Below are 60948 nucleotides of genomic sequence, written 5' to 3' on the forward strand. Positions count from 1 at the left end.
GAGATTTTATTTAATTTTTATAAAAGTTGAGGGCTTCCTTTTAAATGGGTGCCTAGAATTTAAACCTCTGTTTAAGTAAGACAGGGCCCTGTCATCAGATATGGCCCTGTATCTCCACTGCTAATCAACAATGATTCAGAAGAGGTGAACTATCTCTTTCAAAGAATATATGTGTGTGTGTGTGTGTGTGTGTGTGTGTGTGTGTCTCACATACGGAGATAATTTGGTTTAGCTGATGAGAGTAATTAGAACTTAAATTTTTTGTTTCAACAATTTTTTTTGTTCTCATTTGTTGTCTGTTTAGAAATTTGCATTCTTGTTGCAGTGGTAATCTTTAGTCTTGTTGAAGGGACAGTATTTACCTCATCAGGAACTGTGAAGGAACCTCTTTCCCTGAAATGAAAGCAAGGTTTCTCATAAATCCATGGCATCGAATCCCCAGCACAGGCTCCTTTGACACATCCCACAAAGTACCTTTGGGGCCCTTCCACTCCTGCTTTCCCAGCATCCCTCGGTGCTCTCCCAAACTGTTTTTTTTTTTTTTTTTTCTTTAGTTAAGGGAGCTGTGTTGAAGCATGGTTTTAAGGTGTCTACTCTTGCAATTCACACTTACTTTTGTTTTCTCAGCTTTTGTCAATGTTTAATTCTCACCGTCTGAAATTCATTAGAACACTGCCATGCGACGCTGAAGCTCGCTCATTAGCTTTTGAAAGTCAGTGCCTGAAGGGAGCGGCAAAGGGGAAACTAGTAAAAACTTCCCTGCTCATCTCTGCTTGGGGGGTTGGGGGGAATAAGTTTTTATCTAAGGTCACAAAAGGTTACATCCTAAGTCAGTTGCCGAACAGGGGATTTGATCAAGTATATGGAGACAAAACATTTAGGAGTTCAGAATGAACCGTGTTCTGCTGGGAAGAGAGCCTACCTCTCTGTGTTATGGCGACCATGTCGTACACTGCTGCTTCAGTCAATAAGAGTCCAATTATAGTTGAAATGAGGATTAATTACCCTAAAAGCACCAATCGCTGGACAAGGACACCGGGAACAAAGGCGTCTCCTCCTTATCTCCATAGTAAGACTACACTACATAGTCACAGTCTGCTGATTAACACAAATCCCTCTTCCCCTCAGTTAATTCAAACAGAACATTTCTTCGGTACTTCAGCTGATGGGATGGTAAATAATTTTCCCCGACTAAAAATTGAAGTGGATTGATTAGAAGCAATTTTTTTTTCTGTTTTGCACAATAAAAAGATGAGTCACATGGCCGACCAGGCCCATTTCTAGAGCAATCTCTTCCCTCTAATTGCTGCCAGACTAATGTGGTAGATGCGAGTCCCAGGAAGTCGAGAAATCCATTTACCCGACCATGACATTTAAGTAGCAAACACAAGTAGTGGATTTTTCCATTACCCTCCGCTTCAGGCCTGCCACATCCCACCTGTGACCCTCCCGGGCCGAGGACAACGAACTCACATACAATTTGGTGTCTATAATCAAGGTCCACTTCAAAATGTTTGAGTGCAGGCTAAAAACATTTTTAAAAAAAGCATAATTAAGTCCATAACCAATTTCGCTAATTCATGATAATGTATTGGGGGAAAAAATCATTTCATAATGCTCTCAGAAAGGAAATGTCATCCTTATCAAAGGGAGAGAAGCAGGGCAGTAGCGTCTTTTTCCCTGTCACAACATGCTATTCATCACCAAGAGTCCCAGCCGTGGGTCTCTTGCTTTGTGAGAGACTTCCTCCAACTAGAACCACACAAGTTCTCTGAAAACACCACGGACCCATTGTCGAATGTTTTATTCAAGAAAGAGAAAGAGCCATCTGAATAAATCCATGCCGCACATCAGAGAGCCTTGGGGCAGTTCAATCAGACCAGTGCAAAGGAACTTAGAGAGTCATGTCCTAATGTACGCCACTGTCCTCCCCGGCACAGGAACAGGGCTGATGGCCCGTAGTGTTTGTTGATAAAGGAAGGATGCTTGCCCAGCCCTAGTCTTTGAGGGTATCGAGAAGGTCAGAGCAATGCTTTGAAACGAATCAAAGTCACTTTTGTTCTATCTTGAGTTTTCAAAGGGCTCACTGGGCCTCTAAAACAGAAACAGTGAAGGAGAATTTAGGCTGTTATCTCTAATTGAGATTTCTGCAATAATCCATCAGCACCGCTTTGATGCCAAAGCAGTGCCTTCTTGTGCTGAATTCAGAGCCAGCTGCACACAGCATCAGCCTCAGCCATGCTGCCTTCTGCTGCACACTGTGCGGAACCTCAGGGCTAGAGTGTGGTCCTTAGAGGATGTGTTTTCTGAACGCTAAACTGCTACCTCATTTCATTTGTTGTTGACTTACATTGCTGCAGCCAAGGATTGATCTGTTCGAGATTTTCCTGGCATCAATTTAATAGCCAAATAAAACCAAGAACCTAAAGGGTGAGAAGACCAACCTTGCTTCCCTGTTATTATTATTTATATTACATGCATGTGCATGCATATCTGGGTACATGTGGTGGAGGTCAGAGGTCAGCAGGCAGGCACTGGTTTTCTCCTTTCTGGCATGTGAGTCTAGGGATCTAATTCATGCTGCTGGACTTGGCAGTAGACACCTTTATTCCTGAGGCATCCTGCTGGCCCCGCCTTACTTCTTAAGGATAGCAGCTGGCCAGAATAAATGCAGCCAGCTGCGTTCTTTGTATTTTAACAAATGTATTTTTTAAGGAAATAAGCATGTCAGTCTCTGAATGAAAAATAATTTTAAAATAAAATAAAATAAAATAAAGCCCAAGCATTAAGCCTTTTTTTTGACAGAGTAGTTGTTTGAGCCAGCCTGATCCGGCCACTGTGCATTGTTTCTGCAAAATTACTTTTACAAGGCAGGGAACCTATGCTTAGGAAGATTTGTATTATTGTGGGTGTATTCTTCCCATTTTAGTCCCAGCATTCAGGAGGCAGGAGCAGGCAGATCTCTGTGATTCTGAGGCCAGCCTGGTCTATACTGCAAGTTCCAGGCTAGCCAGAGATATACAATGAGACTCCAAAAAACATTTTTTTTTTTTTTACTCAAGTGGTATATAACCATCAAAAACTTGACAGTAAAGAAATCAGTTCAATAATTCTGGAATTCAGTTCAATAATAAAAGAATAAGTCTCTGTCATTTTTAACAACCTGGGTGGAATCCAAGCCAGATACAGAAAGGTAGCTACTGAGTGACCTCATTCACACAGAGAGCCTGAAAAGATTGCTCTCCCCGCAGCTGAGGGGAGGATGCTGGCTCTTAAGAGCTGCGGAGAAGCTGGCATACAGGGCTAAGAGAGGTTCACAGCACTGTGGTACAGGAGAGTGGCCGTAGACGGTGACAATGTGCCAAGCACTTCAAACACCTGGAAATCAGGCTTTGAAGGGCCTCCTCATAAAGAAATGCTAAATATTTAAGGAGACAGATATGTGTATCCTGATTCAAACCTTGCACAATGTCTGCATACATCAAGACACTATCGTACCCCATTAATATGTATACTTTGTTACATATAAGCTGGAAGATAAATGTCATTTAACATTTAAAAGAAAGGACTAGAGAGCTGGGAAAGGGCGGCTGAGCACAGGGACCTGGGTTCAGATCTCCAACGTCACATAAAAGCCAGATGCAGCAGAGTTCTGTAACATCAGTGGGGTGTTGTACAGAAACAGGCAGATCCTTCGGGCTTGGGGCCAGCTTGTCTAGCCAGGTGGTGAACTCTGGACTCAGTAAGAGACTCTGTCTACAAAAATAAGTAAATAAATCTGGTGGAAAATCACTGAGGAAGACATTCAACACACACACACACACACACACACACACACACGCACACGCACACGCACACGCACGCACGCATTGCACACACCCACCAACAACATAAAAGTTTAAAAGAAAAATATCTGACTAGCCGGGCAGTGGTGGCGCACGCCTTTAATCCCAGCACTTGGGAGGCAGAGGCAGGCGGATTTCTGAGTTCAAGGCCAGCCTGGTCTACAGAGTGAGTTCCAGGACAGCCAGGGGTACACAGAGAAACCCTGTCTCGAAAAAAAAACAAAGGAAAAAAAAAAAACCAACAACAACAACAAAAAAAAAAAAAGATGAAAAAGATTGACTCTAGGAAGCATTGTTCTTGGCTGTTAAGAGTTTTTGACCTTTGCTGTGACTAAGTTAGACACAGTGGAGTAAGGGCAAACAGGAAGCAGTGGGGTAAAACGAAGAATTTGTTCTGAGGAGTTTCCCTGTGAGAACAGAAACTGAGATGCGCCAAAGGTCACAGATGGGGTCAAACAACACAGTGTTTTCGGTATCTGGAGGATCAGAGTACGGAGTCCCTGCTAAATCGAGGGTGTCGGAGGAACTCAGGAGGACAGCAGGATGGTTCCACTGTGTAAAAACCTAACCACAGAGCTGGTAGTTTCTACCTGAGGGCTGAGGTGCAGAGACCACCGTGTGGTACAACCAATTTAAACTTTTCCCCAGCTAGCTTACAAATAAATTGTAAGGGTCCATGATTCTCCAAAGAATAATAGCCTGGACTAATAGAGAGACACTCAAGTGAGCTTTCGGGTCTGATTTAAAGCACATTAGGGAATTCCGGGGTAGGTGACCTCTATACTACTAATCTGTTGGATCCATCTCTACGGACATTCTATTACTTGGGTATGGGGAGAAACTTGCTGGGGAGGTTCAGAAACTGCTGCTGACCCACTGTCCTTGCCTCAGGACGAGTGACGAGGCAGCTTCTGAGGCCTGGAATTGCCTGAAACAGAAATTTAGGCCTAGTCTCCTTAATTGCCAATTTGTCATCAAATCAGCCTAGCCTTCTCAAGATGAGACTCAAACTACAGTTATTTTATTTGGCTTTGACAATAACTGGGGTGTAACCCTAATCTACTCTTCTAACTGCCAGCCTGGCTACCTCCCCAGTCGTGTACCCCAGACACTTGCTGTTTCTCCTGGCCTTGTGCTCATCATCCATCTCCCCTCAAGGCGGCTTCATCATCCTCATCCTCCACCTCCTCTTCCTCCTCATCTCTCCTCTCCTCAGTCCCCAACCAGGTCACTCAAAACCCACCTACTTCTAATCCCTCTAGTAATTGGCTGTAGCCAATTTTATTTAACCAATAGTTTTCAGGAACGAGATTTGCACAACAAAAGCAGGTACCATCGAGAATTCACTCTTAGACCTAGACCTACAATACACAGCAACAGACCAGACCTCAACAGGGGACAGAAAAGGGCACGGGGAGAATTACTGGAGGCATCCTTTAACAGAGACGCAAGGCAAGAAATGTGTCTGCAGGTTGGAGAGATGGCTTGGTGGACACAAAGATATCCTGCCTTTTATACTCAACCCCCTACCTGGGAGGCCTTGGCAGGAGGATTTCATGAGTTTAAGGCCAGTCTGGGCTACATAGCAAGGACCAGACCAGCCAGATCTACATCAGGAGGCTCTCACAAAAGAAGAAACAAACAACAGCTACATTTACACTTGTCTGGAACTGAAAGTTCGTACTTTGGCTTGTTTCTCTCAGGTAGGGAACCTGATCATAGTGACACCAACTTAGTGCTTTGAGCCCTAAGATCCACCTTTTAAATGCCCAGATGTCTTCAGTTTCTTTTCCTACAGAAAAAAAGTCTCTGCTCCACAGTTTGTCTTATCAGAGAAGTCAGAGGTAACTGGAAGAAAGGTTTAAGAACACTAGTAGTGAGAGGCTGAACTTGGTAGCTTATGCTTTTAATCTCAGGGGAAGGACAGAGAGTTTAAGCCCATCCTGATCTACATAGTGAATTTCAGGCCAGCCTGGGCTACATGGTAAGACACTGTCTCCAAAAACCAAATGGAGGGGGAAAAAAAGAAGAACACAGGCAACAGATTTCAAAAGTTGAGGTCAAGAGAAGCTGTGACTTGGGTTTTTTGTCTGTTGGTAGGTTGTTGTCTGTTGGTTGAGTTTAGTTGAGTTTTGTTTTTGAGACAGGGTTTCTTTGTGTGGCCTTGGCTGTCTGACCTGGAACTTGCTCTGTAGACCAGGGTGGCCTCAAACTCACAGAGATCCACCTGTCTTTGCCTCAGTAGACTGATCAGGCTGAGTCTGAGCTTATGGCAGTCTTGTGCCCTGCCTCCTGAGCAGGCAGTTGCAAGTTCAAATACCTATGCCCACACCCTCAGATTTCTCTCTGCACTACAGGAAGGTGGGGTCTGTGTTGACTGACTGTGTGCTGAGGTCAGTGTTGACTGACTGCGTGCTGAATTTGCTACTTCATTGCCACTTCGGGAAGAGCCCTCGTTTCCCTTTGACTTTGTCCCATCTGTTTCTAGATGTCCTAGAAGTAGTTTGCTGTGCACTCTAGGGAAATACAGCACAAGTGCAGACCAAGAGCAATGGATAAGATAAGTTATAGTACAAGTTATAACGCCAAGTGATTTGCAATTATTCATTTGCTGTGTGTGAGTCTTCCATAGAGAACAGGGAAATGGCTGCACACAAGGGTTGTGCAAGCCTTCGAAGACTAAAAAGAGTACGTTGTCCCTTCAAATGAGACAATGAAGAGAAAGCCACGCCACCTGAAACACCCATAATTTCATTAAGGTGATTGTTCCCACTAGATGGCTATTAAAGGAGATAGCTCTGATTCTACTAAATGCAATGTTTCCAGAGTAAGAGGATGCAAAACTTGGAGGGAGAGTAAATGTTACAAAGAAAAATGAAGACACAGGAGAGCCAAAATTACAGAAAAAAAAAAAAAAAAAAAGGGCAACGGGAGGTAGAGAGCAAGAGAGGAAGGCAAGACACACGCAGGCCAATGGTGCCTGGAAGCCCACAGAAGCCCACTGTGGATTTACAGGAGCACCAAACCATTCACTGCGCTTCCTGTGTACCTGGCTCCTGGATGTGGAGACATAGTGGCAATCCTACAGCCCCTCGAGAAAAAAGTCCCACGGGTCATCCAGATCCCAGAAGGCCCTGACAGACAGCTGTGGAGACAGTTCTGTGGTAATTGTCAATGAAAACCCGGTACATAGTTACTCCCTTTAAGATAATGTTATTTCTGTCCTATTAGACTTTGATTGGCTTCAGGTCTTTGCTTTGTCTGTGTCCAGATGCCCAGGACTTTAGGCAGATGCCCCCGGGCTTAGGGCAGAAGTGGTAGGATGGGTGGAGGGCAGTTGGGAAGAAGTAGTTAAGTCTCTGCACCTTCCAGAGCACGCCATCTTAGCACATCTAGGAAAGGGTTATACCTCAGAGATGTGGAGTAAACCTGCCTGTTCTCTCTCAGCAGAGTCATGTGCAGGTACAGAAGGCATCTGTTTTTAAATGTTCAGTCACATAAGTTAACTCAAGCCGCAGCATTTAATTTAGAAGGAAATTGGGTTGGGTCTGAATAATTAAAGATAAGTGGAGAGACATTTTAGTAGACCTCAGTAATTTGCCTCTTTGTTCCCAGGCCATTAGTGCTCCCTCCCCTTCGCAGGATGGTGAGCACTGCTTAATAACACTCAACGAGCCTTTGTCGTGGCTGAAAGCTGCTGAGCTGATTGAAATGGCTTTCCTCCATCTTCCTCAACCGGAGCTTCTGCTGTCCATCCTCTGTGTCTAGTGATAAAATATGGTGGTCTGACCATGACAATGGCCTCCAGTCTTACGGTTGCACTAACAGCAGACTTTCACCTCTGCCACCGCCACCACGTGTATGGTACAAATGTCTGCTACTGTTATTTCCATACTGAGGTCTCTCCATCTTCAGCAGATGACTCTTCAGCCTCCCTGCCAACCAGCAGAGAACAGTGTAAAAGACTCACCCAGGCAAGCTCCAGGAGATTGCCTTTCTCTTCTCCCTACACTCCAGTGAGAGAACTCAGTTAATAGTCTGACAACACCCAACCACAGGGCATTGGGTTTAAAGTCTGACTGGGTGTCGAGGAGGAAGTACTCGCTGGACCAAGACTGTCTGTGCCTCATCCACATGTGTTTATGTTGTAGAGAATGAGGATGCATCTGCAAGCTGGCAGTGGGGAAGATTTATCTTAGGCTAAAAATGAGGATTAAAGATTGGCAGACAGGCTTCATAAAATAACCGAAGACACCATTTTGAATGTTTCAAATATAAGAAACCAGAAAATCACATGCAGTGTGGGAATATTAATATTCAAGTAAGTACTGGCACAGAATAGGAAAGATCTAAATGACCCGCGAATGTATGAAGAGTGTGTCACAGGCCCAGCAGGAGTTCATTTCTTGCTCCAGAAACAGCACATGAGCAAGCTGGTCTCACAGTCCTTCAGGGAAGGGAAAGAGATGGAGGAGGCACTGCCATTAGCAACAAGCAGTTTCCATGGTTACCCAGGGAGTCACCTCATCCTAGCTGAGCAGGAAGAGAACAGAGCAAGGTAGATGGGAAGTTTTATGGGCCATACTGGAAGTACTATTCTGATACTAGAATGTTTAGAAGTATATATTCTGGGGTTGAGGATTTAGCTCAGTGGTAGAGCGCTTGCCTAGCAAGTGCAAGGCGCTGGGTTCAGTCCTCAGCTCTGAAAAAAAAAAAAAAAAAAAAAAGACAAAAAGAAGTACATATTCTAGTACTAGAAGTAGTATTTCCATCATAGGATGTGTGTGTGTGTGTGTGTGTGTGTGTATATATATATATATATATATATATATATATATATATATATTAATGCCAGAAGTAGTATTTGTAACATTAATTTTTTAAAATCTTATTTTTAATGATGGTTCTTAAATGCTTCAACCTTCCTTATAACCCACCACCCACCAGAGGTAGTGGAAAAGAAAAGATACTGGGGAAGTGAACCTGTTTAGAAAGGTTCTTTGGAGCAACTTCCTTCTGTGTTATCTGGAAATCAGCAGTTTAGTTCAGTGTTGAGACCCGAGCTGCCCCACGTTAGGCGCCAAAAAATATTGAGGCCCGGCTAGAGCCTCACTTTGGGTGGCCTAAAATATTGAGGCCCTCTCCACTCCACGCTTGGCGGCCACTGTATCCCGGCCCAAGCTGCCGCTCCGGTCTGCGGGTCAGGGTTCAGCAAGAGAGAGAGTGAGGGCGGACTCGAAGAATGGAGACCAGACAGAGTGTGATTCAATCCCGTTTATTCTTCAGTCTCTCTTCCTAGTCCAAGTCCCAAGTCTTGAGTTCCTAGTTCCTAGTTCCTAGTTGTACTCAATTTGTTCTCTTCCGAGTATCTAATGTCTACTCCTACTCCTAGTGTCTGAATCTCTGTTACTCCAAATTGTTCTCCAAGTTGTACTCTCTAAAGTGTCTGATTCTCTGATACCTCTTCTGTCTGCCTCTCGCCTTTATGTCTCACTTCTAAGCCATGCGTCTAAGTCACACCTTTAATCATGCCCTTAGGTCTTGTCTCTAAATCTGATCTCTAAGTCACACTCTTAAGTCACACACCTTTAATCTCACACACCCAAGGAAAGTCCTGGGTATCCAAAGCAAGATGTTATCAGACTGTGCTCAGCTGTTGTAGGCTATTGTAATCCAAGTCTCATGTCAGGGTATATGGCTCAAGATGGCTGCAAAGCTGATAGCCGCTTTCTGCTAAAAGTCAGCTCCCAACAGTTCAGAGGTTAGCAGGCAGGGGCAGCTCGATCCACTTGCAAATACCTCATGGATACATCAGCAGTCCAGTTAGGTAGAGGTGTCAACAGCAGTGGCACCACCCAGTAGAGACAGCCAGGCTTCAGCTTCAGCTTGAATCAGCAGGAGGGACCAGGAGGAACACGAGGAGAAGTTCTCTGCTGTGCCTCTCTCAAGGAAGCAAAGATCAGTGAAGACACAAGATCCACAAGTGTTGCACAGCCAGCTGTACCAACAAGCCAATCTGTCTCCGTCACTCCGTGGAGTACTATTTACCCCTCCAAACATCACGTGTCCTCCACACACCTTGCCTCAGCACATGCAACCAATCAGCCCGAGTCCTTGGAAGTGGCAACAAACTACAGCTCACCACCAGAAGTTTTTTGGTGTGTTTCTCTTTATGGCATCTGGACAAATACAGCTCAATACACAATGTAAGGTGGACCAATACATACATGTCGTTAGCAAAGAATCCTTCATCACGTGTCCTTTCATGTGCTTGCTTTAGCAGAACATCCTCTCTCCTGTGTCTGCTTCATCGAAATATTCCTTCACAAGTCTGCCTTAGCCTTTCACACCTGTGTCCTCTTTAATGAAATGTTCCTTCACCTGTTTGTCCCAACAAAACACCATCCAACCTACTTTCCAAAGTACCCTTAAGTTTCCACTTCAAGTATTGTATCAGTTTTAGATAAAATCCAAGTAAGGCCAGGCACTGTATCGATCACCTTTAATCCCAGTAATCAGGAGGCAGAGGCAGGCAGATCACTATGAGTTTGAGAGCAGCCTGGTCTAGAGCAAATTCCAAGCCAGCCAAGGCTGTATCCACCAAACCCCAGTCTCAAGGGCTATAAGCAATTCTCAAATGGAAAGGAAGGCAAGAGACCATGGACTTCAGTCAGCTCTAGTGTTCTTTGCTATAGACAATTTGCTGACCTTAAGAGAGAGCTGAAGAAAAGACTTCAGTAAATTCCAAAATCTGCACAGTGGCTGCCTTCTCCGGTGCCCAGATCTCATACAAAGTCCTGTTTTCATGTCTGCTTCTGCAGCAGACATAGTAAAATTGAAGCAAAGCAAAGGTTAGCATGGCCATGCACCAGTTTCTCCTGTGTGATCCGTGCTTTCTCCCATGAAAGTAGAAGGCCATAAAACTAGGGGAGAAAAGGGTTAAAGGAAGCTCAACCAAATGTAAGAATAATAATAAAAAAAATCACAGAAACTCACTCCATTATAAGCTAACTTTAATTTTTTTTTTTAAAGAGACATAAGGAAGTACTCTGCCTGAGTGGTCAGCACTGCTCCCAGAAGTCAATGGTTCTCAGTACAAAATTCTCATCTCAAGTGAGGGATACCTTCCTATGAGCTACTGGTGAGGGAGCCTGAAGTAGAAACTTAAGGGTCCTTCGGAAAGTCGATTGGATGGTGTTTTGCTGGGCAGACATGTAAAGGAGTGTTTTCCTGACGTGGACACAGGTGTGAAAGGCTAAGGCAGACTTGTAAAGGAATGTTTAGCTGAAGCAGACACAGGAGAGAGGATGTTCTGCTAAAGCAAGCATGTAAAAGGACACGTGATGAAGGGTTCTTTGCCCATGACACGCATGTATTGGTTTGCCTTACATTGCATAGTTGAGCTGCATTTGTCAGAACACTATAGAGAGAAACACACCAAAAAACTTCTGGTGGTGAGCTGCAGTTTGTTTCCGCTTCCAAGGACTAGAGCTGATTGGTTGCATGTGCTGAGGCAAGGTGCATAGAGGACACTGATGTTTGGAGGGGTAAATAGTACTCCACGGAGTGACGGAGACCAACCTTGGCTTGCTGGTACAGCTGGCTGTGCAACACTTGTGGGTTTCACGTCTTCGCTGATCTTTGCTTCCCTGAGAGAGGCACAGCAGAGAACTTCTCCTGGTGTTTCTATTGGTCCTTCCTGCTGATTCCAGCTGAAGCTGAGGCCTGGCTGTCTCTGCTAGGTCATGTCACCACTGTTGTTACCAAGCTGGACTGCTGGTGTATCCATGAAGTGTTTGTGAGTGGATCGAGCTGCCACTGCTGACCTGTGAACTGAACTGCTGATTTCCAGACAACACAGAAGGAAGTTGCTCCAAAGAATCTTTCTAAACAGGTTCACTTCCCCCACATCCTTTCTTTTCCACTGCCTCTGGTGGGTGGTGGGCTACAAGGCAGGTTAAAGTGCTTAAAAACCATCATCAAAAATAGGGTTTGAAAGAATTAAAGTTACAGGAGCCTGCAGAGACTCCCTAATGTAACAGATTCCATGTCATTGTCTAGCAGAAGCAGACAGTAGCGCTAGTTGCTTCTGACACCCCACTCTCTGGAAACAGGATGCAGAAGCCAAACTGGAACTGAGCTGGAAGCCTCTTCCCTGCTAGTTCTCCTTCACAGCTAGAACGAGCTCTGTGGGCTGCGAGGGGAGGAAAGTCATGAGCGGTCACACCCAGTATCCCACAATAGTGACCACTAGCTAGATATGCACTGGTCCAATGCTGACAAAAATGTTCTCGGGAGAACCAAAGACTTCCAGTGTGGATTTAAGGCCTGCTTCATGGAAAGGAATGGTGCTGTGGAACTGATCAAAAGCCTATAGCTAGGGAAGTCACAGGCCCTGGAGAACCCACTACTGATGTTATACCAGGCAGACTCGTAGTTAATCTGTCTTCTCGTCATTTATGCCATAGCTCTCAGCCTCCATCAGAGAAGCTCTTACAGGCCAAAGTACTGAGAGTGTGGCTGCCGCATGCTTGGCCTCAAACAGGACATCTGTCGTTCTCTCTGGGACCCAGAGAGCATTGCAGAAGAGGGATGGAAAGGCTGGGGAGCCAAAGAGTATGGAGGAGTGCAGTGGGCTCTGTCGCCTGGGTGTGACTTGACTGCTACTATCAAGAACACAGCAGCTGTGGCTGCCACACAAGACTGGGCTGGGGGAGGGGAAGAGGGACAAGAGGGTGGGTGGGGAAGAAGGGGATTGCTGGGAGGGGGAAGGGGTGAGATGTGGCAGAAAGCAAAAATGATTAAAGGGCACTGTAAACAAATATGCTGGGCTGGAGAGATGGCTCAGCAGTTAAGAGCATTTGCTGCTCTTGTGGAAGACCCGAGTTCAGTTCCTAGAACCTACATGATGGTCTCACAACCGTCTGTAACTCTAGTTCCAGGGGGAATCCCATGACCGCTTCTGACTTCCAGTGGTACCAGGCACACCCATGATATACATACATACATACATACATACGTACATACACACACATAGATACATATATACACACATACCTGGGAACAAAGCACTCATACACATGAGAAAAAAAAAACAAATCTTAAAAAAAAAATTTCAAATCCAGTTTGAAAACCTATACTTCCAGAGGCTCTTTTAGAGAATTCTGTCCCAAACTTTTAAAACAAAGGAAAGTTGGACTTGGTACATATCCATAATGCCAGCCCTCTGGAGGCCTTCCCTGTCTATACAGTGAATTCTAAGATGGTGGGTATTACATAGAGAGATCCTGTCTCAGAGAGAAAGAGAAAAAACTCGACCCTCCAGTGTCTCTTGAGAGGCTCATTTTGGTCCCCAGGAGAAATCAGAAATGGAAGGTAAAAGATGCTTGTAAGTAGGGAGATTTTTCTGTGTGGCCTTGTGCATTTCTTGAGAATGTCACACTGATGTCAGTCTTTGTTAAGTTACCGGTCAGTCCTTTGTGGAGTATACTTTTAGAAATACAGTTTGTTCCCATCTGCCCTGCTCTGCCGAGGCTGCTCCCACACTGGGGGAAATGAAGAAGGCAGCTGTGGTCTGCCTCTTTCCCATCCACCCTAGTAGGCACCAGGAAGAATAAAAAGAAGAAATCAATTTTTAATTTTACAAGGGAGAACTCAATCTAGAAGAAAATATTTTAAATGCCTATTTAAATGCAAATCATAACATTTCCACCTGTCGACTGATTGTTCCAAGAATTTTCTTGTGATATTAGCATTTGCTTATATGAACTTCTTGTGTTTAAAGAGATTCACAAATAAAAGTTGTTCTGAATTTCATTGCAGTTACCAAAAAAGCAGATCATTAATCATCTCTGGTCATATTTGACAAGTAATGAATTCATTTTTTATCACGAAAAACACGGTAGGTCTTTGCCCCATCTAAGAAGACTCGGGACTTTGGATGCAGTGAATGTCCTACGATTTTATGCTGGTTTTTGCCCCACTAAACCCGGAACATGAGCCCAGACTGGCACCTCCAGAACATCTGAAGATCAATAGAGAGTGAACAAAAATGTTAGAACGAGCCTAGGACTTCGGTGCCAAGAATGGGAAGAGAATGTCCTCAGACTCTGGAAGAATGGGAAAAGGTTCCACTATTCTGTTTTCATGACAGTGGCTCCTCTGGCGGGTCCAAACCCCATGATGGCAGGTTATGATAGCTAGAGACCCAGATTTCAGGAAAAAAAAAAAAAAAAAGAAAGAAAGAAAAAAAAAAAAAAAAAAAAAGAAAAGAAAATGTGCCCAGAGAATCAGAGAGGACCAAAGAGGTCCCAGAGAGAACAGAACTCGGGAAAACCATCACACATATTTCTGTGGTCCCGGCTCACCCCAAAGCGCATGCTCGAAACATTCCATGGACTTGAGTGGCGCCCCCATAAGTTACTTCTTTACTGCACGCTTTTTAAGTGGTTAAAATGTCAATTCTAAGTAGGGTATAAGGCATTATGCAAGTACCTTATAATTCCTAATGAAACTTCTGGGGAGAAATACAGCGCCAAACTCTATTATCCCCAAACCCCAAACCCAAAGTGCTCCAAAATCCAGAACGTTCTGAGCCCCCAATGCTATGTACAAATGGAAAACTCAACATATCACATCGAGTGACAGGTCACAGTGAAAACACAAGCACACTAAAAATTCTTTATAAAATTATATTCAGCTACAAGTACAGGGTATATTTGAAACAAAAGAATTTTGCCTTTATACTTGGGTTCAATCCAATACATGTTGCACAAATATTCTAATCTGAGATTTGAAACATTTATGGTCTAAACACCTTGGACTAGGGATGCTAACTACCAAAGTTAACTACACAAAGTTTGTGTGTGTGTGTGTGTGTGTGTGTGAATTTGTATATAGTGTGTGTGTGTAAATGTGTATATGTATATATCTATAAATATCCAACTATTATGCTTTGAATGAGAATATGTATATATGCATACATATATATACACATACATACACAGTGAGTGAGACTTTGTCTCAATCAATCAAACAATCAATTTAAAAAGAAAAAGTCTTGCCTGGTGGGTAGAGTGGCATACACCTTTAATCCTGGCACTCAAGAAGCAGGAGCAGGAGGGTCTCTGAGTTCAAGGCCAGCCTGGTCTGCAGAGCAAGTTCCAGGACAGCCAGGGCTATACAGAGAAACCATGTCTAGATAAAAAAAAAAAAAAAAAGAAAAAGAAAGAAAAGAGTCTCAAATTAGTAATTGATGATGTTACCTGAGACAGAAATAAACCGAACTATGGTGCTTTGACTGAGAATGGCCACCATAGGCGTATGTTGGATCCTCAGTTAGTAGAGCTGTTTGGGAAGGACTAGGAGGTGTGGCCTTGTTGAAGGGAGTGTGTCACTGGAGGTGGGCTTTGAGATTTTAACAATTCCCAGTTAGGTCTCCTCATGCATGGGCTCTCTTTTTCTCTCTCTCTCCTTTCTGTCCTCTGTGCCTCTGCCTCTGCCTCTCTCTCTCTCTCTCTCTCTCTCTCTCTCTCTGTCTCTCTCTCTCTCTCTCTTTCTCTCTCTGTCCTGTGCTTGTGGATCAGACATAAGGTCTCAGCTCTAGCCCACTCTAGCCCCATGCTTGCCTGCCACTGCCACGTTCCCTGCCATGATGGTCACGGACTCACCCTCTGAAACTGTAAGCCCCAAATAAACTGTTTGTTCTATAAGTTGCCTTGGTCATGGTGTCTTAGCACAGCGATAGAACAGTAACTAAGACACCAGTGTACAAAGAAAGAGGATGACAAAGTTAAAAGCAGGAATCACTGACATTGACAACGGGAAAACAACAGAGGGAGAGATCAATGAAACAGAGTGAGAGAGAGAGAGCTCCTTTAATAGACCAATGTTTCTAGCAAGACTGACCAATGACCAACAAAATGGGCACGCCTCCAGGAAAACTGACCAAGAACCAGAGAGGTCAAAGGTCACAAGTGCCAGGAATAAGGAGAAGGAGGATGCAACTGCAGAGTCTGCAGCTCAAAGAACAACAGGGACCTAAAGCACCTACACCTACAAAGGCTCAGGGCTTGGGTGAAATGCAGCATTTTGCAAAGTACCAGTTAACGACCTTTGCTGGTGGTGAAGGGAGACAACCCATAGGCAACGTGGTTCATGGCTTCACATCCTCTGAAAAGGCAGCTCGGAACCCTTCACTGAAGGGCTCTACCCAGACCAATCAAGGAGACAAACGTGAATTCTGCACATGTTTTCCCAAAATGTAGAAAACAGAAGATGCACATTTCATGAGGCCAGGATTAATCTGGAACTAAACCCTAAGCAATTGCAAGGAAAGAAAGCCATACACCATGGGGCTGGCAAGATGGCTCAGGAGTTAAGAGCAGTCACTGCTTCTGTGACCTGGGTTCAGTTCCCAGCATCCACATGGTTCTCGAAGCTGTATGTAACTCCAGTTCCAGGGAATCCAGTGCCTTCCCCTGACCTCCACAACACATGCATGGTGTACAAACATACACATATAAAATTAAATAAATATTTTGAAAAAGCGAACGGTATGCCTTGTGAATATTTTCCAAAACACTCAACAAAATATTAACAAGCTGAATCAAGCAATAAATTAAAATAATACCCTGTCTCAAAGCATAGGAAACAATCAATGTGACTCACCATTACGACATTCAAAGGACAAAGCTGCATGGTCCTATCAGATTATACTAACACTCACTTGACAGCCCAGCCTTCATTCACGGCAAGAATTCTCAGCAGTGTAGAAACAGGACAGCGGTGTTCTGTAAGCAAGCAGAAGCATAGCTAGTGGATAGACTCGAACTTAAAACTCTCCTGTCTCGACCTCTTGAGAGCTGATAATTGTCATGTGCCATCAGCCACCGGTCTGGGCTGTGGATGTCTGGGTACCAGAACTAATAATGTGTGACTTAAAGTATGAGGGCTACTGCACACTGCTCTTGCAGAACCAGAATTTGGATCCCAGCATCCATATGGCGCCCAATGCCACCTGTAACTGCAGCTCTCAGGGATCAGTTGCCCTCTTCTGACCTCTGGGAGCTCCTGCACATACCTGGTAAATAAACCCATACAAGCACACATAATTTTTTAAATGTATTTATTGTATTTGAGTGCTTTGCTTGCATGTATGTCTGTATACCATGTGAGGCAGACAGCACTAGATCCCTGAGTCTGGGGTTCCAGATGGCTGTGAGCTGCCAGGTAGGTCCTGGGGAATGAATCCCAGGTCCTCTACAAGGATAGCCAGGGCTCTTCACTGCTGAGCCGTATCTCCAGCTCCTACATAATTTTTTTGAAACCTTAAAATATATATTTAAAATTTGGGTAAATATCTCAGTGGTAAAGCACTTTTGCCTAGCATGTTCAACACGAAATACCAGGAAAGAAAGAAACAAATTTATTATTTAAGTACCAAGTCTGTAAGTGTTGTTAACTGTGTTAACAGCACATAGCAGAACTATCTATCTATGTACAAGCCAGCTTTAGCTAACCTGATACCTAAGGGAGCCAGCCTGGTGGCTTTCTCTTCTATGAACAAAGCAGAGATGTCTGTAGTCATTAGCATAAAGGTGATTTAGCCAACAATCTATTCTATAGATGGTATTCCCCTAACACAACACTACACACACACACACACACACACACACACACACACCATACCTATTATCTAAAGGTCTCAGTTAACCATAGTTTTACCCACTGAGTCATCTCTCCATTCCCTAAAGGTCTCCATTAAACCTCTTTCACCTAAGTTATCAAAATTGTCCCTCAGTTCAGTAGGTGAATACAAAGGCTGTTTAATACAGTAGTGAGGTAAGAGGCAGGGAATCAAGATCACCATGAGAATATGAGATCTGCGGGAAAGAAAATTTAAAAAGGAAACAGGATTTCAGTGTGCTCACATGAACAGAACATTACCAGCTGTGTTCTTCTAAGGGCCAGGGTTCATTTAATGGCGCTTCCTAACCCCATGATGCTCTCTGGTTATAACATATTACCCGGACCCTAAAGGGGAGGGAGTGGACAAACCATGATTAAAATGTAGACTTCTCAGAATCCCCAGTTGTGAGTCGTTTGGAGATGCATTTCCTCCACACATAAGCAAGCAATTGAGGACAGGGTACTCCACTTCACACCTACCCTGACAAGGAAAGAGTTTCATGTAAATTGTGAAGAAGCGCCCCAAGGCAGCTCAAGGACGGAAGGATTATGTTCTGTGGCTGTTTTCTCCCTAAGGCTCTTTAAACAATGCCTATCTCTGTTCCCCACTCTCTAATTATCTTTTACAACAATGTAACAATAATTTAGTAGCACTATGTACTGTCACTTCTCCATTAGCAAACACCAGGACCTGCTGAGTAATTACAGAATAACCTCATAATGAAATGCAGTGGAGACTTCTAATTAAAATTTAATGTTGCCTAGAATGGTTCTATTTTAAAATGAGAATTTTCCAGCTGGGTGTTCTAATGAGTTATCAGAATGCATTACCCCCCAAAAAACTCTGGAGATGGACATTGCAGATTAGCATCGGGGGGTACATGTGTGGAGACATTTATAGTCAAGATTATACACTCCACTTACATGATTGACTTATAATAGCTCAGGAGAATGCTGTAACAATGGGGGCAGATCCTTGTGAAAGCGCCTATCTTGGTTACTCGTCAGCGAGTTAGCCATAAAGGAGCTCTGAACATGGACTCACACAAGTCAAACAGGGGCCCACAAAGCCTATGCTGTCCAACAAGCCTACAAAAGCTCCCTGGCCCCGACGGCACATTCTGCCATTTTCTCTTAGACCTATCCACATCCTGCTTTGTCTCTCCATCCACACATCCTCTTCTGGACATTTACTGAAAATCCCTTTGGTGTTGACTGAGGTTAGACACGGTGATCAGCCCTTGCCTGTTCTCTTTTCCTTGTGGGAGAAGGCCACAGCCGTCTCTTCTCGTCTTACTTTGTCAGTGCAGTGAAGGCCTGCCTCCATTTTCTGCTGAAATCAGCTGTAACCTAGTTAAGATGTGATTAGCAGCATCTGAAGAGAGCTTATTTGGACAGATACAAGGTTCTAAGAAATACACACAGACACCAGTGTGACCCACCTGCTGAGAACTGCATCTCTGTGTTATCTGTGGGGGTCCCCGAGAGGCCAGCACTGACAGCACCGAATCACTGTCTCCTTTGGCACAGGGAAGATTAAGACACTGAGGGCTGGAAACCGGTTCTCAAGCTGTTTTAATTTTGATACAAACTTGCTGTTTGGCATTAACCAGTGTAAACAAGGTCTCATTTCTTTGTTTTGTTTCTGTTTGAAACCGAGTCTTGCTATGCAATCCAGACTGGCTCCAATTCCTGCCCTTTCTGCCTTGGCTTCCTGCATGCTGGTATTACAGCACTACATCGAACCACCACATCCAGCTTTTACTTCTTATTTTAATTAGTATATTACTGATTTTTACAGAGCTTCAGAGACCTCCAGCATTCCCAACATCTAATCCCTAGGATTCACAAACAGCAACAAGAGGCAGCTGTGGGCACAATGCACAATGCGGCCAGGGCATCGAAAGCAGGCAGCTCCATCCCAGCACACTCGACCCAGTTAAACCTGCTTTCTTCCCTTCTTTTACTAATTAAGTGATTAATTTTCTTTCTTTCTTTCTTTTGTAAGAAGGGTCTCTCTACATAGCCTTAGAACTTACTATGTAGACCAGGCTGGCCTCAAACTCACAGAGATCTACCAGCCTCTGCCTCCAACTGCTGGGATTAAAGGTATATGTCATCGCTCTTGGCTTAAATAGCTTTTTAAAAATTAAAATATAATTATGGCATTTTCCCCTACACCCTTCTCCTTTCAACCCCTCCCCACCCACCCTGAGTGTTTTCTTTCTCTGTGTGTCTGTCTCTGTCTCTCTCATTCATGGTCATGGCCTCTTTTTCTTTGTTGTTATGTATACATACATTTTCCTAAATATAGAAATACAAGCTCCTTGTTAACCTACAATGTTACTTGTATGCATATGATTTCGGGGCTGATCATGTGATACTGGATAGCCAATGGGGGCTCTTTCCTGAGGAAAACTGTTTTCCCCACTCTCACTTTAGTTGGCCTTAGTTCTTTGTCTGGGCTTGGAGCCTCAGGAGATTCCCCCTTCCATGTTACATGTCTGCTGATGTCTTCCTTGTCAGGTCTTGCTTAGGCAACATGTTGTAGAGATTTCATGAGTGTGGCCTCCCTGACTTTTTCTAGGAGACACAGCTGTCTTCCTGTTCCTCTGGCTCTTACAATCTTTCCAGTGTCCCTGAGTCTTGGGAGTAGGAGTTTGTGGGAGATGTATCAATTGGGTCTGGACACTGCGATCACGTGTTCTTTGCATTCTGACCCGATGTAGGTTTCTGAATTGATGCTATAAAAAGAAGCTTCTTTGAAGAAGGGTGAGAGCTAAACATATCTGTGGGTAAAAGGATAAATATTTAGAATGTAGTTTGGAATTCTGCTGGTTTGGTAAAGTGGAGGTCGTAGGTTTTCCTCAGTTGGCTAGAATCCCGGTACCAGGCATGGTTTCCTCTTGTCCAATGGGCTGTAAGTCCAACTAGAGAGGTGTTGGTCACCACTGAGGTATGAGTGCCACTGTTGTGCACACACCATGCTGGTCCTTGTAGTCAATCATACTTGGGACAGATGGTTGGTGACTTCCCGCTTTTGGAAGCTTACACATGAAAGCCAGTCTACAGGGCTAAAGATTAACTGTAGGTCAAGTCAACTCAGATTCTCCAGGTTCTGTGTCCAAAGTACATGGTGTCTTCAGCAATAGGGATTTACTTTCAACCTCTGAGAAGCAACCAAGGGCAAAAAGCAATAGTCTATAAATGTTGTAGTCTCTTGGACAACCTTGACTAACAACTAGAAAGAGTTTTCTCATGCCTGTTACTGGGGGTTTTGTTAGATAGACTATGACTCTTGGGTGAAGGAACATTGTCAGCCCAGGTGGAAATTTTTCATTTAAATTACATGTGTCTGTCTGTGTGTGTGTGTGTGTGTGTGTGTGTAACTTCACCACCCCCACAGCACTCGGCTTAACCCCAGACAATAACTGCCATCCTCACTGTAGATATCTCAATACCTAGTACCCAGTAGAAATAAGACTCTTAAAGCTCAAAGTTAACTTAAGGATTTATATATCAGCAAATACTCAAATCACAAGATGCCCACACAGATTAGACAAGTTATCCCATCTATTCTAACCTTTTCATATCATCTCTGCCAAACGCTGGTTAAAGCCATGCTCATTGATGTCAGCTTCCATCTCTGCTGCCTTTCTTTCTCCCCTTGTTTCTCTCTGCCTCTTTCTCTCTGCTACCCTTAGCTCTGCCTCTTTTTTTCCTGTCCAATCATAGGCCTCCCTCTGCAAATAGATTGGGCAGGGAAATTTCTGTCGTGTGTGTGTGTGTGTGTGTGTGTGTACATTGACTTATATGCAATATATATGACTTTCGGGCTGGAGAGATAGCTCAGCTGTTAAAGGCTAGGCTCACTCCCAAAAATATAATTTTATATAAATGATTCCTTATGACTTCTTATGAAATCCTTATTATTTTATCCTCTTCTCTCCCTCTCAAAAAAGCAATTCCTATTTGTAGGCCAAGCTTCAATGTTGGAACATGGTGATCGCATTTTTTACTGGCCACACACATGCACACACATGCATACACATGCATACACATGCATACATGCATGCAAACATACACAAACATAGTCATATACACCATACACACAAATACACAAACACACACATATACATACCACACACACACACAGTCATAGGAGGTATTTATAGTCATCAGAGGCCCACAGAGATTCCATCAGCCCTCAGGTGCTCCCACTATGGTCTTCTCTCTAGACTGATTTCCTTCCTTTCCCTTTCTTCCCTCTCTTTCATGCACGGCTTCCTGAGACCATCTCCTACACACATTAAATCCCCACATGTATTCAGGAGGCCTAACCTAAGCCTCTGTCTATAGACAGAAATTGCCATCGACTAAGAAGCCAGTGTCTTAGTCAGGGTTTCTATTCCTGCAAACAACATCATGACCAAGAAGCAAGTTGGGGAGGAAAGGGTTTACTCAGCCTTCATTTCCATATTGCTGTTCATCACCAAAGGAAGTCAAGACTGGAACTCAAGCAGATCAGGAAGCAGGAGCTGATGCAGAGGCCATGGAGGGATGTTACTGCTTACTTTTCCTGGCTTGCTCAGCTTGCTTTCTTATAGAACCCAGGACCACCAGCCCAGGGATGGCACCATCCACAAGGGGCCCTCCCACCCTTGTTCACTAATTAAGAAAATGCCTTACAGCTGGATCTCATGGTGGCATTTTCTCAACTGAAGCTCCTTTCTCTGTGGTAACTCCAGCTTGTGTCAAGTTGACACACAACCAGCCAGTACAACCAGTTTCCATAAGCATGTGGGCCATGATTGTGTGTCCACAGAGGCATTTTCCTCTGACGGATCTTGCCCTGGCAGCAGATAACTGTCTTCCTTCTGAATCTTCACTGTATTTCATTTGGAACCAGCCTACTAGAGCCAATAAAAATCAGGAGGTTAATGTAAAAGTAGTACTTGTTGTTTTAAGATAGAGTCTCATGTAGCACAGGCTAGGCCTCAAGTTTGCTCTGTAGGAGAGAATGGTATTAAACTCCCAATCTCTCTGCCTCTGCTTCCCAGCACTGGAATTATACTCCTCATTTTTTGCAGTGCTGGGGATCAAAGCCATGCCTCATCCATGCTAAGCAAACACTCTAACAAATGAGCCACGTTCCTAGGCCCCCCTAGTAGTTAAATATATTCTTTCTATTTTGGGCTGATGCAATCTTATTTTGAGACCATGAGAATCTGAGATAATGGGAAATTCCAGGGAAGTTATGCCAAATATCTGCCAAAAACATGTTGGTCTTAACTTAGCCCAACCAGTGTGCAAGCCAAACCTAACAGGCTGCCGTTAGAGACCCTGCTGGCGACCTGAGCAGCTAGGCTCCAAGGACACACTCAAGGGTCACAAAGAAGACACTAGCAACGCTGCAGTTAAGAATTAACCTAAATAAATGCAAACACCATGATTCTGCTTATGTCATTTATATCCTTGTGGGTTGAGGCCATTCTAATCTTTCCAGGATGGTCAGACGCTGCACTGAAGCCCGTATACTAAGATTCCCCTCATTTCCAGCTACACAGGAAGGCCTGATGACACCACATTCCTCATCGTTGGGGGTGGGGATAGAAGCAGGAGAATGGAAAGAGAGAAAATCGCCATTTTGTTTATTGGGCTGAACTGAAAATGATCATATCCAATTATGTTTCCAGGCTAGTTAATACAAAGATATTATCAACCCCTCGGATGTTTAACTCTGAAACTTAGTACCCGGTAAGAAAATGACAACCAACATAAAAAAAAAAAAAAATCACGCCAGCAAGATCCTGAGAGAAGCTTCAGAGTAAGTACAGTAGAAGGTGAGAGAGAAGATAACGCCTGAGAAAGGCTGGCCATGGTAATTCCCTCCAGCTCCTGCCTCTGACTCTCCCAGCTGCACCCACTTGTTGAACTTTCCACATTTCCTTCCTCGCTAGATAGCAGACTGCTCACTTATCAGTGAGACCTTGACATAGTAAAAACATTTACTGATTACTGGTTGAAATAGATGACAAAATTTTTCTATTTTTTTTTTTAATCATTAACAATGTATTTTTGCTACCAAAACCAGCGTTCCATCCAATAGGCATCTGAGAGCCAGGTGTGAGTATCAGTCTGTGAGTTTCTATAGATCCCACCCCTTCCCCAAAATGTTATATAAGACTATTGCAAAAAAAAAAAAAAAAAAAAAAAAAAAAAAAAGCCGGGTGGTGGTGGCGCACGCCTTTAATCCCAGCACTTGGGAGGCAGAGGCAGGTGGATTTCTGAGTTCGAGGCCAGCCTGGTCTACAAAGTGAGTTCCAGGACAGCCAGGGCTACACAGAGAAACCCTGTCTCGAAAAACAAACAAACAAACAAACAAACAAACAAAAAGACTATTGCCAATGCTCTCGATACCTACAGAACTTGACGGTGAGCTCCTATTGAAAACACCGCATATTTGAATCACAGGAAAATAAGAAATCAAACTGGTGCAGGCCTGAAAACTTCATCCTCTTTGGCCTGGCTGGAAGGTTCTTTACACAGCAGAGTAGTAACCTGTCTTATCCAGTGAGCTAAATAATGCCCAGGCTGTCAGGTACACCCACCGGTCCAATCGAGGCATGAATCGTATGGGAGTGACCAACTAACGTTCTGCTTGGTTTCAAGCCCTGCTTGGTGAGAAGGAACTCATGGCTGGTATCATTAAGTGGTCCAAGAACCTGTAACAGAGTAAGTCACAGCCCTAGAGAACCTATTACTATGCTGAGGGGACACAGTATTAAACCACCCCTTAGCAATTAGCTTTCTAACCAATGAGTTAGTGCATCATCTCTCAAGCTTCAGCATAGAGAGAGGCTTCTTTTGTAAGAGACAGCAATTAATACAGAGACCCATAAATGGTCAACATGAAGAGAGTGAGAGAATTCAGAATCCTCGGTGATAACTGGAATAACTAGATCATACCGTGTCTTAGTTTTTCTGTTGCTGTGATAAAAGCACTGGCCCAAAGCAACCTGGGTAAGGAAAGGACTTGTTGGACTCATAGGTTATAGACAATTGAGTCTGGATGCTCCCTGTGAGTGGCTGGTCAGAAAAAGTGCCAGAGGCTCTGACAAGAACACAGGCTCCCATCAGTGCTCTGGGTTGTCTACCACAGCTCAGAGCTAAGACCCACTTGTAGAAGACAGCACACGCTTTGTTTCAGGACACAAGGAAATCAACCTGAAACTGAACCAGAAGCTTCCTCCCTGATGGGTAGCTTCCACATTGCTAGAAGCTTCCACAACTGAGGGGAAAGGTCATTCATAGTCTTGCCCAGGGATGGATCTTGGCAGAAGTGCCCACTGATGTAACAGTGACATGACTGTTATGTGGTAACCAACTGCTTTCAGATGGAATTTGAGGCCTGCTCCATAGGAGGGAATTTACACCAGGTACTGGAAATCTAGTCAGAAGCCATTGGCTGGGGAAGGTCATGGCCCTTACGGAAAAACTTCTTTGGCTAAATGGACACACACTGCCTTCTAAAGATGTGTGTTCAGACCCACACGAGAGAGAGAGCTGCTTTCTGCTTTGACCAGAGAAGCTTCCCCAGGGTACTGAAAATAAAGGAGTGCTGACTGCCCATCCCTCAGCAGGGCATCTTAGTCGTCCTTCCAAGGCTCAGGGAACATTGTGGTAGAGGGGGCAGAAAGAGTGTAAGAACCGAGTGATGGGGAGAAAAGCTAAGACATGCTTTCTGGACGGGGCACAGCCGCGTCCACATAAACTCATCACAGCTGTGACGGCCAGAATTGGGCCCGGGTAAGTCTGGGCCTGTTTACAGTCAGTCAGGGATGGAGATGGGGTTTATGAGAATCTGACCCCTCCCTTCAGAAGTATAATGTCTCTTGATGGGTTCTGGGGAAAGGGGAGTTATTATCTTCGGTAATAAAGCCTCTGGTGAGTTCCATGTGCCCCAATGGATAGTTCTGTACTCACGCCCAGACAGCCTTGGTTGTCAATGGGTTGAAAAACAAAAACAAGCCTGGCAGTGGTGGTTCGTGCCTTTAATTCCCAGCACTTGGGAGGCAGAGGCAGGCGGATTTCTGAGTTCGAGGCCAGCCTGGTCTACAGAGTGAGTTCCAGGACAGCCAGGACTACACAGAGAAACCCTGCCTCAAAAAACCAAAAAAAAAAAAAAAAAAAGAAAAGAAAGAAAAAGAAAAGAAAATGCCTCCATAATATCAGAATGCAGCCAAGCATGTAGGACATTTTCCTAATGGGTGGGGCACATGGGGGGACACATGCATAATAAATTCATGTAACTTCTAAAAGAACGTGTGTTGGGAACCGCTCTGCCCCACGTTTGGGGGCCAAAATATCGAGGCCTAAGCTATCAATGTTGGAACTGCACTGCCAAAAGCCTTGGGGGCTAAATTGTTAGAGCCCTCACTGCCCCAGGCTGATCTCCCCTGATCGGGGTCGGGGTTCAGCAAGAGAGTGAGGACCGACCAGACAGAGTGTGATTCAATCCTGTTTATTCTTCAGTCTCTCTTCCTAGTCCAAGTCCCTAATTCCTAGTACCAAGTCTCAGGTCCTAATTCCTAGTTCTTCTGTAATAAATCTCAAGTCCTAATCTCTGTTCCAAGTTGCTAGACTCTTTCCCAGTTCCAAGTTCTCTTCCAAGTGCCTGTCTCGAGTACAAGTGTCTAATAATTTTTTCTGTCTGCCTCTCACCTTTTATATGTCTCACTTCTAAGCCACGCCTTTAAGTCACGCGTTTAAGTCTCGGCTCTAAATCACACCTTTAAGTCTCATACACCCAAGGGAAAATCCTGGGTATCTAAAACAAGATGTTATCAGAGTGTGCTCAGTTGTTGTAGGCTAATGCAATCAAGTCTCTGGTCAGGGTATATGACTCAAGATGGCTGCAAGGATGATAGCCGCCGTCTGTTGGCTCCCCACAAACATGAAAATAAGAGGGGCTGTTAGGGAGCAGACAGGTTGTCAGTGGTGAGAAGTGCTAAGAGCAGACAGGAAGTTGCAATCAGAAGCTCGTGTGTGTGTGTGTGTGTGTGTGTGAATTTGTCAGAAAAGAAGCTTAATTTTAAAAATACAGAAAAATAATAACAAGTGTATTAATTGCTGTGGCAGTCACTATGGGCTGGCTATATCAACAGTTACGTCTAACCTTCTGTTTTATGGTTCGTTCCTCTTTATAGAGCTTAAAAAACTAGATTTTTGCTTTCTTGGCCTTGCTCACAGTCACAGGTAGATGTGTACTATAGAGAGATACTCTTGTGGGCTTCTGAGAAATGTTTTTGCCTTCCTGGGGTGTGTGTGTGTGTGTGTGTGTGTGTGTGTGTTGCTTACTCTGACCCTTCCTTAATGCAACAGCTGACTGATAACCAACCAACCAGAAAGAGGCAGTCACTACAATGAGAAGCAAATATGCTGAAAATAGAAGGGAAAGTTGTCGCTTTCTTTTTCTTTTTGAGTCTTTGCTAGACAGTTGAGGGGGTAACGTGAAGGGGAGGAGGGAGAGTGGGAGAAGCATGGGGTGAGCCCAAGCCGTGTACAATGACACACACATGAAGACATAGCAAGGTCAGATGTGCTGAGGTGCACCTTAGTCCCAGCATTCAGCTCAGAGGCAAAGGGATTTCTGTGAGTTCAAGGCCAGCCAAGACTACACAGTCTTTAAGAAAGAAAGATGGGCTAGGCAGTGGTGGTGTACGCCTTTAATCCCAGCACTTGGGAGGCAGAGGTAGGTGGGTTTCTGAGTTCGAGGCCCCTGGTCTACAGAGTGGGTTCCAGGACAGCCAGGGCTATACAGAGAAACCCTGTCTCAAAAAACAAAAAAAAAAAAAAAAAAAAAAACAAAACAAACAAAGTTGTATGGGAGGGAGGGAGGGAGAAAGAGTATATAACCCACTAAATGAAAAAATATTAATAACATAATTTAATTGGTCCTTTGGTAATACTAAGCTACTGTTTCAGAGTGAGAGTTGACTACCTCCAGAATTCTATTTCCATAGGATAGATAATTTCATCCTTTTTAAAAATTCGAGCTACTCTTTATGGATATTCTGTTACTTGAAGCCAAATATAACACAACTGATTAAAACAAACAGTGACTACATACCAGGCATAGACCCAAATATTTACAACTTGATGAAGGATATGTAATTATTATCCCATTATACAGATTGTATAATTAAGGCCTCCAGAAGTCAAATAACTTCACGTTTGAACACCTGGTGAGTAGCACAGCAAGGATTTGAAACCCAGTACTCAGCCTCCGAATCCCTCACTCTTTGATGTACATTTACTTATCAAATAACAATGCACAGACATTGGAAACACATGTTCATAGTTGGAAATCCAGGTGAAATGTCTATTTCAAAACTAGAAATGCCAAGAATGAGATATTCACAGCAAGGAGCCATCTACCTTGAGACAAGAGTTGATGTGTACTCTCCAAAAGACCAGAACCTCCTATCTACAAAGTGAACTGAACAAAGGCACTGTTGTTGTTTGACTATGCTTGGCCCAGGGGGTGGCACTATTAGGAGGTGTGACCTTGTTGGAGGAAGTGTGTCACTGTGGGGGTGGGCTTTGAGACCTTCATCCTAGATGCCTGGAAGACAGTCTTCTGATGACCTTCAGAACAAGATTCAGAACTCTCAGCCCCTCCAGTGGTGCTGCCATGCTTCCCACCATGATGATAATGGACTGAATTTCTCAACCTGTAAGTCAACCCCAATTAAATGTTGTCCTTTATAAGTGTGGCCTTGGTCATGGATCCCTTCACAGCAATGGAAACCCTAAGACAGGCATAAATGTAGCAACTCTCCCTTGAAGTGGAAACTTACTGGTTCTTGGGAGAGTCAGTTGTGTTGGGTGGTGTTTTGCTGGGGCAGGCACATGAAGGAGTGTTTTCCTGAAGTGGACACAGGTGAAAGGCTAAGGCAGACTCGTGAAGGAACGTTTCACTGAAGCAGACACAGGAGAGGCGGTGCTCTGCTAAAGCAAGCATGTGAAAGGACACGTGATGAGGGAGTCTTTGCTAACAACAGACATTTATTGGTCCACCTTCATTGTGTAGTTGAGCTCCATTTATCGAGACTCTGAGGACCTGGGCTGAGACAAGACCCATGCTGTGATAAGAGCCTTGCCAAGGCAAGCCATGTGGACGCCACATGATGTTTGGAGGGTATAAATAGGACAGAGTGACAGAGAGGGAGCTTGGCTTGCTGGTACAGCTGGCTGTGCAACACTTGTGGGTCTCACCTCTTCCCCGATCTTCCCTTCCCTGAGAGAGGCACAGCTGAGAACTTCTGGTGTCCTTCCAGGTCCCTCCTGCTGACTCAAGCTGAGGCTGAGGCCTGGCTGTCTCTGCTAAGTAGTACCACCGCTGCTGATTTGTGTTTGCTAACCTGACTCTACAGAACTGGACTGCTGGTGTGTGTATCTGTGAAGTGTTTTCGAATGGATCAAGCTGCCGCTGCTGACCTGTGAAGGAAACTGCTGTTTTCCAGACAGCACAGATAGGAATTGCTCTAGGGAACCTTTCTAAACAGGTCCACTTCCCCTCTCCCACCAACCCTCATCCTTTCTTTCCCACTACCACTGATGGGAGGTGGGCTAAAAGGGAGGTTAAAGCATTTAAGAACCATCATTAAAAATAAGGATTGAGCCGGGCAGTGGTGGCGCACGCCTTTAATCCCAGCACTTGGGAGGCAGAGGCAGGCGGATTTCTGAGTTCGAGGCCAGCCTGGTCTACAAAGTGAGTTCCAGGACAGCCAGGGCTATACAGAGAAACCCTGTCTCGAAAAAAAGAAAAAAAAAATAAGGATTGAAAAAAATTAAAGTTACACTCACTCCCTTGGCCTGAATAATGATCTTTAGTTGAGAAAAAAAAATACCTTTACATATCCAAAAATGAGTGCAGTTGTCAACGCCAGCGTTTGAGTTGTGGCTTCACCACAGGAGCCATGAGCTCAGGCTGCTCTCCGATCCTTACTGCTGGGGAAGACTTTTGGCTGCACAGCAATTAGAACATGACCTCAACCTCCCAGCAGCTACCAGTTTGCTAGGCTATGCTGACTGTGGAGAACCTGAGATGAAGTTCCGAGGGGCCAGCGACTGCTCAACCGCCTCAGACCACAGAAGCAGCTAGTCTTTGGGAACAAGAACGGATGCTCTTTACCTTCAAGACATTGGGAAAGAAGAAAGCAGGAAAGAGAAATTGCGTGGCATGGATTCCAAATCACAGAATAGCAGAAGCACGAGCTTACTCAGTGCCAGGCTCTGTGCCAAGCAAGCGCTGCCCGAAGCAAGTCCATCGCTGGTCTGAATCTACTCAAACAGAATCAAAAAGTTCCTGAAGAAAATACTTGGTAACAGTGAAGATGTCTTGGCGTCTGCCGACTGATGTAGCCAGTTGTTTGGATGGTTACTTTGGTTTCTCATCTTTTTCTTTCCTTTCCAAGTGGACTCTAAGGAAAGATCTAATAAAGGCCAGCTGCTTAGTACAGCCGGGTGCGATATCCTCATGCCCATGACAAAGCTATAGCTCAAATGCAGAGCTGACACCCAGGTCATAGGCCGGAACCATGGGATGCAGATCAGCCTGGCGGGATGAAGTTTCCTACTGCCCACCATGACAGTAAGGGATGCATATGGTCCTAGGATGGGGGCAACAGAAGCCTTATTGATGCAACACCACAGTGTTATTGTGTAGCTTCACGTAAAGAATGAAAGAACAGAGAACTGCCCACATACCATCCTGTTGCAGGCCGAGCACATTTTGCGCCTTGCAGATAATTCATTCTTTATAGATGGAAGGTTTGTGGCAGTCCTGCATCAAGCAGACTATTGGCACCACCATTCTTCTGATACCAGGTGCTCACCCTGTCTCTGGCATGTTTGGTAATTCTCCCAACACAGATACAGATGTTCTTATTATTGAATGTATCAGGTGATCTGTGTCACCAGTGAACGTTAACATTACTACTGTAGTTACTTAGGGACATCACAAATCAGTCCTCTGAAAGACATCAAATGAGCATTGGGTGTATTTCATCTGCCTGCTGACCAGCTATTTCTCTGCACACACCCCCACCCCCACCCCTGCTTCTCTCCCTGAACTTCTCTACTTCTTGTAACACAATATTCAAATATGGTCCATTAATAACCCCACAGTGGCCTCTAAATTGTTCAAAGGAAAGAAAGACTTACGCATATCTTTCTTTAATCCAAAGCTCCGTGTCAGGCATCACACCTGTAATCCTAACTTTCTACAAGCTGAGGTAGGAAGCCTGCTGTTGACTCAAGTAGGCTTCAAAGACAGCTCTCAAGGAGAACAAACAAAACAAATTACAAATGTGTTATGATTACAACTTAGTGAGCCAGCCCAAAGCTGGGCCTTCTGAGCCAAATATTTAGCCAAGTGGTAAATCTGAAGAAAAAGTTAATGAAGAAAATTAAAAATGCGACTACAGTGAATACAGGAATAAAAAAACAAGCTATCAAGTAGGCGTGGCCCAGACTTGTAGCTTTAGGAAGGTTGAGCTACTGGGAGTTCAAGACCACTCTGGGCTAGGTAGTGAGACCCCCATCTTGAAAAAGAAAGAGAAACAGAGATGGTATAGAGAAAGTCCTAGTGGTCTGGATGGACAAACATTGTCTGACACTGAGCTTGCCGAAGAGACTCAAGAAAGCTGAACACCCAAGTTGAAAGCACAAAGGGCATGCGTTAGAGACAGTTGTGAGCCACCAGATGTGTGTGCTGAAAACCCAAGTCAGGTCTTCTGCAAGAGCTGTATAAATGCGTAATAACTGCTGAACCATCTTTCTAGCCATAGAGAGTAAGCTATATAGTTGTGTTGTTTGGTTTGGTTTGGTTTGGTTTTTCCAGACAAGGTCTCTCTGTGTATCCCTGGCTGTCCTGGAACTCACTCTGGTCTACAAGACCAGGCTAGCTTTGAACTCACAGAGATCCACCTGCCTCTTCTTCCCAAGTGCTGGGATGAAAGGTGTGCTGGGATTAAAGGTGTGCTATATAGTTTTTTAAAATGTGTTTTCAATTGTTTTGAGATTAATATAATTACACATCTCTTCTCTCTTCCCTTTCCTCCCTCCAAACCCTCCCATGATTTCCCCCAACACCCTGATCTGTTTTGTATTCATGGTTTCTTTTTCTTAGGTTGCTCAACAGGTTGTGTTTTTGTACTTAGCAGAATATATATATATATATATATATATATATATATATATATATGTTGTGTCTTCTAAAGACATCTTTAGAAGACACTAGCCACTAGCATTATAATAAAATGACATGCAAAAGCGAGCTGGAGATTTGAGTAGGCAGCAAAGTGTTCTGAGATTCCAAGTGAGAGGAAGTTAGATGTTGCTAAGTAGACTTTGGAATTGCCAAGTGGGGGCTAGAAAGATGGCTTAGCAATTAAGAGCACTGTCTGCTCTTCCAGAGTTCCTGAGTTCAATTCCCAGCACCCGCACTGAGGCTCACATGCATCTGTACTGGCATCTGATCTCCTCTTCTGGCGCACAGTTATACATGAAGATAGAGTACTCATAGACTTAAAAAAAAAACTTTTTAAAAATTTGCCAAATGCCAAACAAATTTTTCTTTGGCCAGGTGGTGATACATGCCTTTAATCTCAGCATTTAGGAGGCAGAGGCAAGAGGATCTTTGAGTTTGAGGCCAGGTTGGTTTACATAGTGAGTTCCAGGACAACACAGAGAAATCCTGTCTCAATCCCCCTCTCCGAAATAAAAAAAAAAAAAAAAAAAAAAAAAAACTAAAAATAAAACGTTTATAATTTTGTATGTGTGGAGGTGTCTTAGGGGGTAAGTGTTGGAAAGAAACACCACAACCATGGCAACTCTTAAAAAGAAAAAACATTTAATTGGGGCTGACTTACAGTTTCAAAGTTTTAGTCCATTATCATCATGGTCAGAAGCATGGTAGCGTCCAGGCAGGCAGACATGGTGCTGGAGAAGGAGGTGAGAGTTCTACATCTTGATCCTCAGGCAGCAGAAGGAGACTGCACATAGCTTGAGCATAGGAGACCTCAGAGTTCACCCCTACAGTGACACACTTCCTCTAGTGAGGCCACACCCACTCCAACAAGGCCACACCTCCTAATAGTGCCACTCCCTGTTGGCTAAGCATTCAAACACATGAGTCTATGGGGGACCACGCCTATTCAAACCACATTCCACTCCCTGGCCCCCATAGGCTTGTAGCCATAGCATAATATAAAATGCATTTTTTTTACTTCAAAAGTCCCCATAGTCTATCACAGCATCAACAATGTTTAAAAGTCCAAAGGTCAAAGTCTCTTCTGAGATTCATGAAATCTCTTAACTCTAATTCCCTATAACATCAAAATAAAAAAGCAGATAACATGCTTCCAACATATGACAACACAGGGTACACATTACTGTTCCAAAAGGTAGGAAGAGAGCACAGTGAGGAAATACTAAACCAATGCAAGACCAAAAGCCAGCGGAACAAACTCCAAAATCTGCATCTCCATGTCTGATGTCAAAACACTCTTTAGATCTCCAACTCCTCTCAGCTTTGTTGACTGAAACACACTTCTCTCTCCTGGGTTGGTTCCACTCCCTGGCAGCAGCTCTCCTCAGCAGGTATCCCACGGCTATGGCATCACCAACATTTCAGGGTCTCCAAGGCAACCCAGGCTTCCCCTTCACAGCTTCACACAATGGCCACTCTGAGCCTCCATGCAGGGACAACCCTGACTCACACTGGTCTCAGCAACTTTCCTTAGTCTCAGAGGAAGATTCTAAAACCCCTTTCTTCTATCCTTGACTCTAAAGCCAGAACCACATGACCCAAACTACCAAGTTCTACTGTTTGCTGGGGCTGAAACATGGCCCCACGTTTAATTACATCTCCACCAGCTTTCTGTTTTCCTTCACTACTTAAGCTTGGCTGCCCTGGAACTTGCTCTGTAGACCGGGCTGACCTTGAGCTCAAGAGATTCTCCTGCCTCTACCTCTGGAATACTGAAATTAAAGGCGTGTACCACCATGCTTGAACATAAACTGGTCTTTAACTCCGTTTTACAACTCAGAAGCTTAGCAGGGTGGGGTCTTCCCCTGAGGCAACTACTAACCACCGGACAGGGGTCTACTTCAGGCAGTTTTAGAATCTCTACAAAAACAATACAAAATTTTTCAATTTTGGGGGGCAGGGAGAAACAAGGGCAAAAGGCAGCCACATTCTTTACTAAAATAACACAAGAAAGATCTCTAGGCAATATTCTAAAATTCTTCTCCTCTGAAGCCTCTAGAGCCAGGAGCCCATAGTTTAAATCACCCTTAGCCCAATGTGTTGACTTGTGGCCGCAGGCGGCTACAGACTGGCGGGCACAACGTGGGACTTGAAAACGGGGGACCAACTGAGGAACACTGTCTTAGGTGGAGCTCCACGGAAAACGGAACAAGAAGAAGAGTATCCCACGCACTTGGTGAGTAGCAAACATTATTGATACTAGCGCTAGTTAATTTTTGGAGGCCGTGTTTGCAGGAAGTGTTTTAGGGGTTACAGTCTAGGTCAGATAGGTGTTTACCCGATGCCTATTTTGTCTAGGAGGTGACAGCGAATTATGGGCCAGGAGAATTCTAAACGGGCATTTGCCCGCAGCCTGCTTCAGGCGAGAGGAGCAGGGTTAGAAGAAATTGGAAAACTAAGAAAGTAGGCAACCACCGCTACATCTCCTAAGAAAGAGAAAGCGTTAGCTCTTGAATATCAGAGAGAGAAAGGGTTTTGAAAAGCAGTCGTTCTCTCTCTGGGTTATGCCAGCAAAAAAAGAATGAAAAGGCTGTTTCAGAGCTCTCCTAGGAACAAGAGAAAATTCAGGAGACGACTTGAGTTTCTCTCTGGCTTCCACAGGAGAAATCCTTAGTTATGCTTTCTTTGTTTATTGTCTTGTCCTTGGTGCACCAATGTGTCAATTGTCTGTTTTTGTTTCGTTGTCTGAATGAATGAATGAATGAATGGTGTTCTATGTTTCATGTTCAAAAAAAGATCGTTAAAAATGCTTGATCCAACCCTTGATCTAGTTTACTTTGGTTTTAAAGGCAGTTGTAATGTGCACAGCAGAGGCTGATAAGTTACCCTACACCTGTACCTAAGAGTTGAGCTGAGCTGGAAAAACCTTTCCAGGAACTGATTGTTGGCATAAGCTGCTTTTAAAAGGCCCAGCAGCTTTTTGGCTTCTATGATAAAGAAGAGTTGTCTTTCTTAGAAAAATCTCAGTGATAAGGTGCTTTTCTCTTGAAATTACAGCTAGAAAGACAAGAAAATTTTGTTTGGTCTAAATATATAAGATGTGTAGCAACTTCATTGTTGTTTCTGATTGGTTTTAAAAGTGTAAATATGTTCTACATATTTTGGTTATAGATTATTGGCCTATAAGTTATTGGGTTTGATTAAAAATTTACAACTTTGGTAACAAAAAGTTTGCTTAAAACTGGTAACACAGCGTTAGTCATTCAAAAACCAGATGTGTAAAAGATTTAAAAGCAACATAGTACAGATTGGTTGCTTGCTCAAATAGGATTTAATGGCATTATAGACAATCACTATCCTCCAGATAAATTGATACAGTTTCTAAATGTACATGAGGTTATATTTCCTAACATGACTTCTTTGCAGCCTCTACATAATGCTCTTTTAATATTTACTGATGGATCCTCTAAAGGACGAGCAGGGTATCTTTTAAATAATCAACAGGTAGTAATAGAGACGCCTGGACTCTCTGCTCAACTAGCAGAACTGACAGCAGTTCTAAATGTTTTTCAGTCTGTAAGTGATGTTTTTAACCTCTTTACTGATAGCCTATATGTGGCTCAGTCTGTCCCCTTGTTAGAAACTTGTGGTGTATTGCAGTTCAATACTCCAGCCGGATCCTTGTTCTCACAACTACAAAACCTCATTCTTACCAGAAAAAAATCCCTTTTATATTGGCCATATAAGAGCTCATTCTGGTCTCCCTGGACCTTTAGCTGCAGGCAATTATTGTATTGACAGAGCTTTAATAGGAGAAGCATTAATTTTAGATCCTGTTGCTCTGGCTAAGCGAGATCATGAAAAGTTTCATCTCTCTAGTCACACTTTAAGGCTCCGACATAAGATCACTAAGTAGCAGGCTAGAATTATTGTAAAACAGTGTCCTAACTGTCTTACTTTATCTCCAGCTCCCCATTTAGGCGTTAATCCAAGAGGCCTTAAGCCCAATCATATTTGGCAAATGGATGTAACCCATTATGCAGAATTTGGAAAATTGAAATATATACATGTCTGTATTGACACTTGCTCAGAATTCCTTTTTGCTTTTCTACATACAGGAGAAGCCTCTAGAAATGTAATTGATCATTGCCTACAAGCCTTTAATTCTATGGGATTACCTAAAGTTCTCAAAACAGACAATGGGCCAGCTTATACTGGTAACAACTTTACATCCTTTTGTAAAGAACTTGGTATTGAACATAAACTGGAATTCCTTATAACCCAATGGGACAAGGAATTGTTGAATGTGCACATCGTACTCTAAAAAACTGGCTTATTAAAACTAAAGGTGGGGGGGATTATATCCTCCAAGGTCACTAAAAGCACATCTTGCTTTTGTGTTATTTGTTTTAAATTTTCTGCAAACTGATGTTAAATCTCAGTCTGCAGCAGATCGCCACTGGCATCCAGTCACTTCCAGGGCCCAATGGAGAGGCCCCCTAACTAATACTTGGAATGGTCCCAACCCTGTCTTAATTTGGGGTTGTGGCTCGATCTGTATTTTTTCAGAAAAAGAAAACGGAGCCCGGTGGCTGCCTGAAAGATTGGTCTGTCAAGTGGACACAGATCTTGAGCCTAATAATTATGATTCTGATGAAGAATCTGATAACAAAATCTAGTCAGACACATTATCATGTGGAGGACCCGAGACTCTAGATAAGGTTGTTACTCTATCCAGGGTGTTCCCAAGTCTCATCTCCACCCAACCTAAAAGAGGGGACTTCCGCCCTTAGACCAAGCAGAGAGGGGCCACCCAGAACCCCCTCTGTCTGGCGATCTGAATTCTTGCTAAGGCTGCGAGGCTAAGCACTGCAAGGGAATATAAATAAAAGTTAAAAATATGTTTCTGGGTTCCCTGAGGGACAAGCCTGACTGCATAGGGGTTGATATCAAAAGTATCCCCTCTTCAGGAAAAAGACATCGGGACGGGTATGGCCCTCATGCCTCAGTGGACAACAACAGGTGGACTGGAGCCATTACAAGGTCCCCTTTAATTACTGGAGGTCAGACCTCTATCCCCCCCTTGACAAGATTAGAATCGCCATGGTCCTTCTATACTTGGAGAAGAGAGAAGACGTCAGGGACAGCCCTGCTTATACACTGAAGTCCTAAAATCAGCTATAAGCCTAAAATCAGCAATAGGCCTGACTTACTTGCCTGCTAACACAAAGTCTCGGGTCTCTATGGAAAAACACTGAAACAGAGGGCTATAAACTTATAAACAGACAGCTTTTGTTGATATCTACCAGCCTGAGATAGACCTTGTATCTGATCCCTGTCAACCAGCAGTTGGATTAGATACTAAAACATTCCACTTTCAACCTTATTTCCTACATGGCTTAGATAATCATGTTGCTGTTAACTTTTGAACCTTGTGTCTCAAGCAGATAGGTTGCCTTCACACAAGATCTCTCTCAGCACGCCCGGCCACTCTGTACCCCAGATGGGATGGAATCGTGTACCCCATCCAGCTGCTGACACTGCTCATTTTTATAAACTAAAAAAAGGGGGAACTGTGCCCTTCCCCCCAAGCCTTGAGCAGGCCTGAGAGACCTTGTTTACCACAACAGACCAAGTGATAGGATCTAGGTGGAGTTACCCACCTTGGCTGCACAGAACACAAAAGCAGAACTGCCCCTGGGCTTGCCTTGAGACATCTCTGACAGTAACCTAGAACGGATTATGGATTATGCCACCCATCTGAAACCAGGAGGGGTTGTGGGTTGGGCCTTCCCCCTTTAAATTGAGAGCTGAACATTAAGGCTTTGAGCCTTGATCAGAGAACTTTGTCTTGGCTTCATCTTTTCTTGCCCTCTGCCCCCTTTCATTCCCAGCCCCCTTTCAGGTGAACCCAGTTGACTCGTGGCCACAGGTGGCTACAATTCACACCAGACACAGTTCCAGAACCCAGAAGGGAAAGTGGACACAAAGTCACACCTCTAACCAAGAAGCTATTTGCAATTGGTACCTGCTGGGAAAGAGAAATCAGTTTTCTCCAACTGAGCATCCCTGAGTATATCAAACACACTCCAGGGCAGGCTCCATGCCCAGTTGTTGGCTGTTGGGGTCCACACTAGCCCCACGTTGGGGCAGCCAAAATAATGTTGGGGTCTCTCGTTCTTGCTGTCCCACGTTCGGGCGCCAAAAAAATGTTGGGGTCCACACTAGCCCCATGTTGGGGCTGCCAAAAATGTCGCAGCCCAGGCAAAATGTTGAGGCCTGGGCCGACCCACGTTTGGGCGGCCACTGTATCCCGGCCCAAGCTGCCGCTCCGGTCTGCGGGTCGGGGTTCAGCAAGAGAGAGAGAGTGAGGGCAGACTTAAAGAATGGAGACCAGACAGAGTGCGTTTCAATCCCGTTTATTCTTCAGTCTTGCTTCTTCTCTCCAAGTCCCTAGTTCCTAGTCCCTGCTGCCTCCAAGTTCCAAGTGCTAAGTGCCTAATGCCTACTACCTAGTTCTTCTGAGTTCTCTCCCAAGTGCCTGCTACCTAATGCCTAATTCCTACTCCAAGTTGTACTCCAAGTTGTACTCTCTGAAGTGTCTCCTTCTCTCTTCTGTCTCCCTAATGTCTGATGTGTCTGATTCTCTCTAGAGCCAAGTGTCTTCTACCTAATGTCTAGTGTGTCTGATTCTCTGATCTCAGTCTGATTCTGATCTGTTCTGTCTCTGCCTTTTATATGTCTCACTTCTAAGCCATGCCTCTAAGTTACACCTTTAATCATGCCCTTAGGTCTTGTCTCTAACTCTGATCTCTATACTTCTAAGTCATACTCTTTCCCCTGCTTTCCCCTCCCACTTCCACACCCTGCTGCTGTCACCATTTCTGCTAACACAGGAACCCAGCCTTCCAACATGAAGACCAGCAGCTCTCCAGGAATCCTTTCAACATCTGATGGGAAAGTGAGGCATCATGCCTCACGGACTGAGCCAGAGTCTTAGCCGCCCTAGTGTGCAGATGGCCACTGATGGGTTACCCTGCCAACACAGTATAATCCAATTAAATAAATCTCTTTTGTAACATATACTCATTTCAATGGTTCTGTCCCTTGAAGGAACCACAATACAAACACCAGAAACAAATATAGAATAATGGGTTGGTACAATATATGGGTGATGCAATATAAAGAAGTAAGAACAAATTATTAAGCACCACCCTCAAAGAAGAAATTTTAAAAACAAAATGTCACACACCACTTAGATCTCATAATGAAAGATACCCTAGTATACAGGCAAGAGTACTGTAAGAATATGTATCAGCAGTACCTATATTCCTGTGTCTTTCTTAGGGTTTCTATTGCTGTGACAAAACACCATGACCAAAGCATCTTGTGGAACAAAGGGTTTATTTGGCTTACACTTCCAGATCATAGTCAATCATTGGAGGACGTCAGGACTGTAACCTGGAGTTAGAGGCTGATGCAGAAGCCATGAAGGGGTACAACTTACTGACTTGCTCCTCATGGCTTGCTCAGTCTGCTTTCTTATAGAACCCAGGACTACTACTAGCCCAGGGATGGCACCACCCACAACGGGCTGGGTCTTCTCCCTTTGATCACTGAGAAAATGTCCTATGGCTGGATCTCATGGAGGCATTTTCTCAACTGAGGTTCCCTCCTTCCTCTCTGGTAACTCTGTGTCAAGTTAACACACAAAACCAGGCAATGCGTACATCCTGGAACTGGAGTGATGGCTCAGTGGCTAAGAGCAGTTGCTGTTCTTCCAGAGGACTCTAGTTTACCCACGGTGGGCAGCGTACACATACCTACAACTGCAGCTCCAGGTGGTTTGATGGAATCTTCCAGCCTCTGTGGGCACCTACACACACATGGCCTCTATGTAATCTCTATGTAGTCAAGAATGATCAACTTTTGATCCTCTTGCCTCCACCATGCTGTTGCTGTTTCTCCCTCTCCTCCTCTCGTCTCCTCTCTCCTTCTTTCCTCTCCTCTCCTCCCCTCTCCAGCCCTCCCCTCCTTTCCTCCTCCTCCTCCTCTTCTTCCTCTCTCTCTCTCTCTCTCTCTCTCTCTCTCTGTCATGAAGCCTGGCATGGTGGTGCACACCTTTAACCCAGCACTCAGGAGGGAGTGGCAGTCGGATCTCTGAGTTGGAGGCCAGCCTGGTCTACAGAACAAGGTACAGGACAGCCAGGACTACAGAGAAAACATGCCTCAGTGTGTGTGTGTGTGTGTGTGTGTGTGTGTGTGTGTGTGTGTGTGTATGTGTGTGTGTGTGTCTAAAGCCACACCTGGGGAAGCCAAAAGAAAGTATCAAATCTCCTGGAGATGGAATTACTGGCAGCTCTGTAGCCTAACTCTGGGAACAAACTTGGATTCTCTGGAAAGGCAGCAATCAGCTAGTAACCATTAAGAAATCTCTACATGCCAGGCAGTTGTGGCTCAAACCTTTATTTAATTCCAGCACTTGGGAGGCAGAGGCAGGCAGATTTCTGAGTTCGAGGCCAGCCTGGTCTACAGAGTGAGTTTCAGGACAGTCAGGGCTATACAGAGAAACCCTGTCTGGAAAAACAAAACAAAAACAAAATCTCTACACAAACATACTCATTTACAATTTAAAAAGTACATCTCCCAAACATAATCTAGTACAGCAAAAGGAGTATAGTCTCTTTAAAACAGTAACAAAATTAAGTATCTTATATGCAAAGCCAATTCAAAGGACCCTGGAAATGTGTCCAGATACTATCTCAGAAGCCACAGGTCACACAGCTCAGCAGGTGCTCGCTAAGCCTGATTTTACCCCAAGAATCCACATGGTAGGAGAAAACCAAGTCTCACAGGTTGTCCTCTGTGACAGTAAATGTACAGACAGTAAATCTAAGACATTTGTCACAGTACAATTTTTTTTTTAAATATTCAACTTATTAGAGGTAAAATTACTCATTTTCAATTTCCAACTTTCAATAATATCTCATTGGGGAACATCAATTCCTTATTAAGTTTTATTTCATTGTATATACCTGTATGCATGGGAGAGAGCACACATATGCTATGGCATGCATATGGAAATCAGAGGACATCTTGTAGGAGACAGTTTTCTCTTTCAAGCATGTGGTACCAGGAATATAAACCAGGTTGTCAGGCTCAGCAGCAAGTACCTTTACCCAGCAAACTGTCATCAGCCCATCACGATTCTTTATCAGTTATAGGTTTATTCTGTGACAAGTGGAAAACAATTTTCTCAGCAAATCCCTTCAACAAGGACTAGGGATGTAGCTTGGTTGGTAGAGTATTTGCCTAGCACACACAGCCTTGGTTTTACTGGTGTACCACCTAAAAATGCACAACCCTAATCCTAGCACTTGGGAGGTGGAGGGGAGACATAAGAAACTCAAGGTCACTCTCAGCTATACAAGAGAGCTTGAGGCCAGCCTGGGTATATGAGATCCAGTTTCCAGGGAAGGAAAACAGAAAGTAAACAAACAAACATCCCAAGGGTCTAGAGATGTGACTGTGGTAGAAGCTTGCTAAGATTACAAGACCCTGAGCCAGTATCACCAAAACAAAAACATTCTTACACATACATTTTGATGAAATATCTTTATTTTTAAAATATCATTTACCGTGTGTGTGTGTGTGTGTGTGTGTGTGTGTGTGTGTGTGTGTGTGTGTGTCCCATGCTACCTGTGTAGTAGACTAACAATAGATTCTGGAAGCTGGGTCTCTCCTTTTGCCTCAAGGGACCAGGAGATCAAACTGAGGTCACCACACTTGGCAGAAAGTCCATCAACCACTGAGCAGTCTCAGCCATTCTTAAGCTCTGAAGCTCTTTTACAGAATTCCAAAATTGAGAATAAACAAATTTGATTCCAAATAGTTGCCTGTTTTAAAGTGTGCTCCAATAGCATTGTGGCAAATTATTTATTCAACCGTTTCTTTAGGTCCTCAAGGTGTTCCATACCAACATCTTGCAATTCCAATACCATGCCTTTACATGAAGAAGGATTAAATGAAATAGTCATTAGGCAACACAAATCTATCAGATCTCGCTGACATTTTTGTAACCCTGCTAGGAATTTTTTATATTTAAGAGGGTCCTTTCTTAACTGTTTCATTTCTGGTACCGAATACCCTATCATACTGGTAAGTATTTCATCTATAAAATCTACATCTAGATATGCAGTACCATCAGAAACCTTTGCAGTTACACACCAAGAGCCACCAGAACTTGAGAGATTTCCAGTTAAAGTGACAATAAATGCTTTGACTTTCACAGTGGTAACTTCCTTTGGCTCTCTGGCCATTAGAACAGACAAATAGATAAAGGGTGGAGAATGTAAGTCCATGCCAATAGAAAGACAAGTATTATTCTCAAATGATCTTGAAGAACAAGCCTGGAAAGGGAAGCCATTTTCTTTAGAAATTTGTGAACTCTTTTCTGATATGTCCAGTTTTCTGTTTAATATTTTATTACTTAAGCAATGTTCATCTGAACTGCTGATGGTTTGTTGTGCTACATCATCTACTTCTGAAATCTTACTTTCATTTGTAAGATCATGAGCTAAGAGTCTCTTATGATTGTCTCTAGTAGATGAACAGTCAAAAAATTTGTCTTCATGAATCATTAGTTCAGATATTTTTTCATCGAAATTGCTGTTTCCTTGTTTATGAATCAAAGTCGTGTGGTTAAGACTACTAGGTTTATGTGAAAAGATCTCCACACATTTACGTATGTTTATGTTTTCCTTCAAAGTTAGTGGCTGTGATGCTTTTGTTTCCATCTGTTCTTTCTGGACAGTTTCTTCCAAAAGCAAGGCCTCTTCTAGTGAGAAGTCATCAAATTCTCCATCAGTGAAATGCATAGGCTGGTTTGGTGGTTTTTCCTTTGGCCTTGAAGAAATATTACATCCTGGCTCAAAACTAGACTGATTTGTCCAAGTAGTGTTTGAGGAACTGCCTGTGCTGAAACAGCTTCTTTCCATAGTCACATCATTATTTGCTGCAGGCTCTTCATTTTCATCAAGACTTGCCAAGAGTTCTTCATCCGAAGGCCCCAAAACAGCATCTAAACCCCCTGAAACTCTGGGTACACTGTGATTGGAGTGATTTGGAATGACTGGAACTGTAGGATCAAGTTCACCAATTAATCTTGCAAGTACTTTTTCTTGGGCATATTCTTCTGAAAGACCATCTACCTCACCTCCTAACACCTTCACATTTTCTGGTTTCAGTAAGAGAACGCCAAGACGGAACAAAATGTGTCCATGAACTAAAATTTTTGTACCCGGAGGAAGACCACTATGGAGAGCTGGAATAGACTGATATTCCATTCCCTGAATTTGTGTGACCCCATCAGTGAGCTGCAGCATTAGCATCCGTGAAGGCCTTACTTCCCATGGTTTTGGAGTGCTCTGTGTTTCAGCTGAAACTAGATCATTGGTTGTATTCTTTCCTCTCAGCTTTTGTATCTGGGAATACGCAGGTTGACTTACATCAACCAAAGAATTGATCTGTAGAGCATAAAATCCATTCAGTTCTCCCTTTGGAATTTCTAAAATGTCATCAGGTAAGAGAGGATGTTCCAAGTCTCTCAGGTCAGTAAGAAGCCATTGTTCTAACACCTGTTTATTTATTTGTGCCTGACTCAAATTAGCATTATTATTTTCTTCTTGGATCCAGTTAACACAAGCTTCCAGCCACATCCGAGGCACTTTAACATGCCATGCTGCCAAGAGCCAGGTCTCAACTCTTGATACAGCACTAGCTGCATTCATTTCTCTTCAATAAGAGCATCCGCATACACCTGAAAACAAAAAGAAAGAGACTCAATATATTTAGTTACATTCACTTCTTTTAAATAAGAGCATATGTGTCCACTTGAAAACAACAAAAAATGTGGGCACATTCACTGAAAACAAAAAGGAGGTTGATCCTTAAAGCTACACTCATTTCTTTTAAATAGGTGTGTATGTACACCTGAAAACAAAACAAAAAAGTGATTCAATATACTTAAATACAGCACCTGTAATTCTCAAATACACAAACAGGTGGAATTACTACATCCTTGACACTTTTCTCTTTTCAGCATAAAAACTTTTTGACTTTCTACCTGGCTGATAACTCAAACCTTAGACTCAGATAATAAAATGAAAAAGGCAAAAGTTAAAGAGCTAGCTCTGTCAGGGTGCCAGCTTCATAACTTAATGTCAACTCTTTAACTTCTCTAACTCAGAATTTTGATCAGCACTACCATCTGCCTTACAAGGACTGCAGAAAGACTGATATGCATGAAAAAGTGTAAATGTCAGATCTTTGAAAGACACTGGGCTATTACTATATCTTATTATTTTGATAAAACAGTAATCAGATTCTATTAATTTAAATTTTACTTAATGTTCACTAGTTTCTTTTGACATCTATAGTTAATGTTATATTTTAGTGCTATTAAAATTTATTACTATAGTTGGCCACCTCACTCTGAGCTAATAGAGAGAAGCCTTGTTTATGTAAATATTTTCAACTGTGCTGTCAGGTATACTTAAATCTGATTTTTTTCAGTATAACAAAGCAATAGCAAAATACTACAGACAAATAAATCATTTATACATACACATGTGTGTGTGTGTATGTATGTATGTATGTATGTATGTATGTATTCCTTCCAGAGAGGAAGGTACTGAAGAGGTACAACTTATTTAAAGGCTTAACATATTCATAAGAAAACTTACCACTTAGCAGGCAGCCAGCGATCTACTGACAGGACTTCAAGCTGGGTGGTCAGTAGAGTTCTCAAAGTATCTTCTGCAGAGAAATGACCCTGAAATGTATGACGAGGAGCAGTGAGGATTCTAAAATGAGCCACAGAAAGTCACTGGCCTATTCCCAGGAGTGCAAGAGTATGATGGTGTGGTTGTGGGGACTGTAAAGGTAAAAACAATAAAGGTTATAAAAACAATATAGGCTAAAAATGGAAGTTGGTGGTGGTGGTGTACACTTAGCTCTAGGGAGGCAGAGGGAGCCCGATTTACCTAGCTAGTTCCAGGACATCCAGGGTTACAATTAAGCTAGAAGATAATAAGGTAATTAATGCAGTGTGTGACAGAGAAGGTCAAAGGAAACTCTGGTGCCAGACGACCTTTTCGTTTGTTTTTGAAGCAATGATGTATACTATGGTACAACTTGGTTCTCTTTCCACCAGCTAGGTTCCAGGGATCAAAACTATGATGTCAGGCTTGGTGCTGAGCCAGCTTGAGGAAGGCTAGCATAGCAGCTAGGGTAGCCTGGGACCCCACTTTGTCTTGGATAGGCATACCCTCTCCCTTGTAAAACTGTATTACCATAGTCATAGCAGATAGCAAAGGGTTAGCTAGGACACACAATTCCCCATTTGCTGATGGACAAACAACAGTCCCCTCAGTGCAAAAAAAAACAATCTGGAAAAAGAGATATTTTAAATTGAACATTAAGTTTACATCCATCTTTTACTTTCTAGACTCAATATTAAAAGATAAGAAATAAAGACAAAAACAAGGTATATCTGCAGCCTTGGGCTCAATCTCTAGGATTTAGGAGGAAAGGGGAGAGGGAGAAGTGAAGAGGAAAAAGAGAAAAGACATCAGAATATTTCCCTGTCGAAGCTTATCAATATTCTTGTATTTGAGGGGGTTTAAATGTTTATCAAGCAAAAAATGTACATTATGTGCATGAAATAGAAGGCTGTATAATCTTCAAAGACTTTTAAAAATTTTAAGTGTCTGTGTGGGGGTGGTATGGGGTGGGGTACATGTGAGGGAGGTAAGAGCAGTGTATGCTCTTAGCAGGGGAACCATCCCTCCAGACCCCTGAAGCTTTGTTTTGTTTTGTTTCAACAGGGCCTTTTTTTTTTTTTTTTTTTTTGGTTTTTTGAGACAGGGTTTCTCTGTGTAGCCCAGGCTGTCCTGGAACTCACTCCGTAGATAGACCAGGCTGGCCTTGAACTCAGAAATCCACCTGCCTCTGCCTCCCAAGTTCTGGGATTAAAGGCGTGCGCCACCACTGCCAGGCTAGGGCCTCTCTTATTATGCGGCTTTGGAACTCTCTATGTAGACCAAAATGGTTTCCACTCAGAGATCTACCTGTGTCTGCCTCCCAAGTTCTGGGATTAAAGGAATATACCATCACACCCAGCTCTAATGTTTTTTAGGAACTATTTAATGACATGAAAATATATTTGTATTTTCTTAGCATAATAACATATAAAATTACAAAATTTAATTTTCACAACTTTTATGGTACGAAAAAAATTTTATTAACCTTTGTACCTGATATATTTGGCTAATAATACATGTCTACATTCTAAAAACTACTAAGAATAAAACAGAACAAAGTAGAAAAATTCTATTACTTACCACTAAGGTTTGGGTATATTTGGCTCAATGATTAATTTTCACACTCATTTTTTTTAATAGACTACCATCCCTAGATACTGTATGTGGCATTCAATCAATAGCTGAGATCTTAAGTCAGTAACAAATATTTATATCCATTTTATGTTTCTATTATTTTCTTCTAAAAATATAAGCTGGGCTAGGAAATGGCTTAGCAAGTAAAGGTGCCTGCCACTAAATGTAATGAATATGAGTGCACTCCTACGGTCCAATAGGGTGGAAGAGAAAACCACCTCCACAAAGTTGTCCTGTGGCTCCCACTTGCTTGATTAGCATGCGTGCACAGTCACACACACAAAATGTGTATGAAAAAGAAGCATTTAAGAAAGCCAGGGTTAGCCGGGCGGCGGTGGCGCACACCTTTAATCCCAGCACTCGGGAGGCAGAGGCAGGCGGATTTCTGAGTTCAAGGCCAGCCTGGTCTACCGAGTGAGTTCCAGGATAGCCAAGGCTATATATACAGAGAAACCCTGTCTTGAAAAACAAAAAACAAAAAAACAAAAAACAAAAAAACAAAACAAAACAAACAAACAAACAAAAAAAAAAAAAGCAAGCCAGGGTTAAAAAAACCACTATATTACTGTTGACATAAGATATAATCCTAAAGCTGGGCTAGCAGCACATTCCTTTAGTCCCAGCACTTGGAAGGCAAAAGCAAGCGAATCTCTGAGTTTGGGGGCAACCAGGACTACAAAGAGAGACCCTGTCTTGAGGAAAAAAATAAATAAAAATAAAGAGAAAATTCCACTTAGGAGTCTGCAACCCAGCTCTGTTCTATCACCTTGGATATGGTTTTTATCCTCAACATTCTTTAAAGCACTTTTTTCCCATTATATATGCATGTGCAGAGGTTAGAGGTCAATTTGAGAGTAAGTTCTGCTCTTCCCCCATACTGGAGATGAAATTTACACCATCAAGGCTTGGCCTTAGAGGCAAACACCTTTACCCACTGATCCATCTCACCTGTCTGCTCTCTTGCCTTACTTTTTGTGTTTGTTTCTTGAGACAGTTTGACTATGTAGCTCTGGCTGACCTGGAACTCACAGATTCCCGTCTCTGCCTCCCAGCTGCTACGATTAAAGGCATGAACCACCACCATAGCTTATTCTACTTTTCAAGAAACTCCTCATACATAAAACAAAAACAACTCATTCAAAGTACTGTAATAAGCATTAAATTGTCACCACAAAGTGGCAAACAGGAGAGCACTTAGGGTATGGCGCCTATAGTATTTTAAATATTATGCCAGCCAGCTACTGAACTGTTGAAATTATATTAAGTCCCACAGCTAAGTAATACTGGATCCAAACTGACACTAAAGCATTAGACTAGACCATTTAACCAGTAACTCCCGGAATACCCAGGAGCCACTAAACGAAGCCAACTGGCACAGGCTTTGTTGTGCCACCCAAATCCAGGGCCTCCGCACTCAAGCGCTGTGCCACCGAGATATATGTCCAGTCTGAGGTTTTAATAACGGATAGAAAACTTTCAACTCCAAATAGAAAATGAACGCCGGACAAAAGACAGACTTTGACTACTCCAAGAGAAAAACCTACAGTGTGAGAGAAGAAAACAAACGGACGTATCTGGGGGCAAGAACAATCCCATCACGGAATCTAGAAGGAGCAACTTCTCACTGGAGCCTAGTCAAGACAATTGCTGTACAGTTTCCTACAGATTCCCACTTCTCATTAACTTAAAAGAAGAGCTGTTAGCTGGGTGGTGGTGGCTGTGGTTCACGCCATAATCCCAGCACTCGGGAGGCAGAGACAGGCAGATCTCTGTGAGTTCTGGGCCAGCCAGGGCTACAGAGAAACCCTGACTGGGGGGTGGGGGGATGTGACGACAGAAATTCTAACTTTAGCTGGCCATGGGTGTGCTTGCCTTTCATCTCCGCCTTGGGAGGTAGAAGGATTCGGATCTTTTGAGAGACTCTCCGTTATCAAAAACCAGCATATTAAAAATCTTGAGCCAGGAGAGGTGCACACACCTTTAATGCCAGCATTTGAGAGGCTGAGGCGGGAGGTCGACATCATCCCGCGACGGCCTGTCTCAAAGTAAAAGCAGGCTCACTTTGTGCCTCCCCAACCTCCATCCCCGGTCTCTTCCGCCAGCCAAGCAAAGGTTGGCTCGACCGCTGCCTAACAGCTAGTTAAAGGGCGCTGGTGTACTTTGCTGGAATCCGCACCCGCTCAAACGCCTCACTAACTAGAGATCGCTTCCACACACAGACATCTTGACGCTTCAGCAAGAGTTCGGGGCGGTGGAGGACTGCTGTGAGGTGGGGAGGGAGGGAGGGGAGCACCCACAGTGAGCCTTCCCCTGCTGGGCCGGCCCTGGCGGGGCAGTGTGGCTGCCAGCTTTCTCGGGAGGGTCCCAAGGAGCGCGGCTGCCTGGACGCGCGGGCGCCTCCGCGGCGTTCCGTGGTCCGCACTGCGGCGGCCCAACACGGAAGTGAGTCCAGGCTCCCTCAGAGGAGGCGCTGAGGGGCGCCGCTTCCAGACCTCCCCCGCCCTGCCCGCCCGGCGAGCCGTTAGCACAGCGGGTTTCCCGGGCGCCGCGGAGGGGCGCAGAGCCCGCAGCGCGGGGAGGGAGGGAGCGAGCGAGCCGCGACGGTCAGCTGTGGAACCCGGGCCGAGCACCGACCTGGCCTTCCCGCCTCGGCTCGCACAGCAGCGTGATCCCAGGGCCGCGCGCCCGAGAGGCCGCCAGTCGCCGCCGCGCGCCGCCCGGTGCTCTCCCTTTCCCGGTCCTAGGGTTTTCTTTTCCCTCTTTGACTTCTTCCCGCCCAATCTGCCGTTCACCGGCGTCCCTCCTCCGGCCCCGCAAATTTCCCTCGGGGCTCGAAAATCCCCCGCGGCCGCCCCCTCCCGGCACACGCGAGCGGCCGGCCGAAGTCTCGCGAGAGGATTGTCACTATTTCCCCTCCCCCTCACTACAGAGTGCGCGAACGAGAAAGGAGGAGGGCGCTACAGGCGACAGCGCTGCAGACGCCATTATCCTCTGCTTCTCCGCTGCACGGACGTCGCCGTCGTGCTCAGCTCCCACTCGACTGCGGCCTGTAGGTACCGTGGTGACCGGGGCTTCGGGGTGGCGAGTCCCGGGAGCCGACGGGCGCCCCGGGATGGCGGCTTGGGCTATCCCCACGCCCGGGTTTTCTCAGGCCCGCGGCCTTACAGCCCAAAGGGAGTCGCCGGCGGAAGGCGGGGTTCTCGGCGCCGTAATTGACGCGGCCTTGGGCCAATCGCTTCGCCCTCGCACCACCGCCGAAGCCTGGGCAGCCAATGGGGCGCGACGCTGAGGTGGGAGGGGGCTTGTCCTCGTTCTCTGTCTAGCAGTGACCGACCGTCGGAGGCGGCGCGGCCGGGAGGCAACGGCGGACTCGCGCGGTGAGCAGGGCCGGGCGAGCCGCGCTTGTGAGAGCCGGGCCGGACGCTCACTCGGCGGTCGGCGGACGCTCGGGCCGGCTATGGCCGGCCGGGGGACGTTGCCCGCGCTCCCCTCCCCCACCGCCGCCATTTCCCCCGAGCGAGCCTCTGCAGTTCGGCGTGCGGTGCTAGGTGGTTTCTGGGACCCGTAAGGGAAGGCCTGTGGGTCTGGGGCGCGGGCGCCCGCTGTGGAGCGAGCGCCGGGGCGGCCGGTGGGCTCGCGGGTGTCGCGGGCCGCGGCGCCCCCGCCACCCTCTTTGTCCCTCCGCGGCGTGGGCCTCCTCCCCCCGCGGGGGGCTGCGCGGCGGGGCCGATGGGGCGGCCGCGGCTCCCGCGGCGGCTTTGTCTCGGGCGGTGGGGGAGGTGCGGGGGACGGGCGCCCGCGAGCCCGCGTGCTGGGTGGGGGAGGGGGTCTCGCGCGACTCCGCCTAGTCGCACGTAGTCGCCATTACGCGGGCCGCCATTTCCTGTCGGATCCGGGTGAGGAGAGGCTCGGCGCCGCTGGGCGACCGTGGCTGGGCGCTTGCGGGCCGGGCCGTGGGCGGGAGGACACTGCGCGCTGTCGCTCGCTCGCTCGGCGGGCCTGTCAGCACCAGCGGGTTCCGGGGACGGCGGCCGCGGGGCGAGGGCTGGACTTTTGTGCGTAGAGCCTGGTGCTTCTTTGCGAGAAGCCCATTTGCCTTCGCGGCCTGGGGTTCAGCGGAGTGGCGGGCGGGTCTCTGCGTTTCAAGTCGTCCTCAGTGACAGACACTTGCAGCCGGCGTTTTGGAATAGAAGGCATAAGTGCGACACCTTGACTTTAAGAGCCTGTGCTAGTCCTTGGTTTGGTAGGACTACAAGTTGACTGGACCAGTTGTGACGCTTTGCATGCAGTCTTGAGAGTTGAATGAGAGGCGAAATTGTTGGGTGACAGCCTTTTTAGCATAAAATAATGGTGGTGGTGGTTTAAAGGCTCCAATACCATTAGCATTTGCTTTGCTGGATAATGGTGGTAGTTTCAATCTGATCCCTTAATCAGAATTTTAGATTTCTCTGTCTGAAAGTTTAATGTAGCTTGTATATGCTTTTTGTAAAGTTGGCAGATTTCATTGATTAGTGTTGTCAGTTGTGACTAAAGGGGGGACAGTTAGTACTAGTCCCACTATCAGACTAACTAGTTTTGTGATAGACCTGTTCTTTTCAAGAATTAGTCTTGTGGGAAAAGGTCGGCTGGCTTTGGTAATGAAATGAAGCAAGTTTGCTGAGGACAAGGACTGAATTACTGATATTCCCCCCGCCCCCCCTTGGGGAAAAAAGGCTCTGGTTGTGGAGGTGGTTAGGCTGTTTTGTTTCATTCTTGACAATTTAAATTAGTCGAAATCAATTACACCTGCCTCGGTGTTTTGTTTTTTTTTTTAAACAGTTCATTTTTAGGGATATTTTAGTTTCCTCAAATCAGACCTTCAACCTGATATTAGTAGTAAATAATGACAAGAAAAGTAAAACTGGTTTATTTTGGTTTTTATAGATTATCGATTGTAGCACTAGGATGTCACTTCTGCTCTGTAAGGGTGTGTGCTGAAAGCGGAATTCTTTTTCTTTTTTTTTTAAGATTTTAAGCAAAATAGTGTTTGCTTTCTGATAAGCCAAACATACTAGCTAGCTTCTTTATTTTTCAACAGATTGGTGGATCCATTTAATTCAAGAAAATGGAGACCGAACAGCCAGAAGAAACCTTCCCCAACACCGAAACCAATGGTGAATTTGGTGAGAAGATTCTTTAATTATAACCAATTACATATTTTCTGTTCCATCACTTTCATCATCAGATGTTTTTGATATGTTCTGTTTTCCTCCTGTATGTTTATTTTTGTAGTCTTGAGTTTTATCTGTTACTTCTTACTTTTTATGAAAAGAAGTGGTCTTTTCTTGCACAGGTAGAACCCAGTACAGTTTTTTCAACCCACCATTTTTAATCTTTTGAAATATTTATTAAAATAAGATCTTTGTTAGGAAGGAAGACAAAGGCAGGGACTTAAAATGTGGTTTCAATTATCCTTTCTTGGGGGATATTTCTAATTTAAAATTTAATCTTTAATTTCTAGGTAAACGCCCAGCAGAAGACATGGAAGAGGAACAAGCCTTTAAAAGATCTAGAAATACTGATGAGATGGTTGAATTGCGCATTTTGCTTCAGAGCAAGGTATAAGCTTTTTTCCTTTTAAGTTTTGGAGGTTAGTAGTCAAATAGAAATTGATTTTTCACTTGAGTTCTGCTTTGACTCTGGAAAGCTTTCAGAGCTTTGTTTTCTAGAGAGCTCATTTGCCTTGAGACCTCATAGATGAGGCTGGCTTTGAACTCTTGATTCTCTGCCTTTGAGTACTGAGATTATGGGTGTGCACTGTCACATTTAGTTAATGATAAGCAGGCTTCAAAACTGCAGGTAGTGCTATAATTTTGATGGTGTGAGCCCTATTTATTACCAGGGTCCACCACAGATCAGCTAGAAAAATGAGTGGAGTGACTATAGACAATCAGGTCTTAGGTGTTGGTTGCCTTTTATTTCCCCAGGAAACTAGTTTACTTAAGTTTACCAGATCACTTTGTTCAAGTCAAACAAGAGGGCACTTGTAATCTACACTTTCTAGGAATTTTATATTCATACCTGGTATTCTGAATATTCTAAAGACCTATTGTAAAACTATTCATCTTGATTTTTCTCTTTCTTAAGATCTTCAGTGCTGTGCAAACTTTTTTAAAGTTAAAAATATAGCTTTAGAATACTAATTTTCTAAATGCAAAATAATTTTTTTTGTCTATTCTAGAATGCTGGGGCAGTGATTGGAAAAGGAGGCAAGAATATTAAGGCTCTCCGTACAGACGTAAGTATTATACTACTGAACAAGCAAATTCATTGTATGTTTCTAGAATTTTAAGGGTTCACATCTTAGAAATCACTGACTAGCTACAAACCATTTGTAACAATTAATGGTTATATAGGCAATTTCTGCTTTTTTTTAAATCCTGCTTGAAGGTGGAACATACCTAATTAAATCTTTTCATATTTTAATAAGACCCTTCAAATTAATTCACTTCAACTAAGACAAAACACCTTAATTAGGAACAGAGAAAAGGTGTAAAACCCTTAATTGTACCATTCACTCCTCTTGTGTGTGTAAGGGGGTTTTCGTCGTCTCTGGAAGCCGTTGACGGTGGCTGATAAAAGCTCTTATTTCCGATTTTAAAAAATTTCATCTGTTCCACAGTTTGCAACATGCAGCTAATGTTGTCTGATTAAATATGAGTAATGAATAGATTAATCTTGGCAATCAGACCTGTTTGCCTAGGATTTGAGTCTTCATAATTTATAGTGGGTTGACTCTTGTGATTAGACACATTAAATGTTGGCAGCACCAGAAGTGTGTGTGTATTTCTACAACTTATCTGCACCAAAATTTGTTTGTTTTTCCTTCCCCTCATTACTATACATATTTCTTAATGTTTACCTTGGTAAATTGAGGCAAATAACTTTGTTGAGTACCTAACAGTATTTCATTTCTCTCGGTAACAGATCTTTGTGTTTTCTCTTGATTACTATAAACTTTAGATTTTGTTACAATTTTTACAGATCTGCTTATAAGATATAGGAATGTGTTTTACACCTCATGAAATCAAATCAGTCTTATTAGTTGGGGGTTTGGTGTGGGAATTTTTGTTTTGTCTTTGAACCTCTTTCCTCTTAATCCAGATGTTCTGTATAATTATCTGGGTTATTTCCCCATTTTCCTCAAGAATTTCAGTAAACTTTTGAGTCATGACAGGTTTTGTGTCTACCCTCACGAGCCAGCCTGCTACTGAAACATTTAAAAAAAAAAAAAAACTAGAACCATCATTTTAAGGTCCTTAAATGTTAAGCCACGGTCAGGTATAGAGAAGTCCATTATTGTGTTAGTCTTCAGAACAACTTAAGCTTGTTTCATTGAGAGTATTGAGTATAGTTTGTATTAAATTAAAATTTATTGCTTTTCCCCCTTTTCCCTCTCCTTGTTTTTTTGGCCATATATCTCCGTTGCCCATGTACTGGATCGACTTACCCCTGCGTTGCCCACCATGACGTTGGCCCATCCGCCCCTGAACGCCCATGTGAAAACCCTGGTTGGCTATGCCCAAAAATGTGCTCGTTGCCAAACGGGTACAATACTTGACAACTTCCGATTGAATGCCCATGCCCAATGCCAACATCCACGAACGCCAATGACCAATGCAGTACAATGCCAGTGTTTCAGTCCCAGACAGCAGTGGCCCCGAGCGGTATGTCCCAACAGTTTATGCCTCACTGCCTGATTAGAAAGAGAGAAATGTATTTTATTACCTGCCTTTTATAATTAAATAGTATCCCCTTTAGACGGTGTATTGTTTTTCAAGTTTCTGTCTTATTTTCCCCATTAAGTCCTTTTGTCACTGAACTTTTACCGTGAGTTGCCCACCCAAACGATCCACTAATTTTATTTCGATGGAAGGAGCACAGCTTCAAGTGTTGCATATTTGCTGCATTGTAAATCAGACTGTTACCCAAATAGTCTCTCGCTCTGTCTTTGTGGCCCACCTTGCTTCCCGACATTGTCTGTTCATAATTTTTTCTGATGAAACGCTAACTGGTTCACTTTCCTTCACTTCTCATTTGTACTGTCTTTGTTTTGTCTTGCATTTGTATTTGTTTCCTTGCGGAGCCCATTAAGCAGTCTAATTTCTAACTGGTATCCATAACCTTACTCCAGATACAATGTTCACCACTTGCATATTCCCCCAATTTACCCAAGAGAAAGTGTGCCAGTATTACCATAACAGCGAGGGTGTCCTTAACTTGGTGGCGGGGAACATGAGAATTCAACTCTGCTTCAATTCTGGTCGATTATTGCCACTTAATCTGAGCCCTTCCAGCAGCCCATTCTCTCTGTCTCTCTCAAAGTCTCCTAATAATGTTATGTCTGTATTGGGCATAAAATAAAATGCATGTGTAAAATTCATAAATAGGCTACCGTAAATGGGGACTATTAAGTAATTATGATGTTACTTCTCTAAAAATTCATATGACTACTGATGACAAAACTCATTTTCCTTTTCCATCTTTTTTGTATTATGTGATGTTTGGCAGCATACTGAGTATCAGTGCTGATATTGAGACGATTGGAGAAATTCTGAAGAAAATCATCCCTACCTTGGAAGAGGTAGGTTTCTTTTAAAAAATTTTTCTTGGCAAGATAAGGGACAGTGTTTAAAGTTTTATTGAGGTGAACTGTGGGAGGAGAGGAAAAAATGGTTTTGCGGCAGTGTAATGTATATTTGTCTTGAAAATTTAGGCTGGCCATTCCTGGAGTAGTAAGTAGGAACTATTAGATTCTACATCAGAGTCTGTTTTCTTAAAAGTTTGAGGAAGGGAAAGGTCAATTTAGATCTAATTAAGGAGGATTAAGAATAGGGTTTTACTTTTAACAGGAAGAAAGTTTGTGGTTCAGTTCCAGGTTACTTCCATCTCGAGGCAGTTGTAGCTACAAGAGCTTGTCAGTAGTGTTTCTCTGGACAGGAGGAAGCATGGTCTGCTGCTTGGCTCATTTTCTTTATTGACATTTGAGTCTAATCGTTTACTGGGTATATGGAGAAAGGATTTTACTGTTAAGCTGGTTTTGTAGTAACATAGATTTTAAAATAATGTTGTAGTAGCTTTACCAATATATGCGACAATAGCCTGATCACGCTAGACACTTAACCTATTATTCTTATTTTTCTACTTTCAGGGCCTGCAGTTGCCATCACCCACTGCAACCAGCCAGCTCCCGCTCGAATCTGATGCTGTGGAATGCTTAAATGTATGTCATAGTGCCATTGAACCCCACTGAAGTATGGAGCCTGGCCCATAGGATCGATTTTCTTTTTAACATAGTGTGCTTTTCCCATCTCAATAGAAAAAGGCTTAAAACTATGATACATGAATGGTCTTACAACTCACTGTTGACCCTGCTCCATGCTGCAGTGGGAATTAACTACATTTGCAAAGTGCTTTGCAGTCATTTCTATTATGGTGTTATTTGAATGTTAATAATTTTGTGGTAACAGCGACATGCTAAATGGCTGCAGTGTGGGTATGGTGTTGCAGGACCTGAAAATAAAATAGTTTTTTAAGGTGGTGCAGATTGTCCATTTTGGGCCTGGCTATTGAGGATAATAAGCACATAACTGGTAAAGTTATTGAGCTATAAATTCAGGTTGCTCACTGCAACAGTGCATCATGTTGTGCTTAAGCATAAGCTGATAAAGTATTAGGAAAATACTTGCAAGAGAGTAAAATTGTGTATTTCCCCCTCTACAGTACCAACATTATAAAGGAAGTGACTTTGACTGCGAGTTGAGACTGTTGATTCATCAGAGTCTGGCAGGAGGAATTATTGGTGTTAAAGGTGCTAAAATCAAAGAACTTCGAGAAGTAAGGAATTATTTTGTTCTGTTTTGTTCCTTCTGGATTCAGTGGCTTTTCATACAGAGTTGGTCTTATGGGTTACTCCCTAAGATGCCTCATCACTATTTAGTTGGGTCTTAAAGTAACAAAACTTGGTTTTGTTAAATTGATGCCATCTCTAGGTCCTGTGTAGTTGAGTACACTCTGTATTGGCAGTAATTGGGTTCAAATGTCTGAAAGATGCACTAACTTCTAACGGGCTTTCCTTTTGTAAATGTGTTACAGAACACTCAGACAACAATCAAGCTTTTCCAGGAGTGCTGCCCTCATTCTACTGACAGAGTCGTTCTTATTGGAGGAAAACCTGATCGGGTTGTAGAATGCATCAAGATCATCCTTGACCTTATATCTGAGGTATCTTTGGGATATTTTTGTTTGCATTCAGTTTCATCAAACTATCAGAAATAAGGCAGTATTCACACCATTAATTTTGACATCTCCCTGCAAGTTTTATATTGCCTTCTTTAATATCGTGCCTTTGGTCCTTACGCAAAGGTGCCTATAATGCCACGTTGCCCACTTCTTACAGATATATCTGGGGTAATGGTTTTTCCCTCTCCCGCCCACATCCCCATCTCCTCCCCAACCCCTCTGTCAATATTTTAGAAATCCTTCCCATCATTCTGTCCCTACCTCTGTTACCTTTTGAGATAATAATAGTTGAGGTGGGTTGATAGGACCAGCCCTGTTTTTCTTCAGGCTTTAAGGTGTGCTGTGTTTTTGTTTTTAGTCTCCCATCAAAGGACGTGCACAACCTTATGATCCCAACTTTTATGATGAAACCTATGATTATGGTGGTTTTACAATGATGTTCGATGACCGCCGAGGACGGCCTGTGGGATTTCCCATGCGGGGAAGAGGTGGTTTTGACAGAATGCCTCCTGGTCGGGGTGGTCGGCCCATGCCTCCTTCTAGAAGAGATTATGATGATATGAGCCCTCGTCGAGGACCTCCACCACCACCTCCTGGTCGGGGTGGCCGGGGTGGCAGCCGTGCCAGGAATCTTCCTCTTCCTCCACCACCTCCACCCAGAGGAGGAGGGTAAGTTTCTATTCCAAACATTAGCATTAATAAAAGAGGCTGCACTTAGCAGTCGGGGAGGTGATTTTTTTTAATTTGACCATGTAAACATTACAACATGTTGTCATTGCAGAGATCTAATGGCTTATGACAGAAGAGGAAGGCCTGGAGACCGCTATGATGGCATGGTAAGGATTTTAATTTATAAGGGCTGCATGTGTTTTTTAAGAGACCTTATAACCAAACACTGGTGCAAAATTGTGGTAATTAAGAACTTTTCTAAAATTGAAATTATTTGCATAGCCATCTAAATTTGGTATTTATGTAATACAGGTTGGGTTCAGTGCTGATGAAACTTGGGACTCTGCAATTGACACATGGAGCCCATCAGAATGGCAAATGGCTTATGAACCACAGGTTGAGTATCAATGATGTTAATAATGTACATACCAACAATTTACCTTTCCTGTCCATAATTGGTCTCCCCTCCCCTGCCCCCATAATTTCTTGATTCAGTTTATTTCCTGGATAAACTGGGTATGAGTGGTATGGGAGGACTTTGATTTTTCTAAGCTCTGGGATATTTTAGAAACATTAAAATAATTTTTTCTTTTGTTTTTAGGGTGGTTCTGGATATGGTAAGTTTCTTTATGAACTCAAACATTATTTCATTCTTATTTTTAAATGAACTTGCTGCTCATTATTTAAATCAGATTATTCTTATGCAGGGGGTCGTGGCTCATACGGTGATCTTGGTGGACCTATTATCACTACACAAGTAACTATTCCCAAAGATGTAAGTATTTTTAGTTCTGAGTGTTTAATTCAGGGAATTTACTTATTTGTAGTGGTTACTGCTTCTGTAAATTCAACAAAGACTCGGAATTTAGGATTGAGATAATGTTTAAGAACTTAATGGGGGGGTTGAATCTTACATCAAATGATACTTAGTGACATTAATAACATAAGAAAGACGGTTTGGGGTTCTTAAAATGCACGTATATTGTAATGTAAAATTTAGTTCAGGAACTTAAGAGTGCCATTCTAATTAAATTACTATAAAGTTACTGTTTAAGTCATTGATGAAAGGAAATAAGATTTCTTTAAAGTCGTTAACACTGTATTTAAAAATCTTTGCAGTTGGCTGGATCTATTATTGGCAAAGGTGGTCAGCGGATTAAACAAATTCGTCATGAGTCTGGAGCATCAATCAAAATCGATGAACCTTTAGAGGGATCTGAAGATCGGATCATTACCATTACAGGAACACAGGACCAGATACAGAACGCACAGTATTTGCTGCAGAACAGGTCAGTTGACCCTTCGATTTGTGTTAGTTGTATACATACTAAAACCTTTAAAAAGCTTTTCTTCCCAATTGAGTTTTCTTTTAGAAACCATGGTGTTTCCGTCACTTGGGGATCTAACTTCTAATTATTCTAATTAATAGCTCTGCCTTAATTTTCTTCTGTTTTCTTACTAAAATGAAGACATTCAATACTAATCTTGCTGGAAGAAGCCTTAACCAAGCAAACTTCTCATTTCTCTGGTGAAAACTGCTGCCAAAACCACCACTTGTAATAAATTATACAAAGCCTGTAGAAAATGTAGAAGAGTCATTGGATGTTGGCCTAGTTCTGTGTGGAAGACTAGTGATTTTGTTGTTTTTAGATAACTAAAACGACAACAAATCACAGTCTGCCATATGGCACAGGCCACCTCTACAGGACAGATAACGATGGTGCTGTAAAACGCAGCATTTCACACCTTCCTTCCTCACGCTTGTTTGTCTTCTCTACCAAGTATTAACAGCTTCTAGTTTCATTTTCTTAACCCTGCATTACTACTGTCTATTAACATTTTCTTGAGTTTTATATTGCTTTAATTTATAGTTGCTATTGCTCTTTAAAAGTTTTACTAATTATAATGGACATGTTTATCATTTTAATTTATCATTGAAATTGTCTTAATGTTGATTAAGATGTTTTGAACAAAAATTCTAATTCGTACTTTTTTTTTCTTTTCTTTTATAGTGTGAAGCAGTATGCAGATGTTGAAGGATTCTAATGCAAGATATTTTTTCTTTTTTATAGTGTGAAGCAGTATTCTGGAAAGTTTTTCTAAGACTAGTGAAGAACTGAAGGAGTCCTGCATCTTTTTTTTTTTATCTGCTTCTGTTTAAAAAGCCAACATTCCTCTGCTTCATAGGTGTTCTGCATTTGAGGTGTAGTGAAATCTTTGCTGTTCACCAGATGTAATGTTTTAGTTCCTTACAAACAGGGTTGGGGGGAGGGCATGCAAAAACTAACATTGAAATTTTGAAACAGCAGCAGAGTGAGTGACTTTTATTTTTTGTTCATTGTTGGTGGTTTTAAAAAAAATTCCCCCCGTGTAATTATTGTGAACACCTTGCTTTGTGGTCACTGTAACATTGGGGGGGTGGGACAGGGAGGAAAGTAATAGTCCACATGTCCCTGGCATTTGTTCAGAGCAGTGTGCAGAATGTAATGCTCTTTTGTAAGAAACGTTTTATGATTTTTAAAATAAATTTAGTGAATCTATTTTTGGTGGTCTTTTTTTTTTTTTTTAAGACAATTTCAAATGGTGGTTGGATTGTCCAGCCCACCCCTAAACTAAACACTAAGTCTGATTGTCAGCAGCTCCTCTGTTGGATATAAGTGCACCTCTTGGATAGAGACAAAATACATTGGCAGATTCAGTTTGGGTGATTTCTTACTGGTTGGAAAGACTTGGCTTGATAAATTTCCATCACATATTCATGCTTATAATAAGCTTGGAATTCTGTTTGTTTTTGCAAATGTTTGCCACTACTTTTCAACAGTTTTCTGTTAGTTGTGGAGAACTGCAGTGGGGAGCAGTCCTACAAGAGTTAAGCATCTTAAGACTATGCCAGAAGCCTGGTGGGCAGTGAGCTTTATTAACCAGAATAACACTTGGTTATGGAAGTGGCTGATGCTGAATAAATCCTGGTTATTTTTGTTAGATAATTTCTCACCTATAGACTTAAAGCTGTCAACCTGCTAGCATCTTGTTAGTTGAACTTTGTAAAAATATATATATACTTGTTTTTCCATTGTATGCACAATGAAAGAAAAAAGATGTACCATTTCTCTGTTGTGTGTTGAATTATGTAGGAAATGTTTGTGAACGATTCAAAAAAATGGAAAAAGTTCCTGTGGATGTTTTGTGTAGTAACTTGGCATCTGTATTGATAGTTCAAAATCCACATCTAAATAAAACTTCCATGATGTTAGTTTTGACGTGTGCCCAATTTGAAAAGGGGTTGATTGATACATGTAAAGTTTGTTGAAGTGTTCCTCTTGTAAGGAAATACAGTAATCTTAAATTATATGGGTTTTTTGTGTGAAATGTTTTTCTAGCACTTAGACGCAAAGTCTGGTTGAGAAAAAAGAATTCTTAAGTCTGTTACATAGAAAATTTAGGTATTCAGGCAGCCTGCTGGTACCTGTTAATATCAGTGCTAAATCATTTTGAGTCATACAAGTGTAGTTTATTTTCTATGTTGGAGTGCAGTGAGCAATTAGCTGGTTCATATATATATTGTCAGAATTACCTGCCTTCAGCTCCAATAAGGTGGAGTTGTGAATATAATGCTTTTAAGTTTGTAAGAATGAGCAGGTTTGTCTTAACCCATGCTAAGTATGTATTACACCCCAAAGGTTTTGGAGAGAATGGTGACAACCCAGAAGGAAAATAAATTGCTAGTCCT

The 60948-nt window shown here is 43.3% G+C and overlaps 2 protein-coding genes across 14 annotated transcripts; one reads left to right on the top strand and one right to left on the bottom strand.

The window, feature by feature from the left end:
- Positions 1 to 40262: 40262 nt before the first annotated feature.
- Rmi1 (RecQ mediated genome instability 1) lies at positions 40263 to 49464 on the bottom strand. Of its 6 annotated transcripts, none has more exons than XM_034510518.2 (3): positions 49326 to 49464; positions 44556 to 44644; positions 40263 to 43630 (listed from the first exon to the last, which is right to left on the bottom strand). In XM_034510518.2, the coding sequence occupies exon 3, from the start codon at positions 43599 to 43601 to the stop codon at positions 41745 to 41747; it is 1857 nt and encodes a 618-aa protein (XP_034366409.1). In that variant the 5' UTR covers positions 43602 to 43630; positions 44556 to 44644; positions 49326 to 49464; the 3' UTR covers positions 40263 to 41744. The 6 variants fall into 6 exon arrangements, with proteins under 6 accessions (XP_034366409.1, XP_034366408.1, XP_034366407.1 ...); XM_034510517.2 differs by lacking the exon at positions 49326 to 49464 and adding an exon at positions 48903 to 49044; XM_034510516.2 differs by lacking the exon at positions 49326 to 49464 and adding an exon at positions 48903 to 49043 and having other exon boundaries at positions 44556 to 44746.
- Positions 49198 to 60567, top strand: Hnrnpk (heterogeneous nuclear ribonucleoprotein K). Of its 8 annotated transcripts, none has more exons than XM_034510521.2 (16): positions 49198 to 49317; positions 51346 to 51430; positions 51769 to 51866; positions 52489 to 52545; positions 53931 to 53974; positions 54819 to 54891; positions 55459 to 55530; positions 56031 to 56144; positions 56403 to 56531; positions 56908 to 57218; positions 57331 to 57385; positions 57531 to 57614; positions 57820 to 57835; positions 57911 to 57993; positions 58338 to 58507; positions 59231 to 60567. In XM_034510521.2, exons 2-16 carry the CDS (start codon positions 51373 to 51375, stop codon positions 59262 to 59264), a joined length of 1398 nt encoding a protein of 465 aa, XP_034366412.1. In that variant the 5' UTR covers positions 49198 to 49317; positions 51346 to 51372; the 3' UTR covers positions 59265 to 60567. The 8 variants fall into 8 exon arrangements, with proteins under 8 accessions (XP_034366412.1, XP_034366414.1, XP_034366416.1 ...); XM_034510523.2 differs by having other exon boundaries at positions 59291 to 60567; XM_076938905.1 differs by having other exon boundaries at positions 49201 to 49321.
- The last annotated feature ends 381 nt before the right edge of the window (positions 60568 to 60948 follow it).

This window comes from Arvicanthis niloticus, chromosome 8 (genome assembly GCF_011762505.2).
Source record: "Arvicanthis niloticus isolate mArvNil1 chromosome 8, mArvNil1.pat.X, whole genome shotgun sequence".
NCBI classification, from domain to species: domain Eukaryota; kingdom Metazoa; phylum Chordata; class Mammalia; order Rodentia; family Muridae; genus Arvicanthis; species Arvicanthis niloticus.

Excerpts from the sequence above, each read along its gene's own strand:
- Rmi1 (XM_034510518.2), bottom strand. The coding sequence starts at position 43,601 with ATGAATGCAGCTAGTGCTGTATCAAGAGTTGAGACCTGGCTCTTGGCA.
- Hnrnpk (XM_034510521.2), top strand. The coding sequence starts at position 51,373 with ATGGAGACCGAACAGCCAGAAGAAACCTTCCCCAACACCGAAACCAAT. Across the intron at positions 56,145-56,402 it reads AAATCAAAGAACTTCGAGAA|AACACTCAGACAACAATCAA; the intron begins GTAAGGAATTAT and ends AATGTGTTACAG. Across the intron at positions 58,508-59,230 it reads CAGTATTTGCTGCAGAACAG|TGTGAAGCAGTATGCAGATG; the intron begins GTCAGTTGACCC and ends TTTCTTTTATAG.